The 70,044-nt window shown below is 49.9% G+C and overlaps 3 protein-coding genes and 1 pseudogene across 6 annotated transcripts in view; 2 read left to right on the top strand and 2 right to left on the bottom strand.

Annotated features, from left to right (window-relative positions):
* PIGR (polymeric immunoglobulin receptor) overlaps positions 1–15,487 on the top strand; it is an 18,004-nt gene extending 2,517 nt beyond the window's left edge. The window contains exons 1-11 of one of the 2 annotated variants that reach the window (XM_042257019.1): positions 1–4,486; positions 4,623–4,716; positions 5,811–6,155; positions 6,902–7,555; positions 8,715–9,047; positions 9,993–10,316; positions 11,547–11,712; positions 12,091–12,212; positions 12,848–12,979; positions 13,103–13,161; positions 14,192–15,487. The exon at positions 1–4,486 is cut by the window's left edge and continues 2,517 nt beyond it. In XM_042257019.1, the coding sequence (XP_042112953.1) occupies positions 4,478–4,486; positions 4,623–4,716; positions 5,811–6,155; positions 6,902–7,555; positions 8,715–9,047; positions 9,993–10,316; positions 11,547–11,712; positions 12,091–12,212; positions 12,848–12,979; positions 13,103–13,161; positions 14,192–14,290 (2,337 nt within the window). In that variant the 5' untranslated portion in view covers positions 1–4,477 and the 3' untranslated portion in view covers positions 14,291–15,487. The remainder of the gene's footprint in view (positions 4,487–4,622; positions 4,717–5,810; positions 6,156–6,901; positions 7,556–8,714; positions 9,048–9,992; positions 10,317–11,546; positions 11,713–12,090; positions 12,213–12,847; positions 12,980–13,102; positions 13,162–14,191) is intronic. The other variant, XM_004013573.4, reaches the window with a different exon arrangement.
* Positions 15,488–24,420: 8,933 nt separating this feature from the next.
* FCMR (Fc mu receptor) lies at positions 24,421–45,112 on the top strand. Of its 3 annotated transcripts, XM_027976242.2 has the most exons (8): positions 24,421–24,552; positions 31,467–31,802; positions 32,558–32,689; positions 33,662–33,884; positions 38,071–38,207; positions 38,533–38,691; positions 39,501–39,559; positions 43,299–45,112. In XM_027976242.2, the coding sequence occupies exons 1-8, from the start codon at positions 24,516–24,518 to the stop codon at positions 43,473–43,475; spliced, it is 1,260 nt and encodes a 419-aa protein (XP_027832043.2). In that variant the 5' UTR covers positions 24,421–24,515; the 3' UTR covers positions 43,476–45,112. The 3 variants fall into 3 exon arrangements, with proteins under 3 accessions (XP_027832043.2, XP_042112951.1, XP_060251999.1); XM_042257017.1 differs by lacking the exon at positions 32,558–32,689; XM_060396016.1 differs by lacking the exons at positions 31,467–31,802; positions 32,558–32,689.
* IL24 (interleukin 24) lies at positions 44,922–49,251 on the bottom strand. Its single transcript, XM_015099143.4, has 5 exons — positions 49,052–49,251; positions 47,897–47,959; positions 46,898–47,056; positions 46,251–46,322; positions 44,922–45,377 (listed from the first exon to the last, which is right to left on the bottom strand). Exons 1-5 carry the CDS (start codon positions 49,220–49,222, stop codon positions 45,294–45,296), a joined length of 549 nt encoding a protein of 182 aa, XP_014954629.3. The 5' UTR covers positions 49,223–49,251; the 3' UTR covers positions 44,922–45,293.
* Positions 49,252–68,379: 19,128 nt separating this feature from the next.
* Positions 68,380–70,044, bottom strand: part of LOC106991448 (integral membrane protein 2C-like) — a 1,978-nt pseudogene continuing 313 nt past the window's right edge.

Raw genomic sequence — 70,044 nt, 5'->3', positions numbered from 1 at the left:
CTACTTAAGACTTTACATATGTCGCCTCATTTAATCCTTATGGTGACTCACTAGACTAGATGCAATTGTCTCCAGTTTACAGATGAACAGTGGGGCTCAATGGATTTAAATAGTCTGCCCCAAAGCACGCAATCCTCAAGTGAGAGAGCCAACAGCCGACCTGAGGAGTCCCTACGCTGCGCTACTCTCTAAGTGCACAGCACTCGTGAGAGTCAAGCGCATAAGCCCCTCAGCCTCCTGTGCTAACAAGTAATTGCAGCCTCTTACAGTGGAAGAGCACTTTACACTGTAGGGAGTGCCTCTATATGTATTAACCATCGTCTCCCATCCCAGGGTAGCCCCCTAACTAGACGAGTCAGGGACGACAATACCCATTTTACAGTTGGGAGAGTTGAGCCAGCACATTTTGCCCAAGGGGGAGAGCTCTTCTGGTAGCCTGTGACAGAGCAGAACTCAGGACCTCTGAGTCTCTTCCACCCTCCCTCGAGCTACTGTCCCGTGAGCACCCAGAACAAAGAAGGCATTGGGCAAAGTGAGAGAAATCAGCCCTGACTTTGTCCTTCTCAGAGAGGGAATGAGGCCATAACCATTCCCAATCTGATCGGTCTTTTCTGAACAGCTGGTCCTGTTCAGAGCAGCCAGGCACTCCCCGGAGAGCAAGGCCTCCTGGAGATGGGGAGATGGATCTCAGTTGGCCCTGCCTTCCAGGAGCTTGCCATCTGGTAGAGTGGGTGAGATAAACACCCACAGACCAAGCTAGGATGGGATAGAGTCAGCAACAGGGCTTCCCAGTCTCTGTTGAAAGGCCATCTAAAAATCTGCAAGCCTTATTCCCAGAGCTTCGTGAAGCCTGGATTCCATGCGTTGAATTTCTGCTGAAGTTTTACATGCCTACTTTTGACAGGGATGGGGTCAGAAAGTCTTGAATCTTCCTAGCTCATACCTTCTTTGGAACCTGTGGCTTCTCTCTCCATCTCCCTGCTCTCTGGAGCTTCAGTGCCTTTTCTCCAACATTGCCTGTGCTTGAAGATCCTCACATATTCCAGGGCTTACGTAAACTATATAACCTCTCTTACAACCGTGCCTGTCATTACAAGCCTGAGGCCCTCCAAACTCCATGGACTGCGCTCCCACCCCTAGCAGTGCCGTGGTTTCCAGGCTCAGCCTCGTGTGCGCTCGGCCTCTGCATCCACAGGAGAAGAGAGTGATAGGTCCACACGGACTTGAGCAGCGCCTCTCCTGGCCATCAGTCCAGGCCAAGGAGCGCCCCTGCCCCAGCCAGGCCAGCTGCGCCCTGCTTCTTTGAGCCCCAAGCTCCCTGCTGCCCCAAGTTCACACTCACAGGAAGTCAGAAACCGCCAACATGGATTCAAGCCCCCCATGGTGCCTGCTCTCTCTTCCCTCCAAAGCCCCGAGGACCGTGAGAGCCTTAACTGTCCCTCCACTGTGAGCCAAGCCAGTGACAAGCCCAGAGCTATTGAAGGCCAAGCCAGGCCCTGGTCCAGAAGACCCTCTCCCTCTGATAGAGAAGGAAGCCTGAAATGAGACGAACAAACATGTGACTCTCAACCACGAGAGCTAAAGGTCAGCCACTCCGACTGAAGGCAAGCTAGCCAGAGTAATTTTATAAGACAGTAGACTCTATTCTTCAGCAGGGCCTATACCTAGCCCCAACCTGCAATTGTGCAGACATATATTGTGAATATATGAGGGGCAGTACCTTGGTAAAATGAGAATGATCTAGAATACCCCAGCCTGACTACTGAAAATACAACTCCTATTTTAAGAGCAAGGAAAGGTGCCTTCATGCATGATATACTAGCCTACGTATATCTGGGAGAATAGGTCCCTCTGAGCATCCAAGGAGTGATAATAGGGTACCAATTTGATCCCATTCTGTTATAAGTCTTGGGGCCAGAATCTCTCCAACCCTTAGATTTCCTCTCTGCCCAGGAAGGTATTCTCTATCCCTCGGGTTGCTGTGATGGTGGATAAAGGTCACAAAGCAAAGAAGGTAGCAGAGCATTCTGTGCCCAGTAAATAATATGCTCTCTCTTTCCTTCCTAAAGCAAATCCTTCGAATCCAGCTCCAGCCCCATGGAACTGGGGCCTCCCTGACACCCAAATCTCCCAGGTTTGGGAACAAATATGGTTTTAAGACTTTGAGAGGAAGGGATTTCTAATGATTTGCAAAGCCCAGGGTCTTTCAGCTGAGAGCAGAGAAACTGCGCTTTAAGTGAAGTTTTGAGCAGAGACTTCCTGCTCCTGAGAACGTAGGGGTGTGGGGAGAGTCCAGTCTAAGCGGGGACTGGACTGTGCGCTTCCTACCAAGGTCAGCTTCCACAAAACTTGCCCTCTAGCTCTGCATGCCTGGTGATCTCATCCCTGGTGGAAGGTTATGCAAAGGGTAACTGGGCACATGTGAGCATCCTCCCCTACATGGACCTTCACTGCTAGCCAAGCATGTCACAAATGAGAGGCGCCTGGGGAGGAAGTCAGGACCACTGCTTTGGAAAATGTGGCCCCTGCCTGCAGCAAGCCAGGGCAAGTGGCTGTTACCAGTCCAGACTAGGAACTGTCTCCTCCAACTCAGCCTATGGGAAGACCCACTGCAGTCCAGAGAAATATCAGGAAGTTTGCTGATGTCAGGGGAGAACAGAGGTGAGAACCAGAGATCCCCTATTAGTTGGGGCTCCTTAAAACAGATGGCACGGTGTCCTCCCACCGGCCACTGCACCCAAGCCCAGTGCAAATGGCAGGTGGTGGGACTCTGCAGTGAGCCCATCCCAAGGAGAGGAGAGAGACTTCCCAGCCCTCTGACCCCTGCTCCCACCTGGGAGTCAGTCCCACGTCCACCCGGGTAGTCCTGCAGCCAGCTTCGTCCTGAGCACATCCGAGCTGGAGCTGACGCTGGCATTTGGCAAAGGCTGCACGCCAGAGGTTAATCATTGGCCTGGTATGAAAAGTCCAGGGCAATTAACCGGAATCAAGAGAGGCTCAAGCTGCCACCCGACACCCATATTTGTCCCTACCTCCCCAAACCCGCTCCCCCAACTCTTCCGAAGAACTGGATAAACAGAATACCTTTATCTCCACGAGGAAATAAAGAGGTGCTTTGCTGGGAAATTCCCTCACAGAAAAGAAGGAACCCAGATAAACAGCTTTATTGCCTTTGGCTCAAGCTAGCGAAGGGTGTCTCTGGGAGCAGGAGCAAGGCCAAGGCAGGAAGGGGGGACTGGGAGATGGGTGCCCGTGCTCCCTGCTGCCTCGAGCCTCCTTATCTTTATGGGTGCTCATCACTGCCCAGAACGTGTTAACACACCTTTCTCCTTTCCCCCTCTCAACGTCAAGTCTGCTCCAAAACTGAAAGCCTGGCAAGGCCCATGGGAGAGTGGGGACTCCCTCTTCACCTCCATCCTCCTCTAGGCTGCGGTCAGGGTCCAGAGGACAGCAGGGCTCAGGCCGGGCCCTGGGGCTCTCAACCTTCTCCAGCCCTGGGCTGTGTCCCCAGAAGTGACAAGGTCCACACGTGCGACACCCCCTGAGTGCCCTCACCTCGAATTTTTCATCTTTGTCCTTCAGCCTCACCAAGCAGGAGGTGGTCACGCCTACATGTTTAACCCTGATCCCATAACGGAGGCTCTGGGAAATCCTGGGCATGTCACTCAGCATCTCACGATCTTGATTTTTCTTATCCAGGAAGTGGTTGTAATTATATCTGTCCTGTCTCATTTAAAGGGAACTTCTAGAGCTCCAGTGAAGTGGTGTAAATGACAATGTTTGAAAAGCAAAGAGCGCTCCACAGATAACAAGAATAAGCACGAAGGATAAGCACCTCACTCAGTTTGAGATGGAATACGGGCAGTGAGACAGACTCAGAGCCTGGACTCTGGGGGTCAGATAAAGCAGGGTTCAGTCTTCCCCACCACCTCCACCCCCACCCTACCGATCCCCACATTTAATCCCTGTGTGGCCTTGAGGAAAGCCCTTAACCTTTAAGCTTTCATTTCCTCCTACGTCAAGTGTAGATAAGGGTGCCCGCCTCCTAGGAGTGATAGCAAGCTTAAATGAGATACTGGAGGAGCGTTGTTTCACGGGTACGTCATGAAACGAGCTGCGCGGACCGTTGGCAGTGGCTGTGACCGCGCTGCCTCTGTGCACCTCTATTTACTCGCATGACAGGCCATAAATTGTGCCAGCCCCCTCCACCTCCCAGGGATGTAGGGAGGGCAGCTGGAGCAGAGAGGTAGAGACACTTCTTGGTAATAACCAATGATCTGGGGAGCTGTTTCTGCGATCTTAAGGTCTTGCCCAGAACGGTGCCTACCCCCAACCCCACGCGGGTGGGGAAACAGAGGAAATGACGCGTGTGTGTCCCTATCCCAAAGGAACTAGCAACTTAGCTGAGAAGACGAAAGTCTACCTATCCCTGCTGAAGAACAAAAGGCACTGTGGGACGACGGGACTTTGAGCTGTGATGGGAAAGGTGGGGCCATTCACTCTTTGCCAGGTTTTATGTCCGTTACTGGAGACGCAGAATCGAACAGGTATTACAGGGGCCAGAAGCTCAGCTAGTCTTGGACGACAAAGGCGTTTCATCCCCTCCTGCCGCTGTCTTTCAGCAACCTCGCAGGACGGTGGCTGGCGGCAGAGACCCACGGGAGCCCCCAGCGATGTCGCGCCTGTTCCTCGCCTGCCTGCTGGCCGTCTTCCCAGGTGCGTCAGCCAGGCCCCGGCCCGCTCCATCCTAGTCCCCTGGGGCCCAGGGATAACGTCCAGGCAAGGCTGGCACCCCCTCGGGGAGCGACCGCAGATGCTGCAAGGAGGATGGGTGAGCCAGCGCCGGGGCGGCAGGGCTAGAAATGGCACGCTCTCACGTGTGGCCAAGGGTCTTCACTGGGAACAAGGAAAACGAGACCTTGACCTTAAACCCAGCCTCACTCTTGAGTTGCTTTGGGGTTTGGGAGAAATGACTTATATTTGTGCCTGTTGACATTTTTACCTGGAAAAAAAAGAAGAAAAGAATCTACAAAATAGTTTAGAAATGTAGGGAAATAGCAGATACAAATGAGACGATGCAGCACTCCACAAGGATGGTTTTAAACATATGTATATATAATACACATATGGATAGTATACGTATGCTGCTGCTAAGTCGCTTCAGTCGTGTCCGACCCTGTGCGACCCCAGAGACAGCAGCCCACCAGGCTCCCCCGTCCCTGGGATCCTCCAGGCAAGAACACTGGAGTGGGGTGCCATTTCCGTCTCCAATGCATAAAAGTGAAAAGTGAAAGTGAAGTCGCTCAGTCGTGTCCGACTCTTAGCGACCCCATGGACTGCAGCCCACCAGGCTCCTCCGTCCATGGGATTTTCCAGGCAAGAGTACTGGAGTGGGGTGCCATTGCCTTCTCCGATAGTATATATATAAATGTATATAAATATATACTATATAAATATATATAATTATATATTATATATATAATATGTAAATATATTATACCTATTTAAATATATGTAAATATGTATATATGCAAGAAATACTATAAGTATATGTATACAAGCAAGGAGATCACTAAGTTTGCCATTTGTTTTCTTAATGTGCTTATCATTGATGAATTATGATTAAAATCTTAGAATTGCTTAATAATTGTGCAATGTAGCAATTGCCTAGCTGCAGCACCTGGTAACTAACCTACAGAAGACGTATGTCTCAGGAGGAAAAGTTCATGACCTCAGCATGGACTGTCTAGACCCCCTCAGGAGGCTTTCCCTCCGGCAGCCTCAGAAAGCCCCTGTCTCTGCCCCCACAGCGGTCTCCATGAAGAGTCCCATCTTCGGTCCCGAAGAGGTGACCAGTGTGGAAGGCCGCTCAGTGTCCATCACGTGCTACTACCCGGCCACCTCCGTCAACCGGCACACACGCAAGTACTGGTGCCGGCAGGGAGCCAAGGGCCGCTGCACGACCCTCATCTCCTCGGAGGGCTACGTCTCCGACGACTATGTGGGCAGAGCCAACCTCACCAACTTCCCGGAGAGTGGCACGTTCGTGGTGGACATCAGCCATCTCACCCGGAACGACTCAGGGCGCTACAAGTGTGGCCTGGGCATTAGCAGCCGTGGCCTTAACTTCGATGTGAGCCTGGAGGTCAGCCAAGGTAAGGGCTCAGGCTCCTTGGATTTCTGGGGAGAGCGAGAGGGAAGAAGGATTTCCTGAAAGGGCAGGGTGTCCTGGCATGGGGAAGGCTGTGTGTCCATCCAGAGCCTTCCATTTGCACAGTAGAAGGTGGGAATGAGACAGATGGGACCTACTTGGATATGGGGAGGGCGGATGGGCCTCTCTAGGTCTTAAGGGCCTGACACAGTTCTGGTTTTACTGAAGCTCTAGCTTAGAAGAGCGTGAGGAGAACAAGTTCTCTCCTCATATTTGTTGCAGGTGGGACCAGAGGTCCAGGAGCAGGGGGAGATTCGTAGGCATCCTTAAGCTCTGCTGTTAGAGCACCCTTCACATCAAGACCTCGGCCAGCAGACTTCTTTTAACATGTATCTCTTACCTGATCTCCAGTAGTCCCTCGGAAGCCTCTGCGTAAATTAAATGATCAGTTCTTGTCCAAAGACCATAAGATTGGGTGTAACAAATGACACGGGCCCAAGTATCGAGAGGGAACAGAGCAGGGAAAGATGAGTGCCAGCTTGGGAAGGCTTCCTGGAGGGGGCAGCAGAAAAGCTGGGCTTTGGAAGACAGATTCTGATGCTGTCTCTCCGGGAAAGAGGGCCCTCCGGGTGATAAGCGTACCCAGCCCTCATCAGAAACATTGAGGAAGTGAACCGTGTGGAAGGCAGCTCAGCATCCTATGATGCAAGAAAGAAAACCACAACTTGTTCCCCACCCTTCACCCTGCAGATCCTGCCCAGGCAAGTGATGCCCACATCTACCCTGTAGACGTGGGCAGGACCGTGACCATCAACTGCCCCTTCACGAGTGCGAATTCTCAGAAGAGAAAGTCCTTGTGCAAGAAGACAGGCCAGGACTGTTTCCTAATCATCGACTCCACCGGGTATGTGAGCGGCAGCTATACCGGCAGGATACGTCTCAATATCGCGGGTACCAACACATTAGTGTTCAGCGTTGTCATCAACCGAGTCCCACTCAGCGATTCTGGGATGTACGTCTGCCAGGCTGGGGACGATGCTAAAGCCGATAAGAGCAACGTTTACCTCCAGGTGCTGGAGCCCGAGCCTGAGCTGGTTTACAGAGACTTGAGGAGCTCAGTGACCTTTGACTGTTCCCTGGGCCCCGAGGTGGCAGATACAGCCAAATTTCTGTGCCAGCAGAAGAATGGGGAAGCTTGCAATGTGGTCATCAACACCTTGGGGAAGAAGGCTCAGGACTTCCAGGGCAGGATCCTGTTCCTGCCCAAGGACAACGGCGTCTTCAGTGTGCACATTGCCAGCCTGAGGAAAGAGGACGCGGGGCGCTACGTGTGCGGGGCCCAGCCTGAGGGTCAGCCCGAGGAAGGCTGGCCTGTGCAGGCCTGGGAACTCTTCGTCAATGAAGGTGAGACCTGAGAGGCAGAAAGGGGAGAGATGGGCAGTCTGCAGGTGAGAGCCCCGCTCGGCCCCTCTGGGTCTATCTGACAGCTTCTGTCCGTTGACCGTATCTGCTCACTGACACGCCCTGGACCAGATGCTCTGGGGGCAGCACGAGAGTCCCAAGGCTGTGCACGATGGCCTCTGCCTTGTGCAATCTCTTAAATCTTCCTCTCTGTTACCAAAGGCCTTTGATGGCTGCCCCTGATCCTTAGGAATGAGGGGAGTGAAGATCCCGACTGTCTGGGTTTCAGAGAGCCGTGGGAGGCACTCTACGTGGAGTCTCCCTGACCCCGGAGCAGGATGGCAGCTCATCCATCGCATTCCGGTGGAAGAAGCCTTGGCTTGTGTTGGTCTCATAGCTTTCCCAAGTCAACGCCCCGGCTTCTAAAATCTCCCCTCCAACATCTCAGGGCTACTTGTTATTCAGCGTGATCTGGTTGAATCCCTGCCCCTTCCCACCCTGCGAGCACTCTGTAGTGAGTTACTGTCTTGAGAAACTGAACCAGTACTTGAAGTTCGTGGTCACTACGCTTGAGGCTTTCCCGTAAGGGGCTCCCATTCCCTGTCCTTCTTTCTCCTTCCAGCTCAGTCCTCACCACCTCCCTCAGCTTCTTCGGTCACCTGGGACTCTCCCAGAGCCTCAGCCTTAGTTTCTTGAAGATAGACCCTGCTTCTCTTGGACGTGGCCTTTGTGGCCCTCAATAATTAAATTTATCTGTGCTACATAGTATATATTTTAAATCAAACTGTTCTAAATATATTTTCTTAATTTGGAGAAAAAAACCCACCTGGCCATCTTGTGGGACGAGCTAATAATAAAAAGATAAAAACTACCCAGAGGGAGATTTTATAAGAAGCCCAAGGCGAAAGGCTGATGGTCACTCTTTAAATGGCTTCTGTTCTCTGCTCAGAATAAGGTTAGGAAGGAGTAGTGGGGGAGGTCCCTGGAGATGGGGAGAAGGCTCCTGCACCAGGCTCCGTGACATTCGGAAAGGCTCTTTCACTTTCTGAGGTTGGTAAGGGGATTGCTCTACACCTCACTCTCCACCCTGGCTGAGCCCACCGGGAGGAGGCTGCCCAGCCCATGCTGAGTTCTCCCATCCCATCTTTGTCTGTGCTTCCAGAGACGGCAATCCCCGCAAGCCCCTCCGTGGTGAAAGGTGTGAAGGGAGGCTCTGTGACCGTATCTTGCCCCTACAACCCGAAGGATGCCAACAGCGCGAAGTACTGGTGTCGCTGGGAAGAGACTCAAAACGGCCGCTGCCCACGGCTGGTGCAGAGCAAGGGGCTGGTGAAGGAGCAGTACAAGGGCAGGCTGGCGCTGCTCGCCGAGCCGGGCAACGGTACCTACACCGTCATCCTCAACCAGCTTACGGACCAGGACACCGGCTTCTACTGGTGCGTGACCGATGGCGACACGAGCTGGACGTCCACAGTGCAGCTCAAGGTTGTCGAAGGTAAGAGTTGAACTTGGGCAAGAGGGAAGGGAGGCAGCTCCGGGACCCCTCCAGTCAACCACAGCATCACCCCCAGCCACTCTGCCTCCCGCCTCCCCCGCCTCCAAGCTGCTGGAGAGAGCCCACCCGTTCATCCCATAACCAGCACCCTTCCCCCACCTGTTCATACCAGCAACAAACACCCTTTCCTGCCCCCAAGCTCTTCAAACCACCACACATAGCAACTCCTGTGATCAAGAGCATCAGCTTCTTTGACAGTCTGTATGGCATCAGCTGAAGCAGAGTTCAGTTCTTTGTACCGAGTCATTGCTGTTGTTCAGTTGCTAAGTCACGTCCAGTTCATTGTGACCCCATGGACTACTGCACACCAGGCTTCCCTGTCCATCAGCAACTCCAGGAGCTTGCTCAAACTCATGTCCATTGAGACAATGATGCCAACCAACCATCTCATCCTGTGTCGTCCCCTTCTCCTCCTGCCCTCAATCTTTCCCAGCATCAGGGTCTTTTCCAATGAGTCAGCTCTTTGCATCAGGTGGCCAAAGTACTGGAGCTTCAGCTTTAGCATCAGTCCTTCCAATGAGTATTCAGAGTTGACTTCCTTTAGGATTGACTGGTTTCATCTTGCTGTCTAAAGGACTCTCAAGAGTCTTCTCCAGCACCATAGTACTGAGTCCAAGAGAACAGATAACGGCAAGGAAACACATAGAAGCCCTTGGCAAGGCCCGTGGTCTGTGATAGACTGGAATGACTCATGGTGGTCACCAATGATCTATTACATGGTCACATAATTGTAAGTGCTTTTTGTTCAGTACAGTGTATTTATTTAGCATGCAGTCCAAAAAGGAACCGGACTGTGGACAGAGCACCCCCGCCCCGGCCCCCAGTCACATGCCTGCAGCATCACCAGGGCCAACCTCTGCACCTGTTTCTCCCTCCCTGCTCCAGGAGAACCAAGCCTCAAGGTACCCAAGAACGTCACGGCTTGGCTGGGAGAGGCCTTCAAGCTCTCCTGCCACTTCCCCTGCAAGTTCTACTCCTTTGAAAAGTACTGGTGTAAGTGGAGCAACGAAGGCTGCAGCCCCCTGCCCACCCAGAACGACGGCCCCAGCCAGGCCTTCGTGAGCTGCGACCAGAACAGCCAGATCGTCTCCCTGAACCTGGACACGGTCACCAAGGAGGACGAAGGCTGGTACTGGTGTGGAGTGAAGGAGGGCCCCCGATACGGGGAGACAGCGGCTGTCTACGTGGCGGTGGAGAGCAGGGCGAAGGGTGAGTCTCCAAGGGCCAGGCCCACATGCCCCAGGGGACTCCAGAGAAAACTGCCTAAGAACATCTCCATCAAGCGTGGCCCCAGGTTTGACTGTGAGAGGCAGGGGCCAGGGGAGGCCTTATGCCCCTTTCTGGTCTCATTTGTCCTTCCAAAAAGGGCATCCCAAACAAACATACAAACTCATCAAAAATAGTCATTTGTCAATTAACCTCAGTCTCAGGACAAATCCCATAGTCACCCTTTCAGGCCACCATGAAGCCCATTCTATACGGAGAGGTCTTCTACATGTAGACATGTCCAAGTCACTGTTAAACATACTCTGCCAAAATCGGCTCCAGAGAGCCAGATAACCTCCATGCACAAGGTCTGGTAAGGAAAATTCAGGCAATCTCTTCCAGTAAGGCTGCATTTCAAACCACTTCTAAAAATATCCCATGAAATGTCTTATCCCTAATGAGAGGGTATTTTTGTGTGGAGGCATGCTGAGTGGTTAAGTCGTGTTCAACTCTGTGACCCCATGGACGGTTGCCCGCCAGGCTCCTCTGTCCACGGGATTCTCCAGGAAAGAATACAGAGTGGGTTGCCATGCCCTCCTCCAGGGGATCTTCCCAACGCAGGGATCGAACTTGGATCTCTTATGTCTTCTGCACTGGCAGGCGGGTTCTTTACTTTTAGCGCCACCTGGGAAGCAGGCACCAGAGATCAGGGATCGAACAGGTGTCTCCTGTGTTGGCAGGCAGATTCTTTACCATTGAGCCACCAGGGAAGCCCAAGGGGTATGTTTAGCGCCTCTAGAAATGAGGTTATGGCAGCTTCCAGCTGTCCGGCTCACTGAGGGACCCCTCGCCAAGCTGCCCCCGACTCTTGGCAACCCCACGGACTGTAGCCCACCAGGCTCCTCCGTCCATGGGATTTTCCAGGCAAGAACCCTGGAGTAGGTTGCCATTTCACTGTAGTCAAGAGGCCCTGGGCCAACCCTGTGAAGACTCTCCCGGTCAGCCCTTGTGCACAGCCGGATCTAAGCCCACAGCCTTACAATGGAAGCGAAGTCGGTATGAATAGGACAGAGGTTGTCTGTGACAGGCTGGAGAAGAGCGTAGCTCCCCTGCTTCTACTGTTCTCTGAGACCCTGTCCGAAAAGGCATGAGATCTCCCCACAACCCTAGGATTCCTAATGAAGCCCCGCTCCGCAGACTCCCTAAATTCAAGCCCCTCTCTGCTCTCCCCAGGGTCCCAAGACGCCAAGCAAGTGAACGCTGCCCCTGCGGGGGCGGCAATAGAGTCAAGGGCTGGGGAAATCCAGAACAAAGCCCTTCTGGACCCCAGGCTTTTTGTAGAGGAAATCGCCGTGAAGGACGCTGCTGGTGGGCCCGGAGCACCCGCAGATCCCGGCCGGTGAGGAGGGGTCTGGGGACCCCCACCTGGAGAACATTCAAGAGGCCAAGGACCTGGGGCTGGGTCACCAGGTCCCAGGAAGTGAGCCTGTCTGCCTCTTGACAGTGGGTGCACCCATGCCGCCTTGGCCTGTGGTCTCTGCCCTTCTCCTGAGGCCAGGGAGCGGTCCTCCATTCAGCTCCATCTCCCAGTCCTGGGATGCAGGGAAGACCCAGTACTCACTTTTGTCCTGTCTGGGAGGGCTTCTTAGAAGGACGGAGCTTGGGGTACTGTATCCGGAGGAGGGAGTGGATAAATCTGGTTGGCTGGAGCCAACCTGCCAGCCCCTCCTGGGACCCGCAGTGTCCCCTTCAGGGACTAAGTTAACCCTTCCCCCAGACCTGCAGGACACAGCGGGAGCTCCAAAGTGCTGGTCTCCACCCTGGTGCCCCTGGCCCTGGTCCTGGCCGCAGGGGTCGTGGCGATCGGGGTGCTCCGAGCTCGGCACAGGAAGAATGTCGGTGAGTCCCAGGGCGCTGCCTGCCTGCCGCCTGCAGCCTCCAGCCCTCAGTCCTGGCCCCGCAGCCCTGAGGGGACTGCCAGGGTCCATCCCCTCTCATCCGCTCGGAGGAAGGGTCCGGGCAAAGTGAGGCAGGGAATGATCAATGCACACATGCCCGAAACTTCCATTCGGTGCTGCCGTCCAAATGCCGTCTCTGGAAGTGCATCTTCAGTCGCTAGCGGGTCTAAGCTCACAGGGAGGGGCTCCGGGAAGAGGAGGGCAGGGTCCCGGAAACCTGGGCTTCCAGGCTGCGTGTGAGGACCAGTCAGCTGGGTGGCGCTGGGCGTCCTCTTCATACCTCTGGTGTCCATACAGCTCAAGACAGAGATGAGGATAATCACCTAAAAGGGCTGGTGAGAGGGCAAAACAAGATCCTGTGTCCTGGAAGGTCCCAGAGTGATGAGCAGAGGCCAGGGGCTGCTGGGTCTAGGTTGTCTGTGGACAGGGCCTGGCAGGGAGGCTTGGGTCATTTTCATTCTGGGTCCTCATCAGAGACAGCCGTCAGAGACCCTGTCCCACTCCAGCCCTCCTGCAGGGATCCCTCGGGGACCTTCCGCCCCCAGCCCTGCACCAACCCCCCTCTCTCCCCAACAGACCGGATTTCAATCAGGAGCTACCGGACAGATATCAGCATGTCGGACTTTGAGAACTCCAGAGATTTTGAAGGACGCGACAACATGGGAGCCTCTCCAGAGGCCCAAGAGACGTCTCTCGGAGGGAAGGACGGTATGCCCCTCCCTGGAGGACTGCCCAGGCCCCGGGGGACAAGCATGAGCCCCAGCTCTGCCTCTGGAGTGGGAATGGGGGGCCAGGGAGGGCTGATCCCCCCCTCTCCTGCTCTTCACACAGAGTTTGCCACTGCTACCGAGGACACCGTGGAGAGCAAAGAACCCAAGAAGGCAAAGAGGGTGAGGGCAAGGAGGGAGAAGAGGGCATCGCGTGAGGGTGATGAGGAAAGGCAGTAAGGCCTGCAGTTAGACACCGGGAGAAGTCGTCTCCAATGGGGGCTGGTGCCAGGACAGGGAAGGGGTGCATCTGCCTGGCTCCAGGGTTGATGTGGCTGAAATCCAGGCAGGAGGTGAGCTGCACTGATGAGCTATCAACAGGAGGAGGGAGGGAGGTGGTGCAGGGGCGTGGGGAGGGGACTGGGGGCGTTGGTGAGGACAGTGACTGCATTAAAGATTCTGCCCATGGGGGGGCAGGCCAAATGGCACTCCCTGGGTATCAGGGAGGTGCTCTTCCCGGGCCGTGGGACTCACAGACTTAGCTCAGCACCCTCGCTGGAGGATTTTTGGGGACTGGCGTTTTTGCTGGGCCTGGAAGACTTTTGCTCACAGGGGGCCCCTTCCCACCCCAACTAAGATCCATGTCAGTTGAAACCCTACCTACCCTCAGGTCGCAGGTTACCCTCTCCTTGTGTTTCCCTGATCCCGAGGCACTAATGCTTATTATCACTGATGCTTATTATCACATCCACACCCCCTGGCCATAGTAAAGACCCCAGCATCTGGAACAGTGAGGGGAACATGTCAGTCCGGGAGACAGCGGTCCCCTCCAGGCTGGTGGTGTGCCTCTGAGCTGGTAGAGGAAGAAGCTGTGAACCTCTGTGGCTAATGCCAGCCTGGGTCACCTTGGCCACGACTGTGGGCAGGGCTTCCGGGGACGGGCTCGGGGCCACAGAGATGGTTCTGCTCCACGTGTTGGAAGGAGGTAGTGAGACCGAGGGCGGTATTTTTAGAAGCTACAGCTTTCCGTTTCTCATGATCAGTCCCTCTAGGTGAGCATGGCGGCTGGGATGAAGCAGGTGGGTGGACACAGGCTTGAGCTGCTTATGACAAGATCGTGAATATAGGACCCTTAGCACGTCCCCTCCCCTCGACCCCCACTGTCCCAGAGCCGCGGCCTCCAACACTGACTCCTCTCCTGTCACCCCCCCAGTCGTCCAAGGAGGAAGCTGACGAGGCCTTCACCACCTTCCTCCTCCAGGCCAAAAACCTGGCCTCCACCACAACCCAGGACGGCCCAACAGAAGCCTAGATGGAGCCCTGGGCGCCCCTTCCCTCCGCACGTGGCAATCACGCTCCGAATCACAATGATCCTCAGGGCCCTCAGCTCGGGGGGCTCCGCTGCCTGCACCCACACCCCGCCTAGGCATCTCCTACCTGTCCTCAGAGGGTGTGCTGGCCCCTTCTTGGTGGCATCCAAGCCTGGCTTACTTGTTCCTATTGGGGGTGAGGTGATACGAGGAGTTCCCACCTGCAGCTTATTCGAATGAGAAAACTAAAGGTGTGGAGGAGAATTAAGATCGCAGAGGGGCCTCTCAGAAAGAAAAGGGACCGGATGGGTGGGGAGACAACCGCAGAAGGGGGGCCGTTCAGCGCTCCCCTGTGCCCTCATTTGGGGACGTCAGTGGAATTCTCCCTTCCACCCCATCTCTGCACCTCTCCATCCCCACTCCATCTTCTCTTCTTCTTTCCCTCATTAAAAATGTGCATTTCGTTACTCACTAGATTCCAGGTGCTCTGCTAGGCACTGGGAGAGACAGGCCGCAATCCCAGCCAGCAGCCTTCTGGAAACATCACGGGGCCCCTGGAGGCCACAGCTTCTCTTCATGAGCACACTCACTGACATCTCATCAGGGTTCCTCACCTCTGCCTCTACTGGGAGAAATCATAAAAGGCCTGCAGCCCTGAGGCCTTAGGGATTATGCAACACGGGCAACCACACAAGCCACCATCAACACATTCTTACCATTTTACAGGTGAGAAAGCTGAGGTCCTAAGAGGTGAAGAGGTTTGCTCACAGGCAGCAAGTGAGATATACTAATGTCAAAGCTAGATTTGACACCAGCTATCTCTAAGGAGGGCCTCTGCTCTCCAGATGAGACAGAATGCCATAGGAAGGAGAAGAAAAATGCAAATAAGACTGGTCTTTCACAGGCCCCACTTCAGGGAAGATACCCTTCCCTGTCTGTCACTCACAGAGACCTAATAGGATAAGTGAATGGTCAAACACTCAAAATCCCCGAATTTGAAGAGTTCTGAGTGGAAAGAGAGAAAAAAGGGGGAATTTGATGGTGCCAGGGATGGGCTGATCGCCAAAGAACTAAGGTTTAAGTTTTGTTTTTTTTTTTCCTTCTAAGCTCTGCACTTCAACTAGCGTCTATGAGCTGGCACTTGCTAACAAATCAAAAATGTAAATTAATTAATAATTAAAGACCATGATTTCCTTCAAGGAGGCTCAGACTGCATTTGTCCCCATACCGTCTGTTCCCCAGGCAACCCTTTCAGAGAAGTTTGCTCTTTTAGGCACCCCAGGACACAAGTCTAAACCAGCTTTCCCCTACCTCCAGCGCTGGGCTGAGAGAGGCTAGCAAGTGGCCTGCAAGTGGGACCAAGGTTATCTTCAACAAAAGGATAGTTTGGGGTCTATCCCAGTGGTCAAGACCCCAAAGCTCTGTGTTATAGAAGATAATTAAGACTGAAAGCGGGTGTAACCAGCAGTCCTCTTAGACATTAAAAAATATCTTGGTGTGGCATCCGTGGAACACTTGACCTTAAATCTCATACCTCCCTGGGTTTTCCGCTGAGATCAAGAGGCTGTTAATCAAAACTCAGGTAACCAAATGAATAAACTCCCTCCACAGACCATCAACTAGAGGCCAGCCAGATGATATGTGTTGGGCTTTAGAACAGTTGACCCAAAGTCTCATGGGGGGCAAAGATTAGATAAAGGATCCCCGTGTTGCCTAAGGACATTCCAAGGTTTTGGTGCTAAACCTTATCATATCCTACAAGCACTCACATCACCACTAGACTCTTTCTTAGGGTGTCTGTGTGTAGAAAGTTTCCTGTGGTAGAGAGTTCCTCCTGACCTTCTACCCCACCTGATGTGGGGCAGAACCTGGTCCTGAACATAACGTTTTCCATGCTATGTGCTTCCCCAGTCAGATCTCAGCATTTCGGGAGAATTAAAACTGCACGATGTGTCTTAAGCTATCACACAGCTATCCTGTTTTACCCTCAGGAAGCTGATCTCTGACCCACCAGAGAGTCATGTCTGGGGCAGAGGGCTAAGATACAACTTCTGTGTTAATGTGATAACCTGCACACCAGTGCTGAGCTCAGGCAGCCTATCCTGGTCCCTAGAATCAAAAGCCAAGAAACGTCCCTAAAGCTGCAATCTTCTCTTGTTCTGAACTGACATTGTCAATAGGCAACAACAACTTTAGTACTATGTCCTGCCCCCAACCCACCTGCTCCTTCTATGAAGAAGGAAGCTGGTCTATGGCCTCAACGGGACCGCTAATAAGTTACAAAAAATCACCAAATTGCAGGGGAGGTTGGATGGGATATTAATTTCCTAGGGCTACTCTAGGAAGTGCCATGAACTGGGTGGCTAAAAACAACTGTAATTTATTTTTTCACCGTTCAGGAGTCTAGAAGTCTGACATCTAGGTGGCAGTGGGGTCAGTTCCTTCTGAGGGCTCTGAAGGAGAATCTGCTCATGTCTCTCTCCTGGTTTCTGGTGGCTGCCAGCAATCCTTGGCTTGTAGCGGCATCTCTCCACTCTCTCCCTCCATCATCACCTAGCCTTCTCCCTGTGTGTTCCTCTGCCTTCACATACCTTCTTACAAGGGCATCAGTTATTGGACTGAGAGCCCGCTGTAATCTGGCTTGACCTCATTCTAGTGAATTACATCTGTAAAATTCCTGTTTTTAAATATTTAAGGTCATATTCTGAGTTTCCAGATGGACATGAATTTTGGAGGCACACTAGACAGCCCAATATAGGGGAAAAACAATCAACTGTGGGATTGATGACGATAAACCATAAAACCACAGTGTCCAGCAACCACTCAGAGAACTGCTTCAGTATTTCTGATGGCAAGAGAATCTTCCTCAGGTTCTTGAATCATCTTGAATTTTTTCTTTTAAAAATCAATTATATAATAATGATTACGCATTACAAAGTCCTAATAGTGGTTGCTGCTGCTAAGTCGCTTCAGTCGTGTCCGACTCTGTACGACCCCAGAGACAGCAGCCCACCAGGCTCCGCCATCCCTGGGATTCTCCAGGCAAGAACACTGGAGTGGGTTGCCATTTCCTTCTCCAATGCATGAAAGTGAAAAGTGAAAGTGAAGCCGCTCAGTCATGTCTGACTCTTAGCGACCCCATGGACTGCAGCCTACCAGGCTCCTCTGTCCATGGGATTTTCCAGGCAAGAGTACTGGAGTGGGGTGCCATTGCCTTCTCCAATGCGTGAAAATGAAAAATGAAAGTGAAGCTGCTCGGTTGTGGCCGACTCTTAGCGACCCCATGGACTGCAGCCCACCAGGCTCCTCCGTCCATGGGATTCTCCAGGCAAGAGGACTGGAGGGCGTGCCATCGCCTTCTCCTAATAGTGGTTGAGAATCTGTTTATAGCAGTTGATTTCTGTTTGTAAAACTATACACATTCTGTGCTTAGTTGCTCATTCGTGTCTGACTCTTTGTGATCCCGTGGATTGTAGCCCGCCAGGCTCCTCTGTCCATGGGGATTCTCCAGGCAAGAATACTGGAGTGTGTTGCCATGCCCTCCTCCAGGGAGTCTTCTCAACCCAGGGATCGAACCCAGGTTTCCCTCACTTCAGGCAGATTCTTTACCTACTAAGCAGCCAGGGAAGCCAGAGAAGTCTGGCGTGGGTAGCCTATCCCTTCTCCAGGGGATCTTCCTAACCCAGGAATAGAACCGGGGTCTCCTGCATTGCTGTTTCATTCTTTACCAGCTGAGCTACCAGGGAAACCCAAAACTATATATATATATGTATGTATGTATATGTGTGTGTGTGTATAGCTAGTATTTATTAATATTAGCACTATATATATACATAGACATATATATATAGCTTTACAACTTAGCTATAGATAGTGGCTATATAATTTAATAGATAGATAGGTAGATAAAATTTGTCCAAGTCTTTCCCAAAACTCAGAACAGGGCATCTCTCCTAAGACAGCAGAGAGGACCTGCATGATGCGGTCTGTGAAGCTGGTTCCCAAGGCAGAGAAACAGGTAGAGTTCCCCTGTCCCCACACTTCTGTGAAATAATTCTGCTATGGAGCCTGTACAGTAAAATAATGAATCATCTCAGAAAGACTACATATCTAAGTAGACTGGCATACTGAGAGAGAAGACATAAGACTGAGACCAACGACCCCCATCTAGCCAGGAAGCTGAAGCCAGAAGGGAAGGAAGATAGGCTGTAAAGTTGAAGGAGTTCTCTAAGCTTATAACCCTCTCCTAAGGCAGATAAAGAAACAGGCAGCAATCCACCCTTCAGTTCAGTTCAGTCGCTCAGTCTTGTCCAACTCTCTGCGACCCCATGAATCCACCCTTACTAGAGCCAAAAGTCTTTGTTTAAATGTGTGAAGCTGCTGCTGCTGCTGCTGCTGCTGCTAAGCCACTTCAGTCGTGTCCGACTCTGTGCGACCCCATAGACAGCAGTCCACCAGGCTCCACCATCCCTGGGATTCTCCAGGCAAGAACACTGGAGTGTGTTGCCATTTCCTTCTCCAATGCATGAAAGTGAAGTCACTCAGTCATGTCCGACTTTACGTGGCCCCATGGACTGCAGCCTATCAGGCTCCTCCGTCCATGGGATTTTCCAAGCAAGAGTACTAGAGAGGGTTGCCATTGCCTTCTCCCATGTGTGAAGCTAAATACCCTAAAATCTTTTTTGCTGACTCCAGTATCTTTGCCCAGAAAATCCCATACATGGACGGAGGAGGCCTGGTAGGCTACAGTCCATGGGGTTGCACAGAGTCAGATAAGACTGAAGCGACTTAGCAGCCACAGCACATTAAAATTCATCCAAATATCCACATATGTGGGTTCTAACCTGAGAGCACCAATAGGAAAATGACCATATTCAGGAAAGAGAGTTTACCAAAACTCTACCGTTTCTTGTAGTAGAACGTCATGGGTCCGTTTACTGTAAAGTTAACCTTCCCAAAAGCCCATTGCTGTGGAGCAGGCAAGCCTAGGGTCCAACTTAGAAAGAGGTAACCGCAGGACGCCCAAGGTGCCTCTACCTTGGCGGGCTGCCTAGTGAGTCCAGAGAGCAGAGGATTCTCGGGTCTGTCTTGGGGGAAAGCAGTACTGGGTCATGGCAAGGGACACCTGAGGATTTGGGCTCTAGGTCTGGGAATGTCAGGATATGGCTCTTATGAGTCTGGCCTGTGGAAGGTCAAAGCTCAGTTCAGTTCAGTTCAGTTCAGTTGCTCAGTCGTGTCCGACTCTTCAAGACCCCATGGACTGCAGCATGCCAGGCCTCCCTGTCCATCACCAACTCCCAGAGTCCACTCAAACTCATGTCCATTGAGTTGGTGATGCCATCTCATCACCATCTCATCCTCTGGCGTCCCCTTCTCCTCCCACCTTCAACCTTTCCCAGCTTCAGGGTCTTTTCAAATGAGTCAGTTCATTGTATCAGTTTCAAAGCTGGGTGATGCCATAAGCAAGCAGCGCCTATCAGGAGAGCCTCCCCTTGGATGACAAGGACTAGTCCCCTCACTGCTCCTACTATATTCCAGCCCCAGGAGGTGCCTGCCTCCTGCAGCCCTCACAGAGAGCTTATGAGAAATGCTCTTCCCACCCTCTTTGTAACAGAGGGGGGATAATAAAACCTCAGCTATCATGGAGAGCAAATGAATTTACCCAAGGACCCAGCACAGTTCCTGACCCAGCTCATATGACATATTCTCTCCACCTGCCAGTCACCAGACCGAATTTTTTCCATCTGCTTCATCCCTTCTGGCCAAGCCTTGGCCCCAGAGGACATGAAGCCACAGAGCTCCCCACCTCCCAGGGCACTGTAGCTCCCCAGGGGTTCTCCCGGGAGCGGCAGCCCCATTGATCCGAAAGGAGAGGTAACGTGTAGGCGGGCAAAGAAAGAGAGGGAGTGGGGGAGGACGGGTACCTTCTCCCACTTGGCGGTTCAGCCAGGGATCAGCCTTCCCCAGGCCCCAGCCCCCAAGACCCTAGGGCAGCATCTCAGGGTGCAGACTGGACGACCAGGTCTGCGAGCTTTGATCTCTCAGGTTCCAAACACTCACCTCCTCCCTAGCTGTCCTCAGATCCCTAAGACTTGCTCTTAACAACCCAGTGTGACGTTGTTTGGGCCACACATGAGGTGACACTCTTATCTCACATCCCCACGCTGCCTGGCAGGCCCAGCCACAGGCCAGCTGACCTGTCATCTTCATGGACACCCACACTCACACGCAGGGCACACTCACACTCACACACTCACGACCACACACTCACAACCACACGCTACTCACTTTCACACTCACAACCACACATACACCACACACAGCCATATACTGCACACTCACACTCACGACCACACACTCACAACCACACACCACACACAATCACAAACCACTCACAACCACACACTACTCACTTTCACACTCACAACCACACACACACACCACATACAACCACGCACTCACACACTCACGACCACACACTCACAACCACACGCTACTTTCACACTCACAACCACACACACACACCACACACAACCATGCACTCACACACAACCACACTCACAACCACACGTTACTCACTTTCACACTCACAACCACACACACAGCCATATACTACACACTCACACTCACAGCCAGTCACCCATGCACTCTCACACTCACAACCACACGCTACTCACTTTCACACTCACAACCACACATACACACACACACCACACAGCCATATACTACACACTCACACTCACGACCACACACTCACAACCACATACCACACACAATCACAAACCACTCACAACCACACACTCACAACCATACACTACTCACTTTCACACTCACAACCACACACCCACGACCACACACTCACAACCACACGCTACTCACTTTCACACTCACAACCACACACACATACTCACACCACACACAGCCATATACTGCACACTCACACTCACAACCATACGTTCACAACCACACACCACACACAATCACACACACACACCACACACAGCCATATACTGTGAGCCATACACTCACACTCACGACCACACACTCACCACACACTACTCACTTTCACACTCACAACCACACACACACACCACACACAACCACGCACTCACACACTCACGACCACACACTCACAACCACACACTACTCACTTTCACACTCACAACCACACATACACACGCACCACACACAGCCATATACTGCACACTCACACTCACAACCATGCACTCACAACCACACACCACACACAATCACATACCACACACAACCACACACTCACAGCCACAACCACACACCACACACAATCACAAACCACACACAACCACACACATTCACAACCACAAACTCACGACCACATGCTACTCACTTTCACACTCACAACCACACACACACACACACACACACCACAAAGCCATATACTACACACTCACACTCACAACCACACATGCATACACACATACCACACACAACTATATACTACACAGTCACACTCACAACCATACACCACACACAACCACATACCATACACAACCACACACTCACACATTCACAGTCACATACTCACAACCATATACCATACATAATCACATACCACACACAACCACACACTCACACATTCACAACCCCACACTGCTCACTTTCACACTCACAACCACACATACACACAACCACACACTCACACACAGCCACAACCACACACCACAAACAATCACAAACCACACACAACCACATACCACACATGCAAACACTCAGAGCCACTCACTCACAACCACACATCACACACAATCACATACCACACACAACCACACACACACATTCACAACGACAAACTTACAACCACACACTACTCACTTTCACACTCACAACCACACATACATACACACATACCACACACAACCATATACTACACAGTCACACTCACAACCATACACCAAACATAATCACATACCACACACAACTACATACCACATACCACCACACACAACTACATGCCACACACTCACACAACCATACACCACACATAATTGCATATCCCACACAACCACATACCACCCACTCACACATTCACAACCACACACCACACATAATCACATACCACATACAACACAACACACACTCACAACTACACACCACACATTCACAACCGCACATCACACACACACATGCACACACTAGCATCACACGTAATCACTCCGGTATCACTCTTTGCTGTCACCCAGGCACATATCCCCGTCTCACACCGCTCATGCGCATGCGTCACCCGCCTCAGGGCCACGCCCACAGTCTCCCACACACACTTCATTCATTCACTTATTCCCTCCCTCCAAGCTGTCCCAGGCCTCGAGCCCAGCACAGGGCAGAGCCCAGCTGTGCAGCAGCCACGTGGTTGGGAGGAGGCCTCCAAGGAGGGAGGCTGACAGGGCGGCCTGGACAATCTCCCGCTCTAACCCGAGCCTCGCGGCTGCCCTCCACAGTTTGGTCAAGGGTGGTTGGAGGAAATCACACGAGCAGCTGCCCGGGGATGCGGGGGCGCAGAACCCTGCCGCCCACACTTCCTTTGCACCTGTTGCGAGTCTCACACTCCACTTCCACTGCGGACGCTGTTGTTTGTGTTCTGATGAGCCTGTGACAGACCTGAGGTGTGGGGGCCGGGGGGGTCTGGAGGAACCTCCCAGAAAGGCTTGGGGACAATCTGAGTCCCCTGGGGGCCCAGGAGGTCGCCACACCTGGAGGTGGGGACCCTGGGAACTGAGCTACGGACAGCCTCCAGGGATGAAGCCAAGGAACCCTCTGACCAGAGCCCTTCCAGGTCTCGCATGAGGGGCTCTAAAGACACCCGCACGGCCATGGCTTCTGCAGGGCCTCAGGGACTCCGGGGAAGAGGGGAAGCTGGGCACCACCCCCACTTCATCCACAACAGGACCGGGGCCCAGGCTAGGAAGCCCCAAGCCAGGACCTTCTGACTGGAGCTTCTGACAGCCCAGGCTTCTGACTGGAGCCCGAAGTTCCTCCCAGAATGCCTCGCAGCTGACAGCCTGAGCACCTGGACCCCTGGGCGCAACCTCGGTGCATCCGGGTCCTGAGGGACTGCTCTGCCAGGCGGCTCTGACACTAGGTGGGCTCGCTGCGTGACCTGTCTGCAGGAGAGCAAGCCAGGGGTCATCCAGCCCCACCTTCACTTTCTAGATAAAGAAATGGAGGCTCAAAGGAAGGCAGTGAGTTGCTCAAAATCCACATTTAATATTCCTCTATAGTAGGTCTCCCAAAAGAAAGAAAGAAAAGTGTAAGAAAGTGAAGTTGCTCATTCGTGTCTGACTCTTTGTGACCCTGTGGACTGTAGCCTACCAGGCTCCTCCATCCATGGATTTTTCCAGGCAAGAGTACTGGAGTGGGTTGCCATTTCCTTCTCCAGGGGATCTTCCCGACCCAGGGATCGAACCCAGGTCTCCCACATTGCAGGCTTTACCTTCTGAGCCACCAGGTCTCCTAAAGTGAAGTGAAGTCACTCAGTCATGTCCGACTCTCTGCGACCCCATGGACTGTAGCCTACCAAGCTCCTCAGTCCATGGAATTTCCCAGGCAAGAATACTGGAGTGGGTTGCCATTTCCTTCTCCAGGGGATCTTCCCAACCCAGGGATCGAACCCAGGTCTCCTGTACTGCAGGGAGACGCTTTACCGTCTGAGCCATCGGGGGGACAGGTCTCCCAAAGCATTTATCAATGCGTTCAAGGGCTACAACCAGCACCTTCTGACTTCAGACCCAGGCTTCTGTCCCTACAGCTGTCCTCAGAGGGAGAGAATTGGCAAGAAGTCTCTTTCATGCTGAAGACAGGCATAAAGCAAATAACTCTGGCTCACATAAACCCCACAAAGCATATGAGGACCCTCCAAGGCATAGAAATATGAGGGCTGTTTGTTTCTAGCAGTCTTTATTAATAGAAGCTGCCTCGAGGCACTTTGAACCCTGGGGACCCATTCTCACCCAACATAGCATGTTTTCTCAGTTCCTGACTTCCTCTGCGGTTTGCTGGTATCTTCTTTTTCCGTCTAAAACTGGTAAGCAAACAAGATAGGTTGTCATTTCCTCATTTCCAAGCCCCACTCCTCGTGGGGGCCCAGAAATCTCTTTTAAGCATCAGACGGCACAGGGCGGCGCCTGGGTGAGCAGCGGGCCTCTGTCCCCCTCTTCGGAGGCCCTTGGATGGGACCTTGCTCTGGAAGGAGCCATGGACCTGTGGCTTTGGGCGCTTTACTTCCTTCCAGGTAAGTGCTCTGGAGAAACACCTTGGACGCCGTTCGAGGACTGAATTGGTCACGTGTAGGGGAGTAGCTGGGTTTCTCTGGCTCAGAAGCGTCTAGATGAATTTAGTTGTAAACCAGTACCTGGGGCAGGATAAGGGTGGGTTAATGGGGAGAGGTGGGTAAAAAGCTATTTTGGCATTTTGCAGCTTGCCTCCTTGCCCGCTAAGGTGTTGACTCTCAAGGCTGAAGGTGTCCCCTCTCCCAGGTGTCAGCCTGTTAATCTGGCTGTTAAAAGCCTCCAGCATTCTCTCTTCTTACCTCTCCTTTCTTTCTTTGGTTCCCTTCTCTCCTGAATTTTCAAAGTTCCAATCGAAGACTCCCTGGCCCATTTGGTAGGTCTGCTTCCCCAGGTAGCTCAAACGGTAAAGAATCTGCCTGCAATACGGGAGATCCAAGTTCCATCCCTGGGTCAGGAAGATCCCCTGGAGAAGGAAATGGCAGCTCACTCCAGTGTTCTCGCCTGGAGAATCCCGTGGACAGAGAAGCCTGATGGGCTGCAGTCCATGGGGTCACAAAGAGTCGGACACGACTGAGTGGCCAACAAACACTTTCAATTCATTTCCAGAGTTTCATACCTTGATTTACAGCCATCTCTCGGGCACCCCCACTTGCACACCTCATCAAGATCAAAAATACAACCGGCCTGACACCAAGCCTTCGTATTTCTCACTGGTCATCACCTAAATCAGCTCTGTCTTCACTATCTGTGATATCAGCTGCAAAATGCCAAAATAGCTTTTTACGCACCTCTCCCCATTAACCCCCAACCAGACTTTGACCCAACTGATGGCCAATTCATGTAGTTTCTAGATTCACACTTACCAGGATAGGAAGAAATGGCAGCCTCTGCTAGAGACAGAACAGAGGAGTGAAAAGGAACCCAGGAGCAGCTTTTAACTACCTCCCTATTTTCCACAAGCTGACAGCCTGTGGCTCCACATCCACCTCACTTCTTCTTGCCTCTGAGCTCAACATCATCCTTCCCAAAGACCTTCCATGCCTCCTACTACCAACTGAACCAAACTCCTGAAATACCAACTCCTTCCTTGGCCTCCGCTTTTACAAGCTGAGCTTATCATTCTCCGCAGGACTTTCCTAACCTCCAGCCAGCACACGTGTGCTGGACTTCCCTGAACGTGTGCTGGACTTCCCTGCCACCACGGCCTTGCTCCTGCTGTTCCTTCTGCCAGGAACACCCTTCCCCTCACCTCCACCACCGATGCAGCCCTTCAAGCCCATCTCGACCTCCACCTCCTTCTCTACACTTTCCAGAGCCCCTCCTTTGGAACCTCAATATTTTATTGATTGGTGGTAATTTTCTTGGGGGTCAGAGTAGTTGTTTATTCATACTTGCTTTCTTTGTGATGGCTGGAGTTTTGAAGAAAGGCAAATGTTTGAGTCAAATGTTGGAAGTCCCTGAAAGCCCAAAGGAATGAAGTTTTAATGAAATAGACTCTGTGACAGGTAGTAGGACATGGGTGAGCACAGTGGATGGTTAACCAAACTTAGGCCTGAGAGGGAAGAGGGTTTGGGTGGATGTGGGAGATGTCTGGAAGTGAAGGGCACCCGAATTGCAGTGCAGCAGTCTGTCCAGAGCAATATGACTCTTCTAGCCAGAAGGGCCCTTACTCTGGGCTTTGTCCTTCTCCACTGGTGCCAGTCCCCATGGGGTGAGGAGTTCAAGACCCAAAAGGACATGCTTACCCCAAGCCCACATCCACACCGCCTCTGCTAGACCTCAAATTCCCTGTCCAAATGACTCTTAATCCACCGTTGACGACTCTGCAACACTACCCTGGGTCTTCTATCCTAGACTTATGTCTTGGCCTGTAAAATGGCTACAGGTGGATGTTTGGGAAGGAGATGGGGTTTATACATGCAAGCTGGGTCATTCACCAAGTATATTCTAGGACTGTTGTGGAGTTGGCAGGAGCTAGGGATGAGAACTGAAGGGAGAGGGGCCAGAAGCTGGAGGCAGAAAACTTGAGGCCATTTTCCCCTGCACAGCATGTGTGAGAATGGACATCCAAGGAGGGCATAAATTTGTCAAGATGTTGGAGAGTCCCAGGGACAGAGGAGCCTGGCGGGCAACAGTCCATGGGGTTGCAAACAGTCAGACACGATTGAACAACTTAACAACAACAACAGTTTACTAGCTTGGTGATTAACTTTAAACTATTCAGACTATGATATTTAGGCCTTATTTGTATTCCTGCCCCAGGTCCTGCAAATTTAGGGGTGGCCCTAGTCCCAGAACCCATCGCATGAGGCACAAACTACAGGCCACATCACTTGGGGCCCCAGGTGGAGGTCCACAGTAAAGCAACACAGTAGGATAGGATGTAGGCTTTCAAGCTGTTTTTACCTTGACCTGTAATAGTAAGAATGCACACACTTGATGCTGTGACATAGTACACAAACACACACCTAAAACTTACCTTAATTCTTTAATATGAGAACGACTCTGGGGCTTCAGCACTTGGATGGATGTTGACGATTTTTTCGGAGATAGGAAGAGCTTGTACAGGAACAGGTTTTGGAGGAGGAATCAAGAGGGTGGTTTTTTTTTCCCCCTTTTACCATTGTAAGTGTGAAATATATCTTAGACGTTTGAGTGAAGTCCAAGTGGAGGGATCCAAAAGGCAAGTCTGGAGCTCAGAGGTACAGACAAGGCTGGAGATCCACGCAGTGATGAGATCTAGACAGAGTTGGCACTAAAAGGCATGGGAGCCCATGGGCTCTTGCAGGGAGACCCAGGGGGACAGAGAGGAGAACAAGCCCAGTGCCAGGCCCTGGGGTGGCCCAAAACTGGTAGAGAAGGAGCCGTACATAAGGAAGGAGGCAAAGAAGTAAGTGAGGAGGAGAAGGAAGTGAACAGATAAGGAGAAGTAAGGAGATGGCAAAGAACAGCCATTGAGAGAGTGACGTCAGGGAAGCTAAGAAAGCATTTCCAGGCAGGAAGGCTCTATCCCACCAAACGCTGCCAAGAGGATGAGAAAAAAAAAAAACACAGAAGGCAAACAAGTGACCGATGTGGCAACAAGGAAAGTTTTGGTGACCTTGATTGGAGCAGTATCAATGGAATATTGGAGACAAAATTCTGACAGACGTAGGTGGAAAAGGAATTAGGAGACGTGGGATTGGATCCAGTGGTTTTGAGAAGGAGAATGGGAGATGGGTGGTTGCAGCTGGCGGGGAGGGGGATGTCGACAAGGGGTCTTCCAATGCGGGCATCATCAGGGCATGTGTGTGAGCCGTGTTAATGCTGGAAGAGAGGAACCACCGAGGCAGGCAGAGAAAGGGGGTGATTGCAGGAGAGAGGCTCTGTAGGAGGTGATGGGATGGACTCAGGATCCAGGGCAAAGGACTGGCTTTTGAGAGAAGACAGATACTCCATTCACAGTGACAGGACCAAGGCAGACAGCAGGCCTGGACACACACAGGTCAGAGTGTGCAGAAGTGGGAAGCCACTTGGGATGTTTCTCATCTTTTTTATTTTTTTAAGAGCCCTGCTCCATCTGATAAACATAAAGCTCTCAGGTCAGCTTCCTTCTTCCAGAGATCCTGCTGTGACTGGAGTCGATAGGGTCCTCATCACTTCTCCTGCCTAGAAAATCACCACCCTGCAGAATCCAGGCTATTCCCAGAGCACAGCCACAGCCAAGGCTTTGGGGCCTAAACCTTATTTTGTATTAAAAAACAAGATTTTTTTCCATGTTCCAAACATATGCTGTGCTGTACTTAATCGCTCAGACATGTCTGACTCTTTGCTACCCCATGGACTGTAGCCTGCCAGGCTCCTCTGTCCATGGGGATTCTCCAGGCAAGAATACTGGAGTGGGTTGAGTGGGTTGCCATGCCCTCCTCCAGGGGATTTTCCCAAACCAGGGATGGAACTCAGGTCTTCCCCATTGCAGGTGGATTCATTACCAGCTGAGCCTCCAGGGAAGCCCAAGAATACTGGAGTGGGTAGCCTATCGCTTCTCCAGGGGATCTTCCCAACCCAGGAATTGAACCAGCGTCTCCTGCATTGCAGTTGGATTCTTTGCCAGCTGAGCTACCTGGGAAGCCCATTTCAAACGTATATTTATATCCAATTACATGTTGAGGGTGACTTTTTATGCCACATAAATCCCTCTCCCCTACCATCACCACTGAAAATCAAATCACCAATTCAGAGATGAATGACACATCACAGCTTCTCTAAAACATCAGTATTAAACAGGATGATTCCTTTGTATCTACTTCTACTCCCCCCTTTCTTCCCTGGAATCATTTGGAAATGTAATCATAAGGCTCAAAATTGCAAAACTTCAAGGGCACCTGGGTTGCTTACCTAAAAGTGCAGATTCATCAGCAGATATACTCACCTGTTCAAAGCAGATACAATCACCTTGCTGAAGGGCAGGACCAGGTCATCTGCATCCTAGCAAGTTCCCCCACAGGAGTCTTATATACACTGTGCCTAAGTTCTAAACCTGGAGGTTGTATCTATCTTTTTTTTTTTCTATTTTGGAAGTTTGCTTGTGGTTAGAAGCTATTATGAACTCCAAGGAGAGTAGAATCTGGTCATTTTCACCTTGCCCATTAATGCTTCCCTGGGACCAGAGTTCAGCGTACCCAGCAGCTTTCCTTGTGCTTCATCCATCCAAAGTTTGCACACTAAGGATGTCCCAGTCAGTGCTGGTGGCTGTTACAAAGTGTCATAGATCGCGTGGCTTCCATAATAGATACTTATTTCTCACAGTTCAGGAAACTAGAAGCCCTAGATCAGGGTGTTGGTTTCTGCAAGGGCCCTCTTCCTGGTTTGCAGAAGGCTACTATCTCCATCTGTGTTCATGTGGTCTCCTGTGTAAATAGAGAGAATACAGACACTGATCTCATTTTGAGGGCTGCAGCCTCATAACCTCATCTAACCCTACCTACCTCCAAAGGCCCCACTCTATAACACAGGAGCTTCAACACACGAGTTTTGGGCAGTACAAATGTACAGTCTGTAACATAGGATCTGCGCAAGCCAGAGGGTGACCAGCAGTACCCCACTGAATAGAGAGAGGCCACTGGAGGTGTCTGCATGCGTCATGACCCCTCTCTGCTCTATCTTGCCTCTGCCCATTGTACAGCGCCTCACCCCTGAGAAAGCAGCTCGCATGCTCTTTTCTGGCTGAGCTGATCTGAAAACATTTGCATGCTCACTCTCAGGTGCCAGGCTTTGCAAACAGGTGTGTGTGGTCCCTCTGGACCTACGGGGCATTCCGCCAGCCCCTTGGTTGGGTCTTTGCCTTTTGAACAGGTCGCCCTTCTGTTGGCATGTTCCAGTCACGGGGCTGCCTCCCTCATCTCAGTTTCCATGGTGTCTAAAGCAGAGGTGGGTGATTCGCATGAGGGCTTTCACATCCGCTCACACGTGTCTGGCAGTGCCCTCTGCTTCTCCCTGCTGTGCTAACCAGCTGCACATCCAGATACTAACGAACTCCTGCGAACACTCCCCTGCTAGCCCTTCTCTAGCCTCCTCCACCCTGTCCCATGCTCTCACGGTTGTTTCCTCCTCTCTCCGGATATCCCCATCCTTCCCTCCCCCCAGAATGTCCTCCTCAGTGCATCTAAAAGCCTGCAGCCCCACTTCTTCCCCTGACTCCTCGGAGCGATTCTAAATGTGTGCTCTGCAGATGAATTTTGGGAAGCTTGTGAACACCCTTCCCCTCCTCATGAACATGCTGTGTCCTCTCTCCTCTCTTAGGCTTTATGGGGCCAATTCTCACTGTCAGAAAGGTTTCTCCTCCACCCCAGTCCCCCCGGCCTCACCCCAACACACACACTTCATCCTCTGCATCATCTTCCCAGAAATATACGGACCCTTGTTGGACCCACTTAGTTGAAAATCATACCCTCTTCTCCAGCTTAGCCCCGCCTTCTCTCCACCTTGCATAAGCTTATTGATGCCAGCGACTCAGGAGCTACACCTTTCACTCCTCCCTGCTCCACACCAGCCCCAAGGCACAAACAAGATGTGCACACACTCAAACACACTCCTGTTTCCCTCTGTATTCCCTCCTTCGGTGAGGATGACCATCATTCTCTTAGCCCTCCATAGCCAATCCTTGAGGCCACAGCTTACATAGCCCTTCTCCCAGAAAGCCTTTCTCAAATTCCCCTCCGTGGCAGCCTGGATCAGGCACTCCACTTGCTGCTTCCAAGGAGCCCTGTGTATCCACACCATGGGATTTATTACACTTTGCTGTAGTGGCCATTGATTTGTATCACTAAATAAGTGACTCATTCTATGAGGGAGGAATGGCAGCTAGCTTGTCACATGAACGTGATTCAATAGATACCTGTTAATGATTGAATTAAAAAAAAAAAACTGGAGGTGAAAGAGTTATTTTGGTGGGATGGATCCAAGTGAAACAAAACTAGACAGGAAAACCTGTTGCCGTAAATTTCACCACGCCTCCCGGCAGCACACTGAAATCACTAAGGGGCCACATGCTGGTTGTGGGGGGCGGTTCACCGTGGCATCCCCCCCTGGAGTGGGGTGGACATTTTGACTAGATTCTCAGGAGGTTGGTGTCTGGGTCCATAGAGGTTCAGGTGTGATGATAAGGCGGAGGGCTACATGAAGGCTTGGGCTAGCTAGAGACTGAGCCTTGGGACGGACATGGAGCTGGACCAAGGAGCTTAACAGGGTTGAGGATGGAAAGAGGCTGTGGGTGCAGCTAGGGCTAGACATGAGGGAGGTACAGGGCTGCTCATGGGGATGGAGCTGGATGCAGGGATGAGTATGAGGCTGCACTGGGGCCCAGGTTGGAAACAGGGCTGTGTTGGGGACATGGCTGGTGATGGGGCTTCCTCTCACTAACTCTGTCTCCCTGCAGTAGTCGGAGCCCCAAAGGTCCTTCCAGAAGTAAAGATGGAGGGAATGCTGGGAGGATCCATTACCATTGAGTGCCCACTTCCTGAAACGTATGTGAGGATATATCTGTGCCGGACCATTGACAAGTCTGGAAGATGCACCACCGTGGTGTCCAGCAGCAAATTTGTCAGGGAGGAATTCAAGCACCGAGTCACGCTGGAGCAGTATCCGGACAGGAATCTGTTCCTGGTGGAGATGACAGCGCTGACCAAGAATGACAGTGGGGTCTATGCCTGTGGGGTGGGCCTGAACACAGACCGAGGCAAGACCCAGCAGATTACCCTGACTGTTCACAGCGGTAGGTGCCCCACTCGATGGAGGCTCAGGACCCCCAGGAACCGTTGCCCCTTGGGAAGGCGGGGACAAGCATGGGGCCGCAGCGGCCCCCACACCCTAACACTGCTGCCATACCAGCTAGTCCAGTGGAAACTGGGATCCATGGCGCTGTAACCTCATAGAGTCATTGAACTTCATGATCCACCAAATTTTCTATCCAAGCCATGAGAAAGGACAGGATCGGTGCGCCCCCGGGTGGTACCGTGCCCACCTTTCCCGGGTCACAAGCCAAGTGGGGGGTGGGCTTGAAATTGAGGAGAGGCTCTGAGACTGGAGGAAACTGGAAGCAAAAGGAGATAAGCAGCCCCATAACTGCCCCGTCAGAAATATCAGGGATAAATATAAAGGAAAGACAATCATTTTTCAAGCCACAGTTGATGGCCAAATTTGTTGCTTTATACGATCCTTTCCTTATTGCTCCAGATCCCCTCCTTTCTCCCTTCTTTCTCCACTGACTTCCTCAGACATACACAGTACTCATTCCCAATGGACTCTGATCTTGCAGAGAATGCCCACTGCGTTAGGGAGAAAGAGGATTTTTTCCTCAGGGAAGACCCCAGCCCAGTTACTTTTCTGCTTCTCTCGTGGGCACCATGTCCTCATCCCTTTATTGCCATCTACCCTGGCTGAGTCAGCCTCGACTCACACCAGCAGTCCCTCCCCGGGCCTCAGGCTGTTGCTGGAGAACCACCAATGGACTTCTCTTGCCTTTGGTAGTTTACGAGCCATCCTGGGAAGAGGAGCCGATGCCTGAGCCTCCCGCATGGTTTAATAGATTTCTACAAATGCACATGCCTCCTTGGTTCCAGATGCCTCCACATGCCAGTTCTTTAGAATTCATGTCCAAAGGTCAGTTCCCCGAAGCTAGGGCTGGGAAGTGGGGGAAATTCTATGTTGTTGTGAAAGCGGATGAGGGGATATGTGTTCAGTTCATGCAGTGGTTGGGAGAGCAGAGCTGAGTCTCACGTGTGTATTTCCCTGTCTTGGAAGAGGGAACCTCCTTGAGATCTGCATTCCAAGACTTTCAAGCCCATCCCTCAGCCACTTGGCACTAGTTGCAGTACTTACACATCACCACCAGGTGGGGCCGCGCACAATGAAGTTTATGCTCCATTCACAAAATCTAGCCCTTCTATGAATGACTAGGAAACCAAGACTGGGCAGACAGTTCCCAGCCAGAAGTCCTCTTGCCTTCTGCTCCCCATGTGGCTATCTTCCATTTGATGGCATACAGTAATTTAACAGCTCTATTTTGAGACAATAAGATTAATAATAATTATACTAATGATACTTTAACACTTCTATCACTTTTCTGTCTTGAATGCATTTTGACATACAATGTTTCCATCATATCCTCGCATGTTCCCTGAGAGGCAGACATATTAATTGAATATTGTTACACTAGAGGACTCTGCTGGCTCTTGAGAGGGGGATAATGTCACTGAGCTCATTATATACCCAAGGTTGTGACTTACAGGTGTGGAATGGGGGAGAATAAACAAACACATAGATATAATACAAGTCAGGGCGGGAACTGAACTACAGTCGAGGTTTTCTCCATGGTTAAGAGGAGGGAAAGCTCTTCTGCCTGGGAAGTCAGGGAAGACTTCCTGTAGGAAATGGAGTTTGAAGCAAATATAGACAGAAGGGACTAGGTGTAGACGGCCTGTTCAGAAGGCATTTCAGGCAATGTGGATTGCAAGAACACAGGCAGTCTACCTAAAAGGAAGAAATGTATTCAGGAAAGAAATGGTTGACCCAAGGCTACAGGAGACTAGAGTGTGGATATGGAAGGTCACTTTGTCCTGCTCTGTCCTGCAGTAACCACACCAGCTCAAAGGACCGAGTCTCCTCAAGCACACCAGGCTTCCCCCAACCCCTCAGTCACCCACCGCCCCCGAGTTTCCAGGGCATCTTCGGTAGCAACTGCTGAGCCCACCATCTTTCTGCAATCCATCACAACCTCAAAAACCTCAGCTCAGGAGGGGCTTCTCAGGCTCCAGACGGCCAGCTATAACCAGCAAACCAGGCTTCACAGACAGAGGTAAGATGCCTCCACCATCCAGGATGGGCTAAAGCTGGTCAAAGGAGACTAGAGTTAGGAGATCCACCGAAATCTCCCTAAAATGTCTACCAACAGAGACACTTCTTGGCTTTGTCTCTAGAAGTCACTGTGAAATATAGCATAGATATATTTATTATAGCTATACTAATGTTATAGCTATAACATTAACTCATCAGTCCTATTAACAAGTACATACATGAATGCTCCAGGAGGAGATCTTGTAGAGACGAGACAAAGATCTTTCAGTCATTCAACATTTATGCAAATCTGTTTTGACGCTGCTGCTGCTGCTAAGTCACTTCAGTCGTGTCCGACTCTGTGTAACCCCATAGACGGAAGCCCACCAGGCTTCCCCATCCCTGGAATTCTCCAGGCAAGAATACTGGAGTGGGTTGCCATTTCCTTCTCCAATGCATGAAAGTGAAAAGTGAAAGTGAAGTTGCTCAGTCCTGTCCGACTCTTAGCGACCCCATGGACCGCAGCCCACCAGGCTCCTCCGTCCATGGGATTTTCCAGGCAAGAGTACTGGAGTGAGGTGCCATTGCCTTCCAGAGTTATATTATTACAATCATTGATCATATATCAAACTATACATTTGATCCACTGCTTCAAGTCTAGTCACCATTTCCGTTGAAGGCTCAGTCATATACTTGGTAATACAACAAATAATAATCTTGTGAAACAAGCAAAATACAAATGGTATAGTTAATAACATAGTCGAATTAAAAGTAAATATTTTATCCATGAGCCTCCCACACCAGTTTCTTTTTTTTTTTTAAGATTGTCAAGACTACGGAATGGGTCACTGAGAGCAGAAATCTGATTTTTCATGTGGTTCAAATGTGTTACATTAAAGGATTTATCAGGTTCAAAAATACAGCATTCAGTTTGAATTAGAGCACAGATATCTCCCTGAGATGCTGTAAGGTGTCAAGGGTCTTGCAGTTGTGTGGCACTGCCTTTCTCATCATAGAGATCTCAGAATTCAACAGGCTAGTAGCCCGGTTACTATCATTTAAAGCTTATGAAAGTTGTCAAGACTTAGATATGGTCAATTACATCCTCCAACCCCATTGAAGGCACACACACACACACACACACACACACACACACACACACACACACGCTAAATGGTCATACTAATAGAATACAGATCTTTGACCCATTGGGATCATACCAATGGTAGACTGGTTGGGGTTACTTGTAATTTGTTAACATGTATGACCTTAAACTCATGGGAATCCCAGGCTACACCTTCGTATCATCCCTGTAGATGTCAAGGCCATAAATTAGTGCCACAAATCTACTGAGTTCCATACCAATCACTTTCTCTAAAGGTTATAACAGGCATAGTTCATAAAGCACCCAGCCTTGTCTCATAATTACCAGGTTGATCATTTTTGGTATGATTTAACCATTCCCAACATAGAGGAGACTTTAAACTTAAATGACCATCAGTCAGTTCAGTTCAGTCACTCAGTCATGTCCGACTCTTTGCGACCCCATGAATCGCAGCACGCCAGGCCTCCCTGTCCATCACCAACTCCCGGAGTTCACTTAAACTCACGTCCATCGAGTCCGTGATGCCATCCAGCCATCTCATCCTCGGTCGTCCCCTTCTCCTCCTGCCCCCAATCCCTCCCAGCATCAGAGTCTTTTCCAATGAGACAACTCTTCGCATGAGGTGGCCAAAGGACTGGAGTTTCAGCTTTAGCATCATTCCTTCCAAAGAAATCCCAGGGTTGATCTCCTTCAGAATGGACTGGTTGGATCTCCTTGCAGTCCAAGGGACTCTCAAGAGCCTTCTCCAACACCACAGTTCTAAAGCATCAATTCTTCGGCACTCAGCCTTCTTCACAGTCCGACTCTCACATCCATACATGACCACTTAGGAAAACCATAGCCTTGACTAGACGGACTTTAGTCGGCATAGTAATGTCTCTGCTTTTGAATATGCTATCTAGGTTGGTCATAACTTTTCTTCCAAGGCGTAGGCGTCTCTTAATTTCATGGCTGCAGTCACCATCTGCAGTGATTTTGGAGGCCCCCCAAAATAAAGTCTGACACTGTTTCCACTGTTTCCCCATCTATTTCCCATGAAGTGATGGGACTGGATGCCATGATCTTCGCTTTCTGAATGTTGAGCTTTAAGCCAACTTTTTCACTCTCCTCTTTCACTTTCATCAAGAGGCTTTTAGCTCCTCTTCACTTTCTGCCATAAGGGTGGTGTCATCTGCATATCTGAGGTTCTTGATATTTCTCCCGGCAATCTTGATTCCAGCTTGTGCTTCTTCCAGTCCAGCGTTTCTCATGATGTACTCTGCATGTAAGTTAGCCTGGTGTTAGCCATGTAGATCCTCCCCATAATTGTAGGAGTTTTTCTTTTAATAGATGAGAAGTTATTTTTTTATTGAGACTTAGCTCATCACTCCGATTGAGTTTAAATGACCCTAAGAGAAAACTTAAATCTATGGCCAGCCTCAGAGCAGGTATTTTTAATTGGCCAGGTGAGAGGATCCCATGTAGAATTATTATGAATAGACAGAACAGGACCGAACACTCATCTAAAACAAATTTCCTAAGGGGTATCCAATAAGAGCCCTAAAGAACAGAAATCCACCAAGGTAACCCAGAAGTAATAGGCACGGGTAATTGTCCACAACCCAACAATTGGATTGAGTTTTAAACTAGCATAGAATCATGCTATCATAGATGGCTCTGAGAAACTGCTTCTGTTTTGACAGGGAAGAACTAAATGAATATAAAATTAGCTACTAAACCATCAATAATTTAAAAATTACTTTTGCATGTTTCCTTTTACTTTTTCAACGTGGCTACTAGGAAATTTTAAGTTACGTATCCGGCTCTGACTACATTTCTGTTGGCCTGCTCTCAACTAATGGATGGGGTGCAGCCCAGGAAAGTGCCTCTATTGACCACTAGGAGGCAGCATTAGAACAGATTCCAAAGGAAACCAGTAATACCTGCGAATTATTTTTTGCCAAAGCAAATAGAAGGGGCTTCCCAGGTGGTTCAGTGGTAAAGAACTGGCCAGCCAATGTAGGAGACAGGAGATGTAGGTTCTATTCCTGAGTCAGGAAGATCCCCTGGAGGAGAAAACGGGAACCTGCTCCAGTATTCTTGCCTGGAAAATCCCATGGACAGAGGTGCCTGGTAGGCTACAGTCCGCAGGGCTGCAAAGAGTCAGACTCAACTGAGCAGTTAGGCACACACACAAGCAAAGGCAAACGTGAGCAAAGAAAGGCATTTCTGACACCATTTGGGTCTTACAATTAGGAAATTGAGCCCACGAGAGCAAAGTGGTTACAAACAGAACCAGGACTTCTGATTCCTAGTCTATTAAACCATAACAGCCTACTAGTGGAGAAGAATTCAATTAACTCAACCAACATGTTTTTAAATCCCCACTACATGCCAGGCATTGTGCTATGTCCTGAAGATGTAGAAAAGTTTAAAAATGTGTGATATCTAGGTGTTATTTTACTAATACTAGTCTTGACTGTGAAAAGTGTTGTAACTGGTGTGAACTGAGGAAGTGCTGACAGAGAAAAAGTTGATTCTAGTTCACCACGACTGGCGAAGAAAATGAGGACTTATGTAATGGATAAGGAAAGTAAGATTTCAACATGTAGAGAAAATGGAGGGAAGACCTTCTAGGCAAAGGGAGCACCATCTTCTCTTCCATAGTTATCAGAAACTAACTCATCTAAAATCTGCAATCATCTTGTGAAGAAACTGAGGTGGAGAGAGCTGAAAGTGGAACTGACCTTTGTTGATTGCTGCTTGGGTCAGCTACATTAAGGTCTTTATAGCCCCTCTTTTATTTCATCTTTAAACTGTTCCGTGAAACAGGTTTTACTGTAACCATTTAATGGGAAATGAGGCTCAGAGAAGTTAGGAAACTGATTCAAGATCACACAGCCAGGAAAAAGCTAAACTTGAAATTTAATCCAGGTTTCCTGACTCCATAGACAGGCCCTTTTGTGACAGGGGTGGGGTTGGGGGAGGGGGGGGGGGGGTGAGAATTCTGTTATCCAAGGGACAAACCTGTGAACCGCCTTCAAAAGCTGGCCCTTGGGGTGCTGCCTTAAGTCCCCCTCCGTTCCTGACCTCTCCTTCCTCTTCCCGCTCCTCCCCTGCTCAGAGGCTCCAACCAGGACCCGGGTGCTGCGTCTGGGATGGAAGACCAAGGTGTCTTCGTCCTGATCCCCACCATCCTGGGTCTCATACTGTTGGCGCTTCTGGGGCTGCTGGCGAAAAGGATCGTTCGAAGACGGAAAGGTGAGTGGGTCGGGCCCAGTGACAGCGCGCCCAGAGCACCCAACTCCCTCTGATCCCCCAGGGACACTCAGGACCTTTGGATGAGCAGACTGAGTTTGGGGGAACTTGGGATGGGGTTCGGCTGTCTGGACACGGGGACGGTGAGGAGCGCGGCCCGAACTTGAAGTGGAGGGATCCGAGCCACTTCCGAGCGAGCGGAGCACCCTCAGGTCCGACGCTCCCAAACAGCGGGGAGGGGGCCGTCTTCAGTCTTCTGTAAGACTGGGCGAGTGCGGGCCTCTGACACCCTCCTTCCTTTTTCTGTCCCTGCGGCTTGGTTGATAAGCTCTCTCCAGGCGGGTCCGCCGACTGGCCGTGAGGATGCCCACGGTGGACGCCTCCCAGCGGGCCCGGTCCCAGCGGCCGCGCGTGTCCCGGCGGCCACGCACGCCGAGCAATATCTACAGCGCCTGCCCGCGGCGGCCCCGCGGCGTGGACGCGGCTGGTGAGCCTGCGGGCAGGAGGGAGGAGGGCAGGGCTGGGCGTGCGGGCAGGCGTGGGGGGAGAAGGTGGGCTTGTGCGGGCGCGAGGCGGGTCTGGGGGGGGCGGGCGAGGGGGGTTGGGGGGGGTGGAGCTGGAGGAGTCGGGAGGGCTGTGGGGGACGAGGCGGGGTGGGGGGCGGGACTGGAGGGGTGGGGGTCCTGGGGGACGAGGCGGAGGCGGGGGCGGGGGCGGGGCTGGCGCGCGAGCTGGAGCCCAAGAAACTGCGGCTTCATTTTCTAGATAAAGAAATGGAGGTTCAAAGAAAGGCAGTGAATTGCTTATTTGAGTGAATTTGTCCTTTGCTTTATGTTTTATGTCAAAAAGACCTTCTTGGTTTCCTAGTCATTGATAGAAGCGCTAGATTTTGCGAATGGAGCATAAACTTCATTATGCGCGGCAGCGGGGTGGGGTGGGGGTGGCAGCGGGGTGGGGTGGGGGTGGCAGCGGGGTGGGGTGGGGGGTGGCAGCGGGGTGGGGTGGGGGTGGCAGCGGGGTGGGGTGGGGGTGGCAGCGGGGGGGGGGTGGGAGCGGGGTGGGGTGGCGGGCAGTTGGAGCGGGGTGGGGTGGGGGAGGAGGGGGCCGGGCCGGGGCCGGCGCGCGAGCTGGAGCCGCAGAAACCGCGCGGCGCAGAGCGCGAGCCGGGAGACCCGCACCTCCAGGACTGCGGCGGACGGCCCGGCAGGGCCCACCGCCCGGGGGCTTCCCGCAGAGCTGGGGGGCGGGGCTGGGCCCTGGGCCCCGCCCTCATGCCGCCCTCCCCGTCTCCGTCAGGTGGAGGGTCGGCACCGCCCCCAGGCCCCGGAGCTCCCGCAGCCTCCGCCCCGCCGCAGGTAAGCCCCGCCCGCCGCGGGTAAGCCCCGCCCCGCCTCTGATTGGCAGCTGCGGCTCGAAAGGGCGGCCCCAGACCTGGGCGTGGCCCCGCGCGCCCTAGGCGGAGCTTCGGCTTCGTGGGAGGGCGCGGGCTTTCCCAGCCTCTGCGGGTCCCTGCCTTGGGAAGTGAGTATCCATTTCCTCCTCGGACGGTGCCCGTAGACGGCTACCCAACAATTGTGGTAGACTTAGTTACCTGGCTTCTGGCCAAGCATTTCTCACGGGATAAATGAGAGCTTAAGTAGAGGATGCTAGATGTCGACTGTACAAATACGAGAAGGGCTTTCTTGTGTAAGAGATTCAGTTTCCAGTAGGTCTTAAGAGGGTAGAAGTTACCCGTTTCATCTGAGGAAGTACTTTCTAGTAAGCCCTCTAAGATGAGAGGAGGTTGTTTACTGGAGGCAGTTAAGCCTGGCCTAGGGAGTCGGTGACACGACTGAGTGACCTCACTTTCACTTTTCACTTTCATGCATTGGAGAAGGAAATGGCAGCCCGCTCCAGTATTCTTGCCTGGGGAATCCCAGGGACGGGGGATCCTGGTGGGTTGCCGTCTCTGGGGTCGCACAGAGTCGGACACGACTGAAGCGACTTAGCAGCAGCAGCAGCAGGGAGTTGGTGATGGACAGGGAGGCCTGGCGTGCTGCGATTCATGGGGTCGCAAAAAGTCGGACACGACTGAGCGACTGAACTGAACTGAACTGAGGGAGAAGGAAATGGCACCCAACTCCAGTACTCCTGCCTGGAGAATCCCAGGGACGGGGGAGCCTGGTGGGCTGCCGTCTATGGGGTCACACAGAGTCGGACACGACTGAAGCGACTTAGCAGCAGCAGCAGGGAGAAGACAATGGCACCTCACTCCAGTACTCTTGCCTGGAAAATCCCATGGACGGAGGAGCCTGGTAGGCTGCAGTCCATGGGGTCGCTGAGGGTTGGACATGACTGAGCGACTTCACTTTCGCTTTTCACTTTCACGCATTGGAGAAGGAAATGGCAACCCACTCCAGTGTTCTTGCCTAGAGAAGCCCAGGGACGGGGGAGCCTGGTGGGCTGCCGTCTATGGGGTCGCATAGAGTCGGACATGACTGAAGTGACTTAGCAGCTGCAGCAGAGACACAGATGGACTTCCCTGGTGGCTCAGCTGGTAAAAAATCTGCCTTCAATGTGGAAGACCTGGGTTCAGTCCCTCGGCTGGGAAGATCCCCTGGAGAAGGGAAAGGCTACCCACTCCAGTATTCTGGCCTAGAGAATTCCATAGACTGTACAGATAAGATTCAACACTTTGAGTGAGAAAGACTCCTCTTGAAATCTAGATGTGGAGTAGGGAAGTCATTTTCTCTCTCCCTCTCTCTCTCTCTCTCTCTCTCTCTCTCTCTCTCTCTCTCTCTCGTCTTTCTATTGATGGCCACTGGCGGGTGTATGAAAAAATGTTAAACTATTCATCCTTCATTGTCTTCCCCAATTAAGAAGAGAACATTTTATTCTCTAAAGCATCCACAGTAGCAGAAATATTATTGCTTCCAGAACCAGGAAAACTAAGTGTGGCAAATGTCCCTGATTTAATTAGGGTGTAGGCTAAGCTGCTGCAGCAAACGCTAAACCCCAGGGCTCACAAGATGGAAGCCTGTTTTCCTCAAAAGTGAAGACAGGGAGCCAGGAGGAGGTGGCCTGAGCCATGGGGTCATCCGGGGCCTCAGAGGCCTTCTGACTCTTGCTCCACCATCCCCTGGAGTCTTGCCTCATCCGTGTTGATGCTCAATCACTAGCACCATGTATGCATCCCAGCACATGAGAGGGAGAAAGAGAATGTTGCTTTTTTAAGACCAGGAGCCTGAAGTTTCACACTGGGCACAGTTTAATCACATGGTCACACCTGTGTTCAAGGGACGCTGAAAACTATCCCTGTGCGTCTTGCTTAAAAGGGGGAGAGTGATGCCTGGGAACAGGCAACAGCTCTGTCCCCATCAGGCCCAGCTTCTGGAGCTTGCCCTTGCTGAGCCCTGCTGGAGGAGTTCTCAGTAGCGTAGGTAGGCCCAGCAGTGCCCATCCACTCTACCCTTTGTTGTTCAGTCACTAAGTCATATCTGACTCTTTGTGACCCTATGGACTGCAGCATGTCAGTCTTCCCTGTCCTTCACTATCTCCCGGAGTTTGCTCAAACTCATATCCATTTGAGCCCTTTTCTCTGAAACTGTTCTGTGACCGCACATGTGGGCCTGTCAGTTCAGTTCAGTTCAGTTCAGTCGCTCAGTCGTGCCTGACTCTTGCGACCCCATGAATCACAGCACACCAGGCCTCCCTGTCCATCACCAACTCCCGGAGTTCACTCAAACTCACATCCATTGAGTCAGTGATGCCATCCAGCCATCTCATCCTCTGTCGCCCCCTTCTCCTCCTGCCCCCAATCCCTCCCAGCATCAGAGTCTTTTCCAATGAGTCAACTCTTCGCATGAGGTGGCCAAAGTACTGAAGTTTCAGCTTTAGCATCAGTCCTTCCAAAAGAAATCCCAGGGCTGATCTTCAGAATGGACTGGTTGGATCTCCTTGCAGTCCAAGGGACTCTCAAGAGTCTTCTCCAACACCACAGTTCAAAAGCATCAATTCTTCAGCGCTCAGCTTTCTTCACAGTCCAACTTTCACATCCATATATGACCACTGGAAAAACCATAGCCTTGACTAGACGGACCTTTGTTGGCAAAGTAATGTCTCTGCTTTTGAATATGCTATCTAGGTGCCTGTACCTTGCTTAAATTTTACCCTTCCTCCCTGCTTGAAAGTCGTACTCCTGCTATCAGGGATAAAAAAAATCTTGATGAAACAAATTCACAACAAAGTGCCTATGATAAATGACTTGAGTATTTTAAGCCTTCACAGGGAGCGACTTTTTTAAAATGGTTAAGCCAGATCAGTCTCAAATGATGAACCGTAACAGGCAGTGGGAGATACATTTTTGAAGCAAGCTGCTGCCCAATTCCTCTCTGGTAAAGTACAGAAAGGAACAGGTCCTTTCAGTGAGCGCTTACTCAGTGCCTGCTCTGTTCAGGGGGCTGAATTTCTAGTTCTCAGTAGTTGTGTCAAAAATATGTGACTCTCCCTGCTGCAGCCTTCCTGGGTGGATGTCACAATAGTTATGCCATGCTGGGGTCATGGCATAGCCCTGCCCTCCGAGAACTGATCCATCCCAAAGGCAGATGATCCTGAAGTTTCTTTCCGGGGAAGTGGAGTTCTACACAGCCTGCTACCTTCCTCCCCTTCAACCGCCCACTCCTTCCTGGAATGTACTGTCCCATCACGTCACAGCCTCTCCAGGAAATGAAAGGCCTATGGAGGTGCAGAGGATGATTCATCCTCCTTCTGAATAATTCCCTGAGAAGATGCATATTTATCCCACAAATCACATCATCTAATCCAGAGGGGAAACTCCTCTGGTGGATGGTTCTCCTCCAGACCCATGCTTAGTCACATGATTTTTGTCTGAGCCCCATTTAAAACACTTCCTGCCGTATTAGATCAAAGTGTTTTCTAGTTATGTAGAGCATGAGGCACCACCCTGAAAATCCCCAGGGCTGAGCCACCTGATGGAGCTCAACCACCTCTGCGTTTTGCCTTCTGGAGGACAGCAACCCCCACCCCACCATTGCCCACTGTGGATACTATAGTCACCCTACCCAAACCCAGGGATGCTTCTTTGGTTGTTTCTAGGTACCTGAAATTCCCTGGCTCCCTGTCCCATCTCTGAAGATCGACTGTGAATATGTAAGCTTCTGCCACCCAACTGCTGCCCAGGTGGAGGACACTGATTCCAATGACTACGTCAATGTTGCCTGCCTGACTCACCTCTCCAGCTGTGCCCCTGGGCCCAGACCTTGGTGTCAATGAGTCTTGTCTGTCTGCTGGTTACCAACACCCACTCCATCTGTTTCAGAAGCCTCGTTACCTCCCCACCTCAAGTCTCGTCCCTGCCTGTTTGCCCCGAGCACTGATCAGCCCCCGGTGGTTTTCACGTGGCCTCTGGGAATGCAGAGCATTTGCCCTGTTGCCACCTGCCTCCTCTCCAAACCATGTGACAGGCTATGGTCTTGCAGAGTCTTTTTGATCACAGGGTCCTTACTCCCCTGGCTCTAGACCACATGGCCTTGGGCTGGAGTGGAGGCATAGCTGTTGCTTTGAAAGCTTGAGTTCCCCACCAGCAGAAGGTACCTGGACTGCCCTGTGAAGACACGCTTCAGCCCTGAGCTAGGAAGGGACCTTGGTATGAAATACCCCTGGCAACCTCTTTGCCCCAGTCTTAGGGCTAGCACTTACTAGTTATCTTCTGTTTGTCTGGAGTCCTATGGTGATGGCAGTTTATTTGGATGTGATGAAGGGTTGTAAATTTTCAGAACCATCCTTGTTAGTGACACACGTGGATAACCTCTTTAGGTCTTCCTCCCTTGATCCACGTAAGTACCCCGACTCCAGCATTTTCTCTCTTTGAGAAATAGACTAGTTTTTGTTATCTATTTATCCTTCTTCTATAGCCTAGTACTATCTTAGCTGTGGTCTATTTGACCTATCCAAAGCCATTACAACTGTCTGCTTTCAGAAATACACTCTGTTCCAGTCCGAGTGGCTTATGGCCAGGTGGGAAAGGACAGTGATCTGGGATTCCTGGAGGGCCCATTGATCTGCAAGAGCACTGACATCATGGAAGAAGAGATAGCCCACATCCTACATGTATTCGACCTCCTAAGTGTTCTGAAGGAGGGCAGAGTTAGGCAGGCATTGTATCTTTGGATTGAAATCAACGACAAAGTTCAGCAAGAGCTGGAGACGAGAGAATGCCCAGTCTTGCTTTTAAGAAGAAGGCCTTTCCCAGACACACAACTCAGCCTCACAGCGCACTGGCCCAGTGCTAGAAAGCAGAGGCTACCGAGGTGCCTGCCTTATGAGCAGGGAGTGCCCTCACAGGTGGGACTGTGTCCAGGCATGAGGACAGCAGCCGCAATGTCAGCTTGACTCCGGCCCCCCAGGCGGGCGACAAAGGGAGATGAGCGGGATCCGAAAGCGCACCGGAGGGGTGGGGCTGGCGGCAGCAGGCGGGAAGGGCGGACCGAGAGGCAGCGCTAAGGGGGCATCTGCTTTGTGCTGGGCACCGGCACCGTCTCTGCTCTGTCTTTCCTCATTTACATGTCCAACCAGCGCTCTCACCTCACCCAGTGCTCTGTTCCTGCAGATGTCGTGACCATGTGATTTCCATGCCCTTAGACTCAACCCCATATCCCAGCATCCCTCATTGTTCCTCAGCAATTCAAAGACAGGTTTTAAAAAATCCAATTTATTAAGCATTTCCTGAACATTCCCATCCACTAACCCCACAGAGTCGCGAGGATTGTGGGGGAAAACAGAGAAACAGGGGCACCGTCCTTGGTGCTCTCGTAGAGGTTTCAGTCTGACAAATAAATATGGCATCAGTTAAAACACTGATGGGAATTAAATAGAGTTGTAATAAATACAGGCATCTGCTTTGTAGATTACTCACAGCATCCAAGGGAACCTTCCATGACTGTTGTTGCGATCACTTAAAGAATGAACTCGTAAGCTTGGGCCAAGAACAGGACCCATGGTCAAGGGTGTGAAGTGCCCAGAGGACATCACGGGAAGGGACCCTCGTCTGAAATGATGCAGAGAAAAAGGAGGGTATCCTGGTCTAGGCCGTCAGAGCTGGTTGAATTTCTCCATCCATCTCAAGAGAATGTCCATTTCTCCAAAGGCTTTGGTCACAGCTGCTTCTCTGTCCAACTAAAGGGAAAGGAAAGTTGAAGCCCTGCCACGTTAGCCACAGGAACAGGTTTCCTTCTGACCCCTGAACCGGGTATGACTGTAATCGTGGGCTGTGACCCCTTTAGGATGGCCTCTGACAAAGTCCCCACCCATCACTTCTCTATGTGTGGTGTCTGCTTGGGAGGCAAGGACAGATGGGTTGGTGAGTGGCTGCAGATAAGGGGCAAGGGAAAAGCATCGTGAGTCCCTGACAATAAGCATCAGAATCCCTGTGCAGGGTGGATTCCATCCACCTGAGACCGCTGTGCAGATGAGGAAACTGAGACCTGGGTGGTCCCTTTCCTAGTATGTTATTGCTCTTCACCAGTTGTTTATAAACTGGTATATCTGTTCCTCAAAAAATGATCAAAATTGGATTGTCTTGGGGAGGGAGCTGGGGATGAAACTGAAATTTTCTTTGTTTTCTTAATTTAGGAAGAGACAACATAATTCCCATAATTCTTTTTCACAAACTCGACCCTTTGACCATCTTGGAAAATACTGCAGATGTGTGTTGGGTTGGGGATTCTCCCTTCTTTCTCCCTCACTTTTGACTCACCAATTGCCCACCTCAGATCCCCATAAAGCTCTCATTTTGGAATGTCCTTGGCAGTGAAATCATCTTGTAGGGAAATAGAATAGCTTTTTAACTTGAAAACTGGCAGAAAAATTGGCCATGTCCTTTGCAGTGTTAAAGTATATGGTAACTAATGCAGCTCTAGTATGGCTGTGCTCCTGCTAAGTCACGTGGCTTAAGGGCAAGCTGGATGGAGTCCCCTACATTGAATTCTCCATCAGGCACCCTCGTGCGATAGTTCAGACGGGCAACTCTCAGTTCCCGGCCTTGATTACCTGTTTAAATGCTCGGTAGAACAGCAAAAATCGCCTGCGTGCACTCTCACGGGTAGAAAACATCTTTTCCTGCTGGATAACAGAAAAAGAAAATTGTGCCAAGTGTCAGGTAGGAGCAGAGGTGCCTTCTCCCACTCTTTCCTCGTAATGCCAGAGGGACTCCTAAGGCCTAAGAGGGCAGCTCCAAATCTCCCATCCCCAAGGCAGCCAATGCTGACCTCCCACTGTGCAGCAGAGACTGCCTCCTTTCATACTCACAGTAGTCTTGCCAGGTAGGGGTGATTATCAGCACTTTGTAGATAAGAAAACCAAAGCCCAAAGCGATTGACCACTTTTGGGGTTTTGTTTTGGTTTTGTTTTGTTTTGGTCTCCCAATTTCTCTCTCAAAGGCATTTCAAATAAATATGATTGATTATTTGAAAAAAAAAAGAGAGAGAGAGATTGACCACTTTGCAAATGGACACCCAGTCTGTTAGACACAGACCTGGCCTTAACCCAGCACTGCCCGTGTCCAGAGCCTGTGCCTTGTTCCATGACACCTGCCGCTCCGCATCACGGAATGAAAGCCAGGGCCAGATAAGGGAAGAGGAGTCTTCTGAAAACACAGCATCTCCTGTGGACCTCCGTCCCAGCTTTGTTCTACTCACACTGGCTTGCAGTTTTGACACGATGACAAAGAAGTTGTTGGCCAGAGTAGAGAATGACTTCAGGATCCCGAATTCAACAGCCTTGTCATGGTAGTTTTTGAAGACGGTGTTCACGTAGAACCTCAGCAGGGCGTGGAGGAGGTGGCAGCTCTCAGTCTCCTGGTGGGTGGCAGGGTCACTGCCAAGCCCAGGCCTCTGCCCACTCTGACCCCAATGAACCACACACGTGGCGCACAAGGCAGGATAAGCACAGTGGAGGCAGGGCTCCTCCAGGAGATGGGGCTCTGAAGCGCTGGATTTTAAAGGGCCTTCGGACATCTTTGTTTGACCAGAGGACCCAGAGGCCTAGAAAGGAAGGGCTCATCCGGGGTCCCACAGCCAGTCAGTGGCAGGCCCAGGCCTGGCGCCCAAGACTTCCGCCTCCCATGTGGTTAGATTTCTTTCTTCTCCAGCCCATGGCCTCTCTAATAGCTCTGGGCAGTGATGGGCCTTGAAAAGCACCACCTCTTGGTTAGCTGAGCTTTGCCAGGGAAAAGGTTTAGAAGGAGAAATGAAGAGAGAGACAACTAGTGTCTGTGAATGTAGGAATTGCACCCTGGGCCCCCGAGGCGCCACAGAGGGGAGCTCGGCATCCCTCAGGAGTCAGAGCTTGGTGGTTTGTGCTCACTTCCTAGACGGGTGAGAAGAAAGTGGGGGCATGGAAGAGGCCCAAGCAGAAGGCTCTGGGCCAATGAGAGCAGAAGAGAAATCCAGATTGATGGAGACTGGCTAAATGGAAACAGATGTTTACAAGCCTCAATCCCTGCCCTCTCCTCAGGGCCTATATTCGCATACCCTGGATGTTCCTCCTCTGGCTCACCACTCAGCCCTGACCTGTGCAGGCTCAGCCCAGGACAGAAGTGAAGTCTTCTATAAGTCTCCCCTGGAGCACCCCACAGCCTCACCCGCAGGAGACCAGCCACCCAGAGGAGACAGCACCCTTCCCCCGCCTCTGATTACCGAGACGTTCTGCAGAACCTCTTTCCGCAGCAGCCGGACACTCGTGATGTTATCCTGAGCTTGCTTGGGGAACAGAAAGGACAGATGTCTCCAGGTTGGAGGTCAGCATAGAAGCCAACCTTGCAAATACATGCTGCTTGCCCAGACCCTTCAGTCTATCTAATCTGTGCAACCTCAGAGGCCACAGGGGGACCCAGGGAGGGCCATGCTGAGCTGGTCCCTGGGGGGGAGGTACAAGGCTCCAGCTCCAGAAAATCACGAATCCTGGCCTCCCAGGGGCAGATGGAATCCTAGATGTTCTTAAGAGCTTTGATGAAGGACTTGTTTGATTCCTTTGGTCACTTGAAGCATGAAGAAATATGCCCATTTTGTTTAAGAACCGCTAGGAGCAAAATGTTACCTCCATCTTCCACGGAGAGTCGGGGAGGCTGTACCTCGAGGCTTCCCCTGCAGCCCACCACTTCTTGGGTTTCCAGCCAAAGAATCCTTGAGAGAAGGAGCTTTAAAGCTCCTTTGTCCTACCTCCTCATTGTGCAAATAAGAAAACTGATAGGGTAGGAGTCGGGGGAGGCTGCTGTATGGATTGCTTTCAAGGTCAAGATCACACAGAGGTGTCCTGTCCCAGTCCAGCACTCTCCTCTCTCCCCAGACGGCCTTGTCAAGCTCCTTCATTCTGCTTGCATCTGGATTGTCCTTTAAGGAGTACGTGTCACAGGATGCATTAACCGTTCTTTCCCAACTCAGAATTAAACATTCTTTCAATCTTGAATCAAGGCCTCAGCAGGTGGGAACAAACTAGGAGGAGCTAGCAAAGCAGCAGGTGAAAACTCTGGTGGGTCTCAAAGGATTCCCCATGACTTCCCATGGGTGAAGGCTTATGTAACCCTGGGACAGAGATGAAGCTCAAATGAATCAGGCTTCCTTCTTTATTCCTCGTGGGCTGTGTTTCTTTTCCTATGGACTGGCCACATCTTTCTGAGCCTCAGTTTTCTCAAGTGCAGAAGGAAATGTGGACCCACGATATCTCTGACTTCACTAAGCTCCTAGGTAGGAACAAGATTAGCAAGCTGCAAAGGGCTCCATAATCGTCAAATATTTTCCTCTGCCCAGAATCACCTCCCTCCACGGCTGGGTCCAGAACAACACTTCACTCACCACGATGTCCTTCATGGCCCAGAAGGCCTGCCACAGTTTCTGGAGAACTATGCCATCTACCTGGCAGGGCCCAAACTGGAACTCTTGGCCCCAGACCCACAGCCCCGGGCTCCAGAGAAGCAGCATCAGACTCAGGCAGGGAAGAGCAGCCACGTACATGGAAGAGCCCATCTGTAGCAAGAAGGTCCAGGAGGATCCTGCTGGGGGAAGGGAGCACCCCTCTGAGGGAGCATCCTGCTGGGGGAAGGGGAGCACCCCTGTGACAGAGCACCCTGCTGGGGAAGGGAGCACCCCTGTGACGGAGCATCCTGCTGGGGGAAGGGAGCACCCCTGTGACTGTGACGGAGCATCCTGCTGGGAGAAGGGGGCACCCCTGTGATGGAGCATCCTGCTGGGGGAAGGGAGCACCCCTGTGACGGAGCATCCTGCTGGGGGAAGGGGGCACTCCTGTGACGGAGCATCCTGCTGGGGGAAGGGGGCACCCCTGTGACGGAGCATCCTGCTGGGGGAAGGGGGCACCCCTGTGACGGAGCATCCTGCTGGGGGAAGGGAGCACCCCTGTGAGGGAGCATCCTGCTGAGGTAAGGAGGCGCCCCTGTGAGGGAGCATCCTGCTGAGGTAAGGAGGCACCCCTGTGAGCAAGGCCCTCGGCCCCAGGCATGGTCCCCTGGAGTGAGGCTCCTTGGCTCTGCCGCAGCCAGCCTCAGGGACACGCAGAAACCTGAAACCAGGGTGCACTCGTGGTGTTAGAACCGTTCAAACATGTGGCCTTGCCGGGGTGCCCTGGGTGGGGCAACAGTCTTTCGGCCCCAAGGGCCTTTCTGCCCCTCAGTCTTACACCCACTGGTCTGGCTATCCCTGCTACCTCCTTCCTCACCACGCCCCTCTGTGTCACACACACACACACACACACACACTCACGCCCTGCCCCACCTTCTCTGCTCCATTACAGTCCTCTCTAGCCAACATCCCACCAGTCAGAATTTGACCAAGAAAAGTGAAGAAACGGGGAGCTATAATGTGCCAAAGAACACGTACGTACAAGGATCCCAAACTCGGCAGAACACGTTCGCCTGTCTGAGTTCTGCCCTCAAGTCACCGGACACATGTGGGAAGGTCTTTCTTCCCTCCCCCCAGAGAAGGCCACCTCTGGCTCTCATCACTGACCAGAGGAGCTGCAGGTTTAATCCTGGCCCACAGGGATGGGTGAGCTGGTAGGCACACTCACTCTGCCACCTCAGCTGACCGACTCACTCTTGACACTAGGAAGTAACTTTTCAGGTGACTGGGCAAGAGGAGGAATCAGGTTTCCACATGAATCACCTCTAAAGCCTCCCACTGCATGACTGTGTGAAGAGCCCGCAAGCTAGAGGCAGGGAACCCCCTTGTCTGTCTGTCATAACTGTATGCAAAGATTGCTTCTCCATGACTCCTTGGCCCTTTGCTTCTCTTCCTTTCTTCTTTCCTCAGAGCTCGGTCCCTCCCTTTCTTACTCCAGGCCCTGATCTCACACCTGAGGACGCTCAGTCTTCCACCCCTCAGCTGGGCGGGAAGCCCTGAAAAGGTCTGTCTCCCCAGTGCCTGCCAACTTGCGAGCCAGAGGAGCGGGCCTGGGGCCAGCACACGTTGTCCTGTCATGCAGCTCTGAGCTCCAGCCTCTCCCTCAGAGTCTTCCTGGTCCCTTCTTTCCAAAGCCACAGGCTCTTCAGTCTCTTGCAAATTCACCTGTGGGCTTCATAATCCTCCTAGCCTTCCTCTCCTCCAGCCTAAACTTTTCTGATGTTAAACCCAAGAGAGCAACTCCTCCTCATGGCGTATCTCACCCTTTACATAAACGCTGACAAAGTTGGCCTCTATGTCCCCCCAGCCCCTATGCTCAGTCGGGCAGCAGTCAGTCTAAAGCTTCAAAGCCAAGTACTCAGGAATCTCCCATCACTCACCTCGGGCCCTGGAAGTGATGCTTGAGGGCTTGCTGGTTGGTGGTGGCTGGTTCCTGTCGTAGAGGAAGAAGGTTGGGCAGGCGTCCACACACACACACCATGCACCAAGCAGGGGTGTAACGGTGGATGGAAGGCTCTTGTTCCAGCTGCGGAAGTTGTTTCCAAAGTAAAGGTGTGCGGGCAAGCCAGGCTTTGTGGAGCTTCATATACACGGGGGCCGTGGGGGAGGGGCGGGGGAGGCGGAGGGAGGTGGAGAAAGGGAAACTGGTCATGCTTTCCCAGATAATGACGCTACTGCTAGTCAACCTTCACTCTAGATGGTGGGGCCGTGGGGGAAGCAGCCCCTGGGTGCAGTGAGCGCTGGGTCTGAGTTCCAGCTCTGCCATTGGCAGCATGACGGGGGCAGGTCATCTAGCTACCTCGAACCTCAGTTTCTACATCCATAAAGTAAAAACAAGCAAGCAAGCAAACAAAAGCTCTATCCCATCACCACGGGAGCATCAGTGCCATCAAGAGACCTGGCCGTCTGTGCTCCTAGCAGGACGCTCAGCCTTCAGGTGTAGGGTGTAGGTGAGGGGCAGACTGGAGCAGTGTTTCCAATGCATGTTCCCCAGAATCTGGTCCTGAGGGATGCTTATCTGCAAGACTCTCTGTGCACTAAGGATTTCACCGTCAGTAAATTAGAGAAGGCTGGCGCATGCTTGATCCCTCTTGGAAACCTATAGTGCCCTGTAGGAGCTGGAAGCCTGGTGTGGGCTTAACACTCCTTAACCCAGTCTTTCCCACAAGTATTAGACCATGACTCTGGGAAACACTGGACTCTGAATGAGGAACTGGCCAACTACTGGCAGAGAATAAGCTGAGAATGGCTCAGCCTGGTGACTGAAGATAGTTCTTTTATTTTTTAATGATTGAAAAAAATTAAAAGAACAGCATTTTGGGACACATGAATGTGAGTGAATTTAAATTTTAATGTCCACAAATAAATCTTTACTGGGACGCAGTCACGCCCATTTGTTCACATGTGGTTTGCTGCTTCTGTGTTACGGGCATAAGTAGCTGTGACTGAGGCCATGTAGCCCACAAAGTCACAAATATTTACTACTAATATCTGACCCTTTGCAGAGAGGGCTTGCTGAGCCCTGTTCTTAATTACCTTCTTGTGTGAACATTCTAAGAGTTTCTTTAAACCTGGATCCAGGCAAAGTCATGGGAATAGAAATGTGATGTGAGGGGCAGGATGACTTTCTCCAGTTTTCCTTGGAGAAAAAAGAACAGGGGACACTAGGAGGAGCTGCTGCTGCTGCTGCTGTTTAATCACTAAATTGTGTCCAATTCTTTGCAGCCCCATGGACTGCAGCCCTCCAGGCTCCTTTCTCCATGGGATTCTCCAGGCAAGAATACTGGAGTGGGTAGCCATTTCCTTCTCCAAGGGATCTTCCCCACCCAGGGATCAAACTCATGTCTTCTGCTTGGCAGGTGGATTCTTTACCACTGAACAGCCCTTTCCAGTCTCTCCAGCTGGCGGAGCCTTAATCTCTCATCTCTCTATCACAGACACAGTGCTGTTTGTTTTCTTTAACAAGTCAAATAATGTGCTGCAATCCCCAGCCAGCAGGCTGGCCAGCTGCCACTGCTGTATTAAGGACCGTGCTTGAGGCCTTTGCTCCCAGAAGGCTAGAGTCTTGTCCTCTAGGCCTAGGCAGGGGCCCACATCACAACCCCCTTTTCCTTTCAGGATCTAGGTCACTACTAGTAATCTCTAACTACCATGAGAAGAAGATGCCAAGAGGCTTTGATGAGACAGAGAAGACAAACTAAGAATATCGGGACAATAGATGAGGGGGAGGGCAAACAGGACTGGAGAGTCTAGACAGCTAAAGCTGGAAGCTGAGAGGAAAAGTGAGCCCCAGGGCATCTGCAATCCTAGACAACTGTCTACGGATACACAGGAGAGCAGGAGGGATGAGGTGTTAGCAGGGCAGGCCAGGACAGAGTCATGAGGTCATGGAGACAGCGAGGCAGGCTCCCGAATAGCCACCTGGGGTCATGAGCAGCTCTTTCTGTCCAAGGAAGAAGTAACGTAGCACAGGGATTCCAGGCAAACACGTGCCTGAGTCTCTGACTTGGCTGAGCTTATCCCTGGGAGGGCATGATTCCCTGGGAAGGGAGGGCACGGAGAGAACTCAAGGACCTTGGCTCCAGGTCAACTGAGATCGCTGGTTATGAGTTCATGCCATGTCTGCAGGCAGACCTGGGTCCAAACCATGATGAGCCCAGGAGCCCTCTGAGTTTCAGCTTCCTCACCTGTAAAACCGAATCCCCACAGGCCCCAATAACAGTGACACAAAGTCTTGCTGCCCAAAGTGTGGTCTGTGCTCCAGCAGAACAGCAATATCTAGGAGTTCCTTAGAAATGCAAGATCTCGGACCCTTCCCCCAAAACTACTGAACCACAAAGTGCGCTTTAAAAACTCCCAAGATGATTCTTAAGTACGTTAAAATTTGACAAGTGTTTACATAAAACACAGAAGTATCTGATATCTTCCACATGGTAAATGCTTAACAAACAGGAGCTGCAAGTGAAGCAGAAGCAATTAGAGCAGTTGTTCTCCACGGGGCAATTTTGACCCAGGGGGATAGTTAACAATGTCTCGAGACATTGTAGGTTGTCGTAACGGGGAGTGGGGGGTGGGAAGTGGGATGCCGCTGATGGGTGGTGGCATGGGCCAAGGGATGCTGCCAGACATCCTACAGTGTATGGGGCAGCCCCTCCCCACAAAGAACCAGGTTACAGCCCCTCTAAGTGCCCACAGTGCTGAGGCCCAGAAATCCTGGACTAAGGGAGAGCAGTGTCTGCAGGGGAAAGAGCTGCCATAGACCTAGAGAAGGGTCAGAAGCGTACCCTTCGGGGGAGAAGGGCTGTGGTGAGAGAAGCATTGGACTGTTGAGATGGTCAGGAGAGGGGAAGGAAAATAAGGCGGCAACTCAGCAGATGGCCCGAGGGCAGAGGGCGAGGCCTGGCGCACTGGCTCACCGCCACCCCGCCCCCCCCCCCCCCCCCCGCTCCCAGGGAAGCTCCAAGTCTCAGACTTGGAGAAACTGGAGAAAGTGGGGCTGGTCTCTTAGTGCAGAGCTGTGTGTTTTTATCCCATGCTAGGCGAGACGAAGACAGAAGCTCTCCTAATATCTCTCATCTCCTTACTCTCTGGGAACTTGGAAAATTTCCTTCATGATAATACTGGGTGGGAGAAAAGGTCCTCTGTGGATAAACTTTGATTTACAAGGCCATCTCCCCACTAGACGCCCTTTATTAGACTGAAGGTGTTTATTCTGTGGTCCTCAGGCCACTCCCGTCACACACGCATGTCTGCTTGTCGGGTATGTCATAGCATGTCTGCAGTCGGAATTCTCCACTTAATTCTACTCCCACCCCGCAGCCCCTACAGATTCTCGCTCAGACGGTAAAGCACATCTGCCTACAAAGCAGGAGACCTGGGTTTGATCGGGAAACGGCAACCCACTCCAGTATTCTCGCCTGGAAAATCCCATGGACAGAGGAACCTAGTAGGCTATAGTCCATGGGGTCGCAAAGAGTCGGACACGACTGAGCGATATTTACTTTATTTACTTTACTATAGAGAGAGGAAAGAGCTGAACCAGGTGGAGAAGGGTCCCCAGGTGAGGCAGTAAAGATCTCACTCTAAACCTGAATATTCCCCCTTTGTGACTGACAGAAATGCCCTGCAGGAAAGAAGTGATGAGAATATGAAGTAGGGTTTCCTGAGCACCAGAGATAAGGGAAAATTACATCACCATTTTTCTTCCAGTGAACTGATTTAATCTTCACTCTAGAATAGATTGGTATCTTGCTGTTTGGCTGGGAACACGTGCACTGACAGATGCGAGATTTCTGGGCTTTTGTCAGTTCTTCGCCCTGCTTCAGCTGCCCTCATTCTAGGAGTGGAGATGAGAGGTCGGTGTCCACCGGCTGGCCCCCCTAGACTGGCAGTTTGCCATTCTATCTTGTCCTCTATCACTGATATAATTAATAATTTATTATTACAGGCATTTCAAAGCATAGGAGTGAGAACAGACACAGATCAGTCTTACAGCTCTACAGCATGCTCAGATGTACAAAATACTAAGTGAAATCTCTCATTTGCTATTCACTATAACAAAAATGTTAGAAGGAGGACAGATGTTGTTAACTCTCCTCTACAGATTAGAAAACTGAGATTCAGAAAGATCAAATGATTTTCCCTACGTCGCATAAATAAATGACCGAATCATAACCAGAGTACAGGTCTCCTGGCTCTCAGTCAGTATTCTTTCGTCTGTTCCACCCTTCATCAGCTTCTCAGTCTTGCATGTATTCACACACTTACTGAATAAGCTCCTCCTAAGCATCTACTGAGCGTCAGAAAAGGCTATACAAAGATAAATGACTATAACATTTACATAAATGTCCAGAAAAGACACGTTATAGAGACAGAAAATAGAGTACTGGATGCCTAGGGCTTAGAGTTGGGAATTTGGTGGATGGAAGCAATTGGCAGTGACTGAAGATGAATACAAAGTTTCTATGGGGAGTAAAGAAAATATTCTAAAATTATAGTGATGCACTCTGTGAGTATACTAAAACCCATTGAAGTGTACACTTTAAGCAGTGAACTCTGTGGTGTGTGAATTATATCTCATTAAAGCTGCTTTAAAAAATAATTAATACTCAGTTATTGTTCTCAGTTCTAATGAGTCAATAGAGGGAATACACTTGCAAACAGATAAATTGCAACACCAAGTCATGGGAATGTGTTGACACCAGGAACAGAAGGATGGAGCCAATGAAAACATCAAGATGAGGTCTTAATAAGATGTATCTTGGATGTTGCTGGAAGGGTTGAGAAGCTTCCTAGTGGAGGTGCCATTTGATCTGAGGCTTGAAGCCTGAGTAGGAATTTGCCAGCAAAAATAAAGGAGGACATCTTCTGGAGACCTCTGTGACCTCCACTAATTCTATGGCCATATAACTGCTATAGGGAACCAAAGAGAAGAAGGTTCTAGAAGTTGCTGGAAGAACAAGGATCCTTGATTGCTGTTTTGCTTGATGATTAATGGAAATCCATGGGAAAGAGCAGTTTAAATATAGTTGCCGGATATGTAAGGGAACCTAAGATGCTACTGAGCCCCAAGAGCTATAGACAGGAAGGGGGCAGTTGGGTGAAGGACTTGGGTCTCAGTTTTCTAAGCAAAGGCTTTAGCCATTCACAAGAAAGAGAACCATAAGAGACATCCAACTCTGAAAACTGCAGTTGCGTCCCAGAAGTCAGGTTCCTGTACCTTCTCACAGCCTGCAGAGCACCAACTTTGAGTCTCAAGGACATGAATGTTTTAAATAAACACATGGCAGTCAACAGGGTGGGAGAAAATGATAGTTACAGAGTCTCCTGAGTAGATTCAGGTTAAGAATTGTGGTCCATTTCCCCTTTGTCACCATGTCTCTCGTATATCCAAAGTTGCTTTTTCAAACAGATATATATTTTGTAGGGTAAGGAAGGAAGGCAAGTAAGGAGGGAGGGACTGAGGGGAGGGGGAAGGAAAGGAGGAAAGAGAAAGAAAGAAAGAGAAAGGAGGAGAAGGAGGAAGAGAGGGGAAAGACTTTGGTTGAAATGAGATATCTTTCATACTCAGCAGTTTATCAGCATCAATATTCCTGAAATAGCCCCCCTATCTTCCTCCTATTCAAATTCATTCTCTAGACTTACAAGGAACTTTTTAGAGTCCTAGGCAGCAGCAATCACTCCTCTCCTGTGCTCATCTTTGATGGCACCTATGTAATCCTTCCTTGTGCCCTGGTGGTCTTGTCCACCAGGCTGTGAACTCTCTAGGCACCAGCACTGACTTTCTTTCATCTCAGAAGGGCCCTCAGAGCCTGGCACATGGTGGATGCTCAGTAAGCATTTGTTGAATAAGTGCATTTCATATGACTGATCCCCAGTCTAACTGCTTACAGGACACAGTAGCCTCCCAGACTGTGTAGACATAGAGTGAAAGTCAAAGTCACTCAGTCGTGTCTGACTCTGCAACCCCATGGACTATACAGTCCAAGGAATTCTCCAGGCCAGAATACTGGAGTGGGTAGCCGTTCCCTTCTCCAGGGGATCTTCCCAACCCAGGGACTGAACCCAGGTCTCCCACAATGCAGGCGGATTCTTTACCAGCTGAGCCACAAGGGAAGCCAAATACATAAAGTCTTTGCCAAATGGTCACCAATTTGTTCAGGCGACAATCGCCGGGCTATGAGACACCGCTTTGCGTCCCATGGCCTGATTAAATATCTGGGCCAGCTTTGCATGTGCCCCTAGTATGAGAGTAAGAACTCGTGAAATGATACTATAACCACTTACCTGCTTATAGAATCCCAGGGAAACAGAATCTGTGCTTAGGCCAGCGCAGGAGAGAGTCCTGGGTCTGTGAATAAGAAACTCAGTCCCATCCTCAAGCTTCCAAACTGCTGCCTTAAATATGCTTTCTCTGTGCCACCTGTCCCATTCTGCCAAAGGGGGAAATGGTTCCTATTTCATCTGTCTTACAGGCTCTCTCTCAGTCTCATCACTCTTTAAACAGAATGCCCACAGCTTCATAAGATCCTTCTAAATGCACAACTCTGATCATACCACTCCTTAACCTTGAAAATTATCTTTGATTTCTCGCAGCCCGTTGCTCTTTTTTTCCATTTCTGTATCCATCAGTATCTAGCACAGAGCCTTCAACATTTTAGGTTGTTCTTGACTCAATTCTTAATCTCAAAACCAGATAATGGAATACATTTAAGGGGGAGGATAAACTAAATTGATTTTTATACTCCTCAACTGATGCTATTCTATGCATGAATTGACGTAATAGAATGCCATTCAACCACCATATGTAATTTGTCTTTACATCCGTTAAAAAAAAAAAAACTCTTTTATAACAGTTTAGACTTAAAAACCAAGTTACAGATGAAATATGCGGTATGGTCCCATTTTTGTAAAAAAAAATTAAATGAGCATATGTACATGCTGAAAATGATCTAGAAATATAAATACCAAAATGTTAACAGGATTACATTTGAATAGTGAGATAATGGGTATTTTCCTTTTCTAGAGCTTATCTGTGTTTTCCAAGGTTATACAAGTCTAATTCAAGTGTAAGTTTGTTTTTTTTTTTTAACTTATTTAAAATTTAAATAAATCACTAGTTTCACCATTGCCCATAGAAAATCACTGAAATTCCTGGCATGGAAGTGCCCATTCTCTGACATCAGGCTACTCACCTTTCCAACTTTATCTCTTCCCACACCTCTGCTCACCATGCTCCAGCCAAACTGGGCTACTCACCTCCATTTTCTGCCTCTGCCCCACTGTTCATGGAATCTGGGATGTCCTTATCACGTGCCAAACACTAACCAACAATCTATTGCTTCGACATAAAAAGATGCAGTGATACGTCGTTGACTGTCAAAGACAAGTTGCATATATATGTATACATGTGTTCACATATGTGCATGTACATATTATAAAATGTGTGTGCATGCACACACACACACATATCCTGCTAAACATATTTGTTTTGAAGCAGTACAATTGCAGGCTGGATAGAGTTTAATTTTCATCTTTAAAGGATTTTGTATAATTGGTGTAAAAAGAACTCAACAAACACCTACTATTTGAGAGAGAGAGATTTGCATTAAAATTTTCTTTCAAGGTCTCCTTCTTGAAGCTATTCTAAAAGCTGCAAGGAATTTTTGCCTCCCTTGAACACCACAGGGATTTGAATTTCTTTTGCGGCACTGACTCTCGTCCTTTGCCTTCCCTTGTCCCCATCCCTTGTTCCCCTGCCCTCCTGTTTCCTCTCCCTCTCCCTCTCTGTATACCCACCCCCAACTTCCTCAATCTAGGGCCATGGGAGGGCAGAGGAACCGATGTGTTCTCTTCCTCATGCTGCCCAGCACAGCAGAGTAGGTTACTGAAAAAAATAAGCATGTAGTGAGTAAGATGCTTGATAGGAAAAGTATTCAGAATGATATGGAGTCTGCATTTTGGTGGGTTAATCTCATCACAAGAGTAGAGAATTGGAAAAAGGTAAAAGGAGTAAAAGACGCTTACTTCTTGGAAGAAAAGTTGTAACCAACCTAGAGAGCATATTAAAAGCAGAGACATAACTTTGCCAACAAAGGTCTGTCTAGTCAAAGCTATGGTTTTTTGAGTAATCATGTATGGATGTGAGAGAAGGCTGAGCGCTGAAGAATTTATGCTTTTGAACTGTGGTGTTGGAGAAGACTCTTGAGAAGACTCCTTGGACTGCAAGGAGATCCAACCAGTCCATCCTAAAGGAAATCAGTCCTGAATATTCATTGGAAGGACTGATGCTGAAGCTGAAACTCCAATTCTTTGGCCACCTGATGCAAAGAACTGACTCCTTGGAAAAGACCCTGATGCTGGGAAAGATTGAAGCCAGGAGGAGAAGGGGACGACAGAGGATGAGATGGTTGGATGGCATCACCGACTCAATGGAGATGAGTTTGAGTAAACTCCGGGAGTTGGTGATGGACAGGGAGGCCTGGCGTGCTGCAGTCCATGGGGTCGCAAAGAGTCGGACACGACTGAGCGACTGAACTGAACTGAACTGATTCTAGGTGGGAAGCCCACTGGGAAGTATGGGAGACATTGCAGCTATAGTTCCCCTCTTTTTAGAAGACAGGAAAACTGCCCTTCCCCGCCCCATGGAAGCTTGGCATGGCCATTGGACTATTTTGACCAGTGAAATATAAGTGAAAGAATCAAGTGTCTTTTCAGGTGGAAGCATTCAAAGCACAGGGCACAGCTCTCCATGCATGCTCCTACCTCGCTTCTGTCAGGACGGCAGCCTTGTGGGATGGAAGTGTTTCCTCCACCTGGGTTCCTGAATAGCCATGGTGAGTAGTTGGCCACGCGAACATGTATCACACATGTATTATAACTGAGAAACAAGTGTTGTCATAACAAGCCACTGAAAGACTAAGGTACTGTCTGCTGCTACAGCATAATGTAGCCTCACCTAATATAAAAGGAATGTTAGAGGGGAGAGGGATTTAAACACATTTCAAGTCCCTTTCCGCCCTCAGAAAATGAATGTAGACTCTGCTATAGGCAAAACTGCTATTCTACATGCTATTTAGACACCTCATTATAAGTCACAGAGAGTCTCAAAATCCTTCTTTGTTGGAAAGTACTGCTTTCTCCTTGCACACAGTATAAACTATGCATTCAGTGGGATGAGGTCATGTTACAGCATGAGGCTGACCACTTTGGGATCCAGGAATTGGCGGCCCAGTCATTCAGGAGTCACATAAGGGGCCACAGCTCTGGAATGGAGCAGGGACGGAAGTCTGAGAGCCTGTCTGACAGAGAGCGCCCTGTGCCCTGGGCAGGGGGTGATAGAGGGACTCTGCTATTCAGAGCTGCCAGTAAAAAGCTTTGAACAAGCTAACAGACACACACACACACACACACACACACACACACATCACACATCACACATACTCACTTACTACCTAGATTTTAAAACTGGCAAAGAAAGGCAGGCTAAGGCCCAGTAGGTCTAAACTTGTCCCAGAATGTGAGAAAGTAGAGATCGTGTCCCTGAAAAGCCTTACATAAGGTGCTGGAAATGCAAAATGACCTGGGCTCTTAAACCGAAATAAATTGGTTTTTGGTTCCTTATCTCCTTTGCCCAGATGTAAAGGGTCAAATCCAGGGAATCATCCAAAGTGGTGAAGATTAGAAGCTGCTTCCAGCAACAGTGAGTGGGGCTGTCTCTATTCAGACTCTAACTTTAACTTCCAAACAGTGTCCTCTCAGAAAATCCATTTCTCATGAAATGAAGGACCAATTAACTAGCTCCCTCTGTAGACTAATCCCTGCCTCGAAAAGTCACCACCTGTCTTCCCAGACCAGAGATAGCTCCACAAGAAAGTAGAACTAATAGGTCTAATCACTTAATTCTGATTGAGTGAATTCTGCCTTCCCACAATAAAATGAGAATAAAAATAACCTGGAATATTAGAGTCTGAATGTCCACATTTCATTAACCTGGGAAGAAAAATTAGGAAGTAAATATCTCAAAGTGTGTCGTCCCAAGTGCTGATACAAAGCTAGCTGGCTCTTGCAGAGCTCCAGTCTCTAATGTGTTTTGAGAAGTTCTAAAGGGATGTATCTCATAGCTTTGTCCATGAGCCATCCCTGTCATCAGGGCTGGCTGAGCCAATGACAGCCAGCTCCAAGTGCTGCCCCAGGGACAGTGAGAATGGGATTCTCCTCACCAGGTTTTCAGGGCCAATTCCCTCCAGTCAAAAAACGTTGTAAGGTCACATTCACCCCTAATAAGGCGTCTGAGTCCAAAGTATTACCGAGTTCAGTAGAGCAACTTTTCCAATTTATGCCCAGAGACTCTCTTGGTTCTAGGATGCCCACATACCTCAAGAGTGGTTGATTTGAGCAGCTTCAGTATCATGGGCCTGGAACTCATCATTTCTTAGGGGTGGGAGAGGGGCTGCTAATGGTTAGGTCTCAGCGCTAGTCCAATAAGCCAGCATATGACATAGTACTTTACTAAATACTTCCACAATTTGATATTCACAAAAGCCCTGTGAAATAAAACATACATCATTATCTCCATTTTAACAACTAGGAAACCAAGGCAAAGAGGAAAACTACACTAAACAATGATTTGCTTAAGCTCATAGAGCTAGAAAGTGGAACTACCTAGACTGGACCCCCAGGTCTCTGACTTCAAGCCAGGTGTGCTAGAGGCAGTGCTGTGCGCTGGAAAGCATGCAACCGTGAAGTTACACTTCCTCTGGACCCTTGGCTCTGAGACTTAGTAGCTGTGCGATCATGGGTGAGTTACTTAATTCTTATACACTTCAGTTCCCTCATCAGTAGAGTAAGAATAGCAACACAAGTCATCTCATAGGTATTTGTGAGGATTAAATGAGAAAAATACATGCAAAGCACATAGAAGTCAGCCTGCCCCATCAGGAAGCAAGAGAAAGAGTTAACTATTATTAAAATATTACTAACATAATTTTTATATATTACCATGACACACAATGCTTTTTCATTATTGAAAAGAGCCTGATATGGCTACAAACAATTTTTACTCTGTAACTATAGTAACTTCTGTTTAGGAAAATCTTTCAAGTGCTCATAAGTGTACCCGATATGGAAACAGTATACCACAATATACTACGGCCAGTCCCCCGCTTTTATCAGTCTGTTAAGGGAATCTGTGAAGTTGTTTTGAAATGATAGTAGAAGGATGGAAGGACTAGATGAAGGGGATTATGAGGTACAAACTTCCAGTTATAAAATATTACTAAGTCATGGGGATGTAATGTACGGAAGAGGCACTATAATCAACAATATTGTAATAACTTCATATGGCGACGGAACGTGACCAGGCTTACCGTGGCGATCATTTTGTGATGTGTATGAGATCCGAATCACTGTGTCTGATAGTGTATCTCAATTATACTTCAATAAAAAGGAAAAAAATTAGAAACCTTTAAAAAAAAATAGTCCAGCCCCAAGAGAAGTCATATGAGAATATGATACGAAAGCTTCGGGACCAGAATTCATTGAGTGAGCTCTTTTTTGATTGATGGTGTAATGAAAGTAATGAGAACCAAATCATTTCCTAACCAGCCCTATCCTTTTGTACTAAAATCATTATATTATAGCTATTTCTACTTGTGGCCAAAATTTGTTGATTTGAAATGTTTTTATTTCATCTTCATTTTCAAACTAATAGCTTCATTGAAATGTAATTCACCTTTTTAAACTGTACGATTCAGTGGGTTTTGGTATATTCACAGAATTGTGCAACTGGCACCATTATCTAATTTCTAAACTTTTTCATTACCCCAAAAAGAAGCCTCATATCCATTGACATCACACTCTACTCCACTCCCCCTTAGTCCCTAGAAACAGCTGTGTTTTCTGTCCCTGCGGTTTTACCTATTCTGAGTGTTTCCAGACATTATATTTGAAATGTTATAAAGATAATTTGAAGTTTAGGATATTAGCATCCTCTGAGAAGTATTTATATTTGCTTCTGGAAGGGGATTGGCAATTCCACATTAATTTAATCCAATCATAGAATGAAGTGATTCAAAGTTGATTTTCTGCCCCTGTTAAGGGATTACCATGGGTTACCATGACCCCTAGAGGGTAGCACTTGGGGGGTCTCAGCTGGAAGCTTGGCCAGGAGGTTCTGGGGGCCTCCTTCATCAGCAGACTAGGAGCATGTCCTGGAGTTCCCCCCATCCTGTAAATTTGTGGCAAGTTGAGCACATCTGTCTCCCAAACTTCCATCAACATTTTTTTATAATTGGAGTTTAGTGGCTTTACAATGTTGTGTTAGTTCCTGCTGCACAGCAAAGTGAATCAGCCACACGTATACATAGATTCCCTCTTTGTCACCACAGAGCGTTGAGCAGAGCTCTGTGCTATACAGTAGGTTCTCTTTAGTTACCTGTTCTATACATAGCAGTGTATATATGTCGATCCCAGTCTCCCAGTTTATCTCACCCATTTCCCCACTTGGGGTCCATACATTTGTTCTCTATGTCTCTATTTCCGCTTTCAAATGGGTTCATCTGTACCTCATCAACTTTTCTAAAGTGAGATGACCTTCCCCAAGGAAAGGGCTTCCCACATAGCTCAGTCGTGGGAAGACTGCCTGCAGTGCAGGAGACCCAGGTTCTATTCCAGGGTCAGGAAGATCCCTTGGAGAAGGAAATGGCAACCCACTCCAGTATTGTTGCCCAGAGAATCCCATGGACAGAGGAGCCTGGTGGGCTACAGTCCATGGGGTCACAAGAGTCGGACATGCCTGAGTGACTGAACCACTACCACCATCAGGGAAAAGCAGTCCCCAGTGCTGAGCTCATTTCATTGGATTTCCCTCTCCCAAATCTTGGCCCTGGAATTTTGCCTGTCTTGTTATCTCTTCAAAACCTTCAGTTTGGGGGAGAGGGGGTGGTGGTGGGTTTTTTTTAAGTTTCCTGATTTTTGCAACTTTTCTTGAATTCTTCTCATTGTGTTAGTCATTCAGTCATGCCCAACTCTTTGCAACCCCATGGACTGCAGCCCATCAGGCTCCTCTGTTCATGAGATTTCCCAGGCAAGGATACTGGAGTGAGTTGTCATTTCCTTCTCCAGGGGATCTTCCCAACCCAGGGATCAAACCCAGGTCTCCTGCATTGCAGGCAGATTCTTTACCAACTGAGCTACAAGGGAAGCCACACGTCTAAAAGCCAGTAGCAATTTTCTCCTTCAGGCAGAACAGACAAAGAGGAAGATTCTTCCACATAGTCACCAGCTCCTCAACAGCTTCAGAAAAACCACCGTCTTCTGCCACTGGCAGGAGAGACACACCTACTAGGCATGTCTGTGAAGATCGAAAAAGATAACCCAGGCAAAGTGCTTAGTGAATTTTGTAGTAATCATGTTCCCCGCTTTGTTCCAGCCTCGGTAAAGCTCAGAGCTGAATTCTGATCCTTCTAGCGAGTTATGACTCAGAACCTCATGACATGTCCTTTGCAGAATAATCTTAGCTCAGCATCATGGTATTATCTGTGTTCTGTTTTGTCTAGCTTCCTTAAATCTTGTTGCATTACATGTATTCTCATAAGTCACTCTCGATCACTTTGATAGAAAGTGGGACATAAATAAGTAAATAACGTACATTAAATGAGTGTTTTGAACTGCTATATGCTATACGTGTGACAGAACATTGATATTAGCACAGGCGGAACCACTTCCCTGGGGTACCAGGACTTCAAGGTCCTTTCTCTTTTTAGGCTACTTGTTGACATCCCTGATAATCCTTCACAGTCTAACTCAAGGATCCCTCCTTCAGAAAGCCTTCCCTCATCTTTCTACATGGAGATCTTTCCTTGTCATTAAGTCTTATATTGCTGGCAATGACTTGTCCTCACAATCTCACTCTCTTTAAATGCCTCTAACCTGCACAAAAGCTTCCCTGGTACTTCAGTGATAATGAATCTTCCTGCCAACGTTCAATCCCTGATCTGGGCCGATCTGGAGAAGGAAATGGCAACCCACCCCAGTATTCTTGCCTGGGAAAGTCCACGGACAGAGGAGCCTGGTGGGCTACATACAGTCCATGGGGGACTTAGTGACTAAACAGCAACAGCAATCTCCAGAAGGCCTAGAAAGAGAAATTACCTCAAATTGAACTGTTTTTGAAGAATTTTACTGATACACAATTGGCATGCAATAAACTGTACATATTTAAAATGTACAGTTTGATAAGTTTTGGTATATGTATACAACTGGAAATCATCACCAAGATAATGAACATATTCATCATAGTTTAACCATTCACTTGTTGGTAGACATTTAGTTGTTTCAAATTTGGGGCTAATAAAAATAAACCTTTCATAAAATGTTTATGTGCAAGTCTTTTCATGAACATACGTTTTCTTTTCTCTTGGATAAATACCTAGGAATGGAATAACTGGGTCATATGGCAGCTGTTTCTTCAGTTTTTTGAGAAATTGCCAAACTATTTTCAAAGTGGTTGTATCATTTTACATTCCCAACAGACCATATGAGTTTGAGTTTCTCCACACCTTCCCCTAGCACCTGATATGGTCAATTGTTTTTTTAGCCGTTCTAATAAGTATGATGTGGTATCTCACTGTGGTTTTAATTTGTATTTACTTAATGAAAGACAATGGTAAGCATCTTTTCATGTGCTTCTTTTTTACATATATTTATCTTCTTTCATGTCTGTTCAAATTTTGTGCTCAGTTTTTAATTGGGTTGCTTCCTATAATTGAGTTTTGAGTATTCTCTGTATTTTTTGGTCACACATTGTTATATACAGGGATTTGCAAATATTTACTCCCAGACTATGGGCTGTCTTTTCATTTTCTTCAGTTCAGTTCAGGTAAGTCACTCAGTCGTGTCCGACTCTTCACGACCCCATGAATCAAAGCATGCCAGGCCTCCCTGTCCATCACCATCTCCCAGAGTTCACCCAGACTCACGTCCATCGAGTCCGTGATGCCATCCAGCCATCTCATCCTCTGTCGTCCCCTTCTCCTCCTGCCCCCAATCTCTCCCAGCATCAGAGTCTTTTCCAAAGAGTCAACTCTTCGCATGAGGTGGCCAAAGTACTGGAGTTTCAGCTTTAGCATCATTCCTTCCAAAGAAATCCCAGGGTTGATCTCCTTCAGAATGGACTGGTTGGATCTCCTTGCAGTCCAAGGGACTCTCAAGAGTCTTCTCCAACACCGCAGTTCAAAAGCATCAATTCTTCAGTGCAACTTCTTCACAGTCCAACTCTCACATCCATACATGACCACAGGAAAAACCATAGCCTTGACTAGACGGACCTTTGTTGGCAAAGTAGTGTCTCTGCTTTTGAATATACTAAAGGGCAGACGTGTTTAATGAAGTCTAACCTGCCATTTGGCTTTTTATAGATTCTGCTTTTGGTTTTGTATCTAGGAAATCTTTGGCTAACTCAAAGTTATGAAGGTTTTTCCCTCAGGTTTTCTCTGAGAAGTTTTATAATTGTAGATTGTACATTTAGATTGATGATCCATTTTGAGTTAACTTGTATATATGTAAAGTATAGGTCCAAGTTGATTTTTTTCTATACAATATCCAATTATTTTAACACTATTTCGTGAAAGATCATTCTATCTCCATTAAATTGCCTCTGCACTATTGTTGAAAATCAGATGTGTAGGTCTTTTTCTGGACTTTCCATTCTACACTCTATTCATAATCTATTTTTACACCAGAACCACATTCTCTTGATTGCCATAGCTTTATATGTCTTCAAATATAATATTAATCCTCCAATTTTGTTCTTTTTCAGTTATTTTGTTTTGTTTGTTGCATTTTAATATGAATTTTAAAGTGAACTTGTCAGTTTCTACCTTTAAAAAAAGGCTACTGAAATTTTGATACTGATTGCATTGAATATATAGATCAATTTGGGGAGAATTAGCATCTTAATAATTATCAAGATGTAAGAATATGGTATATCTCTCCATTATTTATTTTTAAATATTTAAATATTTCTTTATTTGCTTGTGCCAGGTCTCTTAGTTGTGGCACAGGGAATCTTCGATCTTCCTTGCAGCATGTGGGATCCAGTGATCCATCCCAGGCATCCTGCACTGGGTATGTGGACCATCAGGGAAATTCCTCCATTATTTAGATAATCTTTCATTTCGCCAGCAATGATTTACAGTTTTCAGCATAGAGCTCTTTTACATCTTCTTTTTTTTTCCCCAAAAGTCAAAGGTTTTCATTGTTCTGCAAACACTTATGAAAAGAGACCTGATTGAGAAAATATACAAAACATTTAACAGTTTCATCTCCAGAGAGCACTGAAGTCTTGACAGGAGAAATGGGAGCCCTCCTCTTCAGGGCTCAGGACTGAGAATGGTTAATATGTGAAATGACCAGTAAAAATATGCAAAAGTGAGAGGGAAAAGGAAAATATTGCTGCATTGCCCAAAGCAGAGGGGGACAGAATTTTAGAACAAAGAGGAGGCTGGGTACACAAGTACCAGATAGCTCTTCCTCTCCTTCCCCCAGGGATCTTCCAAAATAGCCCTGAGCTGGAAGGCAGGGAGCCCCAGCCCCTCAGCAGGACCTACACCCCGCTCCCTTCTCACTGCTCATCTAGCCCAGCTGCCAGTAGACAGGATGAAAAGAGAACTGCTCCACCCCAAGCTGTTCCTCTGTGACTGTGGCTTCGGGGATCTTCCTTGAGCTCCTGCCCTTCCTGCCCCGACTCCTTCCTTCTTTGGTTCCACTGGGAAATTGATTGTGCTTGACAGACTCATCCCACCCCCCAAACTCAGGCTCCCTCTGGTGGCTGAAGGCACTGTCATGAGTCCTGGAGAGATCCCCAGGACAACCACCGTCCCTGGGCTCTGGATGAGAGGGTGGGGGGCGCCATTTCTGGTCACATTCCCTCCCTCCATCCTCAGCTCAGGCCTGGGAGTCAGCACTGACGAGGAAGTGTTTGGCAAGGAGCCTTTCAGGACTCTCCCAGCTGTGCAGACATCCCTGAACCCACAGCCCCTCCCTACCCCAACACCCGGCCAGGCCTGGTCCTTCCGGCCAATCCTTCTCCTTTGGCTGCCAGTCAGGACCCCGGTCACCTGACCTCATGAGGGTCACAGAACCATCTTGGGGCGCCCCACCCACCCCCCCAGGCCTGAGAGGTCGGCAGAGATGTTGGCCTTGAGACATCACAGCTGCAGCACTGGGAAGTAAGCAGGGCTGGAGAGAAACAGGGACACACGTCCCATCTAGGGAAAGGTGTCCAAAGCACGAGCTAAGTGAGGGGAAGGCGAGCCAGGGAGCGGCCTCCAGAGAAAATGAGAGAGGGTCGGGGCGAGCCTGGAGGCCGGGGCGGGTTTCACACCACCCTCACCCTGGCGTCTCCGCACCCAGGAGCTCTCAAAATGGCGGGTGGCCGTTGCTGTTGTTGGCCCCCGTTTGTACTTCCGCTTCCGGGTGACCTGGCACCACTGCCGGTAGGTGTCTTTCCTGGGGCAAACAGGTGGGAGGCGAAGGAGGCCGAGGCCGCTTGTCGCTGACGTGCTCCGTGACCACCATCTCCTCCGGGGTGATGTGTGTCTGTGGGAGGTAGGTGCCCCTCTGCACGTCCTCACCAGTAACTCCCAGAAGTTGCAAGGGGGCAGCAGGTTGCTGGTGTTGAACAATGAAGTGGCTCCTGTCTAGGGAGAAAGTCATGATAGACAGTGAGCCCTTGCTGGAATCGTGGAGGATGTCCCCAAACCAGGGCACAAGCACGTTGATGCCCCCGCGGTTCCTCTCCTCCAGTTAGATCTTCCGTCCTCCTCCAGCTCCATGCGAGTGCGGACCTGTGAGGACAGGGAGGCCTCCTAGAAGACCCCCACAGGAGAAGAAATTGCCTCGGGCCAGCTGAATGAGAAAGAAGAATCTGTAGATGTGGACGGAAGTGAACACCAGGCCCATGAGCAGCAGGTCCATGCCCATGGACAGAGCCCACGCGTCTTGTAGGGATGGTGAGGGGCCCCTCCTCCCAAGGGCTTCTCCTCAGCCAGGGTCAGCAGGATCTCAGCGCCCGGGGCGGACACCGGGGCGGAGACCGAGGCCGAAGCCTTGTCAGTCTTGCCGGCCTTGATGAGGGCCACCACGGGTTGGAAGCGGATCTTCACCACAGCTGCGTGGGCCGTGCGTCCGCCCTGCGCCCTCTGTTGGCAGCCACTCTCCTCTCAGCCCCTGTGTGTACCACAGCTCTCTGCAGGCAGGGGAAGTTTGGTCCCCTTCTACATCTTTTGTTCTTGATTTATCCTCAAGGATTTCCTACTTTTTGATGCTATTGTAAATAGTATTTTTTTTAATTCAAGTTCCAATTGATTGTTGCTGGTATATGGAAATACAACTGATCTTACCTTGTTTCCTGCTATCAAACAAAACTTTCTTATTCTACTAGCTTGTTGTAAGTCCATTGGATATTTCTCCCTAGATGGGCCTGTCATCTATGCATAAAGGCTGACTTCATTTCCAATCTGGGTTATTTTTATTTCTTCTTTAACTGAATTGAGATGTAGTGGTCCTGGAAGTACAGGGACCTGAGCTTTAATGTCAACTCTGCCATAACTCTCTGTGTAACCTTAGGCAAGTCACTTTCCTCTCTGAACCCCGGCTACCCTATAAAGTGATCTGTAAGTCCTCTCCCACCTCTAATGTTCAAAGAATGTACTCTGAAAGGTATTAGCACTCTGGTTGTAATCCACAGCTTTCTGCCTCCAGGCCTCTGAGTCCTGCCGTCTTCCTGTTAAGCAACTGACTCATTGTGCTCCTGACAGCTGGGCTGAACCAGAGTGTCGCCTGCTCTCCCAAACTTCCAGTGAATCAGGAGTGGCTCTATTAGTTCATTCTTTTACCAGTTGTTGTTCTGCTGCCTCCTGTTGGCAAGGCCC

Source organism: Ovis aries, chromosome 12 (genome assembly GCF_016772045.2).
Source record: "Ovis aries strain OAR_USU_Benz2616 breed Rambouillet chromosome 12, ARS-UI_Ramb_v3.0, whole genome shotgun sequence".
In the NCBI taxonomy this organism is placed as follows: Eukaryota; Metazoa; Chordata; class Mammalia; order Artiodactyla; family Bovidae; genus Ovis; species Ovis aries.
The sequence above is the reverse complement of the archived record's forward strand: the minus strand, read 5'-3'. Positions and strand labels throughout refer to the sequence as shown.

What these genes read in the sequence shown, in the direction of transcription:
- IL24 (XM_015099143.4), bottom strand. Translation starts at nt 49,222, where the DNA reads ATGGGCTCTTCCATGTACGTGGCTGCTCTTCCCTGCCTGAGTCTGATG. An exon ending in GGGCCATGAAGGACATCGTG is followed by an intron (nt 47,960 to 49,051) that starts GTGAGTGAAGTG and finishes CTGTTCCCCAAG; the next exon opens with CAAGCTCAGGATAACATCAC. An exon ending in TGTCAAAACTGCAAGCCAGT is followed by an intron (nt 46,323 to 46,897) that starts GTGAGTAGAACA and finishes TCTGTTATCCAG; the next exon opens with CAGGAAAAGATGTTTTCTAC.
- FCMR (XM_027976242.2), top strand. Translation starts at nt 24,516, where the DNA reads ATGGACCTGTGGCTTTGGGCGCTTTACTTCCTTCCAG. An exon ending in ACCAGGCTTCACAGACAGAG is followed by an intron (nt 33,885 to 38,070) that starts GTAAGATGCCTC and finishes TCCCCTGCTCAG; the next exon opens with AGGCTCCAACCAGGACCCGG. An exon ending in CAGCCTCCGCCCCGCCGCAG is followed by an intron (nt 39,560 to 43,298) that starts GTAAGCCCCGCC and finishes GGTTGTTTCTAG; the next exon opens with GTACCTGAAATTCCCTGGCT.